The sequence below is a fragment of the Poecilia reticulata genome, linkage group LG13, assembly GCF_000633615.1.
Source record: "Poecilia reticulata strain Guanapo linkage group LG13, Guppy_female_1.0+MT, whole genome shotgun sequence".
Taxonomy (NCBI): Eukaryota; Metazoa; Chordata; class Actinopteri; order Cyprinodontiformes; family Poeciliidae; genus Poecilia; species Poecilia reticulata.
The window spans coordinates 4,552,097-4,623,488 of NC_024343.1; the positions used below are offsets into that span (position 1 = coordinate 4,552,097).

A 71,392-nucleotide genomic window follows, 5' to 3' on the forward strand; every position below is an offset into this window, starting at 1 on the left:
TTAAAGATATGGATGTACCACTTAAAAAGGTCACAGATGTAATGCAAAAATGTCAACAAAAAAAAGGGAGGTTTGCTGTCTCCCTCAAATGTCTTTTTGTCAAACAGCAGAAGCAACTTCTTTCGGCTTTAATTTAAAAATGGCCTTCATCTTGTCACTATTATAACATCTAAGTAGACCACAACCTTATTTACTTACTTATCCAATCAACTGATTCAGGACTGTGGATCTGATCAAAGCCTCCACAGATAAGCCTGTGTTGGTATTGGCATTAATAAAACACAGAATGACTCCATTCATGATTAGAAAACTTTCTTGGTTGGATGAAATATGCTACATTTATTTTAAAAGTAGTTAATTATTTTTAAAAAAAGAACACTTCAACTTCTCTATTAAAGGTGTGGCTGAGGATGAATGATTGAATCCATGTTGAAAATAAGTTACTAAACAATTAAAAATGCTGCAGAGTATCATGTTTAATATGTATGTATCATATTTTGTTTTCTAAATGTTGTATATCGAACCTCATTTCTGCTGATTTTGGTTTTGATCCACTTTTTATTATTATTTTTTTTGCATGAGACAACTTTCATGAAATGTAAAAGATTTTGGCCTCTGATCAAACTAAAACAACGCTGAGTGACTTTCAACTTGTAGATGGTTTTTATTCGATTCATATTAGCCCATTTCATTACAGCAAAGCACAAAAAACATCTGAATGAAACCTACTCTCAAAACACGATGGTTTGTCATCTAAAGCAGAGGTTTGCAACTTTACAATCTAAAGAGCCAAAAAGAGCCAAAACTAATTCAGAAAAAAAAACATATCTACTAGGAATTTTGTAGCCATTTTTGAAAAAAAACAAAACAAAAACAACAACACTATTTTTAAGTTTTAAAATACAGAAAAGCATAAAATTTTGTAAAAGAAAAAAAAGCACAGGTACATTTTCTTCTGGATGATAAATAAACCCCTCATGATTTCAAGTTTCAAACCTAAAAACAAAAAAATGTATCTAAAAAAAAAAAAAAACTTCTCTGCTGTGGAAATTCTTTGCAATTTTTACATTAAAAAAAGATTAAAAACTACTAAAAATCTGCATTTGTTGTTAGAGATATCAACATTAATTGATTCTATTTAATTTTATTAGCCAAAAATATGAGGAGGCATTTATGGAAGGTTCAAGGAGCCACTGGTTGTTTATTAAATAAATTTGTTACGAGTGTTTATGTGATTTTATTTAAGCACTTAACAGATGCAGATTAGGATATAGCAGTGTTTAATCGGAAGCTTGGTTCTGCTGAAACCAATCAAGGAACGCAGAGTTCTTGGAAAACGTACATCGACCTTTGGGTACAGGTCCTGACCCACATGGTACACAGCCTGTTCTCCTTTATCGCTCTCTCCCTAAGGTGACCGCATTCAAGGCTTTTGGCACCAAGTTCTTTGTCAGCGCTGACACAAATGGCATCGCTACGAGACAAATGCTGTTTATCAATAATAACAGAGACACCAAATCCGGTATTTGACATGAGATACGCCCCGAGTAATCCATCGGGAACCCTTATTCAGGCCGCGTCCTCGCGTCTGTATTATGGGAACTTGCGATTCCTTTTTTTTTTTTTTTTGGGTCAGGATGCTCCACAAAAGTGTTAGGATACCTTTTCAGATAGGTGTGTCGTTTTGTTCCCAGATTGCACACAACAGCGAGGACATTTTTCTATTTAAGGTTCCGAGCCTGAGGCCACAACAAAAAAATGAACAACTCACTTCCACAAAGTCAACGTAGAAACTTTTATCATTAAAAAAAAAAAAAAAGGAAAGATAAATACCTGAAATCCAATCACTGATCCAGATATTTGATAGATGTGGAATTTAAAATTAGATTTGCAGCATGTAAGGGTGTCTTGGTGAAGAGTGTGTTGTTTGTGTGATGTTAGTGAATATCCTGGGGTCTCTTTGGTTTACGCCTGAGATCAATTAATAATTTGGGTCAGAAGAGGATTTTGTTGTATGTTTCAGAGATGGTCCTCCGTTATGACCACACACAGTAAAAACATCTTATGTCACCTGCTTATATGTCAAAAATGATAATTTTTTCTATAAAATAAATATCTTAATTAGTTTCTGAAATATCTTTGGCTTAATAAAGTGATTTAAAAAATAAAATCAATGTCCAAAACTTTTCAATCATGAAACTTAATTATCAATATAATCATTATTCATAGAATAATTCATTTCTGGAGTGAAATTAATTATTTTGTGATTATTGTTGATTTTGGCCACCAAATCAAAACCCTACGTAAGCTATTGTGAAAAATGAAATTGAAAGCCCAGTTCAGGTTACTCCATTGTGCTGGTGCTCACACGCATGTGGAGCCAGAGCTATAAATGGAGGGATCCGTCCACGGAGGAGAGCAGACGCGACACAAGATGAAGACATACAGGTGAGTCTGGGAATTCTTCTTCTTAATTTAGTCTTTCTGAGTCACATCAGTGACTTAACGTCGAGAAAGAAGGGTTTGTTTTTCCTGAAAAAAACAACTCTGGAAAACTGTCTTTTTAGACTTCCAGACATCCATAACAGTTTTTGAAAAGTTTGTCTGATTGTTTCTGCTTCTTTCTCGCAGATCCACGCTGAACTCAATGATGCTGGTTGTCCTCGTGTGGCAGCTCGGCCTGTTTCTGCAGGCCGATGCCCAGATCCCATTCGAATGCCTTTCCAGCAACACATTAAGAGCTCCAGGTTAGACTTCTTTTCTCGGATGGATCATTGCTTTTTTTTAAGTTGCCGTTGCTTTAATTTGCATCCTTCCTTCATTTTTTTTTCTCTTTCTCTCAGAAAATACTGACATAAACGTAACATGTGGCACCCAGTACATGGACCTCAGCATCTACATTTGTCCTGTTTATAACGCTCTGTACAACGAGTCCCTGATGGTGCTCAACAATCAGTTCAAAAACCCGGTGTGCTACGGAAAAGCCGACTGGACAGTCAGTCCGCCAGTTTTAAAATTTAGATTCCCCATAAATGAAACTTCCATCTCAGCCTGTGGCAACAACTTCCAGGTATTTAATTCCCTTCACCTTCAATATTGTTTGAATCCACTACTTTTTTAGTGAATTAGAGTAGAGAAAAAGTTTTCAAACCTCCTGTGTGGTTTCGGAAATTGATGGTCTGAGGGGACAATCCCCCAATCCCAGCTGTCCGACCGTGACATTTGCCGCGCTCCTCCTGAGCCTCTGGCTAAGACCGCTTGGAGGGTTTTAATTTTAAAATATTTAAGAAGTTTTTATATTCTGCCCTATTTTTCATCATCATCATTATTTAATAGATAACCAGTCAGGTTGGAACCGGAGAATTTGCAGACTTCTCCAAAGTGGACTTTGTGAATATCTCAGGCAAGGTCGTGTCTGTAGACCCGTCCGCCGGCATGATCACCTACCGACCGCAGATCCAATACATCTTCTCCTGCAAGTATCCAATGCAGTACCTGCTCAACAACACTCAGCTCAGCGTGTGAGTACAGCAAGGAGACAGCCGCCATATCTGTAGATCACACACAAGAGGCCCAGAATCATGGAACATATTAATCACTTTAGTCTTAAAATAGAAAAAAAAAAAAATCTAATCAACAATGCTGCTGAAATATTATGACAATCCAATAAAATAAAATTTACCATGCAACAACAATTGCTCAAATTAATTATTTAAAAATTACACTGAAACAAATATTGATACAGAACATAAAATTAATAAACAAGTGTGTAATTTTAAAACCCATATGTAAGTTAGTTTTTTTATTTTAAATTGCTTGATGGTCACAAACTGTAATAGTCGAAACGTGACAGAATTTAATAATAAAAATCAGTTAAATATTACAAATGTGTAGATAATTGATTACACATGTTTCTAAACTGGGTTTTATTTACTAACTACATAGAAATTGTTTCAATATATAATTGTTTTTATGGTGACCTGCTGCAACGCTTCATGAGTTTTCAGTAAGCTTTATTTATTGAGACAGTGGGCAATACCGGAACTGCTCTTGCCAACGTCATTGGTTGGACGTTTACTTACTGTGCAGGAGAGCCAATCAGATGTTAGAGAGCAACGTACTGCACAGCTGGAACCATGTAATCATTTAAAAACTGGGATGAATATATAAGTTTTAAGATTTAATGGATTCAAATTTGAATGAATTATTTTCACTTAATAGATTTATGTGATTAATTACAAATCATTCTGAGCACCACAGGTATTCATTCATTCATTCATTCATTCATTCATTCATTCATTCATTCATTCATTCATCAAAGACATACATCCATGCTGTTTTAATTATGTAATACATAAACAATTGTTTATTAATGGATCTGTACCATTTGACAGTTAATAATTCGCTGGGGCTTGTGAATTTATTTTATATGCCAGCTTTATCTGCCACAGTCGGTGCTAAAGCTGTTCACATCAATGTCATTGGTCTGAAGCTTACTTCCTGTAGCAACTGTGATGGGGGTCGCCTATGTGGTAACTTACAGAGACTATATAAATAATTTGGTCGTTTACGGTTTAGCACAAGAACTAGTAAGTAATTGGAGAGCTGACAGAAAATGATGAGGTGGAGGCCCCAAAACTGGCACAGCTTAAACAGAATCAAACAAAAAATGGGAATGTGGAACAACAGTATAACTCAGAGCATTTTAGCTGAATGCCAGGAGCTTATGTGTTCCATAAATGTTGAAATCATTAAAATAATTATGTGTACATTTTCAGTTTTAATGGAAATCAATAATTTATTTGCTTTTTATATTGTAGCTTATTTTGCTGCAACCAAAAGGGGAAGTACAGTGCTACGTTAGTCTGTGCCCACTGCTCCAAACAAAATTCCCGTATCTCACACATTTCCAGGCATCTCATAAAAATGACATCAAACCAAAAAAACATAAAACCAGACAATTTTAGCACCTCTGAAATCGTAACTTTATTAAAAACCTCGGTATATTCTATCCATGCAGATCGGGTGTCAACGTTGCCATACGAGACAACAATGGTAGCTTCATCAGTACCCTGAGTATGGAGCTCTACCAAGTAAGAGCCACTCTCATCTTCATTTCTTTTTTGAAATGTTTACTTTTTTTTTTTTTTTTACTTGATTTGATTTTTTTTTTTTTGTCTTTTTCCCAAAACAGGACGCAGCATACAAGAACCTGCTTACAATTCCTCCAACAGGACTCAACCTGAAAACCAAGATCTACGTTTCAGTAAAAGCAACCAACCTGACAGAAAAGTATTCAAACTTTGAACATTTAAATCTAAACTGGCCACGTCTGTGCCAAAGGAGAACAAACTACTGAAAGTGTAACTCTGCTTCCTCTACAGGTTCAACTTGCTGCTGGACCGATGCTACACCACCACAGGTCCTTACCCCATGCAGACCCAATATTACGACCTCTTTGTCGGGTGAGTAGGACGCCGGATACGTCTAGCCACGTCAAGAGACTTTCTTTACTTACATGGCATTCAGCCCTCTTGGGAACTCTTTGTTCTTGACAAACCTCCCGCGTCTTGATGCACCCCAGGTGTACTCGTGACCCGCAGACCAAAGTGGAAGTAAACGGCGTTTCGCAGAGAGCCAACTTCTCCTTTGAGGCCTTCAGATTTATAGAGCACAAGAATCTGACAGTTTCCACTTTCTACCTGCACTGCGTCACCAGACTGTGTGAGACAAGCACCTGCAGCTCCTTACTGCCTGTAAGCCAACTCATGTGCAGCCTTGCGGGAAGACTTTTACTTCAAGTGGGTTTGAGTTTCTCTTTTGTTTCTTTACGACAGGTCTGTAGTGGTCAAAACCGTAGAAGGAGAGCAGCTACGGATGTGCCGGCCAACGCTACAATCACCTCTCAGCAAATACGCGTCGGCCAAGAGAGCACTGGTGCGTCTTTAACAAAAACGCTTCATATGTCCGTTCCTCCAACACCATCAGAAACAAAGTCACAAAAGGAGAAAATATACAGCTATGAAATTTGGGAATAAAACTAAGGTAGCAACATGTGACACAACCTGTTTTTTCCCAGAGCTTACAGGTAACGTTTGTGGAACTAACCAGGTACTTTCTTGAGAATTTTTGGGAACTTGCAAGGTACTTTTCTGGAATGGTAATGGAACCTTCCTAAACTTTAAGGTTATGCTTTACAAAACTGACTGGTGAGTAGTTCCAAGTACCTGGTGAGTTCTGGAGAAGTACTAGTTAGCTCCGCTAACATGCTTTGTCTTTGGAAAGTACTTTGTGAATTTCAGAAGACACCTGGGAAGTTCTGTGAAAGTTCCAATATTCACACTGTTGGCAAATATGAAGCCAAGTCAGATTTTTTTCTGAGTGGGCAGAGGCTCACGGTGACAAGGTCAGACTGTTTAGAAGTGTAAACACTCAGGTCTGGCCTACATCAGATGTTTTTGAGTCAGATGTGAGCCACGTCCTGAATCCGGCTCGGATCCACTCTTTTGGTATGCGGTTCCAGTGGGAACAACCAAAGCGCATTTGATGCTGCTTTGACGTTTTAAAACAAGTGTCCTATCATAAGAGTTGAGAGAGGAAGACATTGTTAAATAAAAGTTGCCCTTGGCCTCCTGAGCTCGGGATGAACTTTCTGTGAAGTCAACATCCCTGTCTCACCCTTCCTTGCTGCAGTACCAGCATCCGAACAAACCTCTGCACCAAACCGGAAGCCAAAGCTCCGCAAAATACCAGAATGCAGAATTTCACTTCCTTTAATATTTGTGCCTTTTGACACATTAAGCGGTTCCCATTGGACAGATCCTTTTCCATTCACATAACCCTCAGCGGTTTTCACAATGTGCTTATTTGAGTGACTTATGAAAGTATTTCCTAAAATACTGTTTTTCCTGTTTAATCCCATCTATAAGTAACAAAAAAAAAAAAACACGCGTCTTCCCGTGACATATGTAAGGTTTAACTTACATACGTCAAAACTATTTGAATGATATTGACTAACGTGTTGAATTCTGAATATATTTCCTTTGTTCTTTTTCTTTTAAGGTGCTGAAGGTATGCTGGCTTCTCAAAGTAAGAACCTGCCATATAACTGATGTTCGTCTTTACCGTTTTCCCCACTGTAAGGCAGCACACTGAATTTTCTTCTCCATTTCTTCTCTGGCAGCTTCATCGGCTGAAAGTATTGCATCCACTTTCTCGTCGCTGCTGTTCTCGTTGCTGCTTGCCGTTTGTTCCACGAAATACGACTAAAACATCACCTGATGAAGAAAGAAGCCAATCCTAAATCACAGCACATCAACTGCAAAGCAGGACGGGATGGGTTTTTACACTAGATCAGGTAGTCATGAGATTCAGATGCAGATTTACAGCTAATACACAGTTTTACTATATGTTAAGAAGAAAATAAGGGCTCAGCTGGTGTATGATAACAGTGCATTGTAATTATATGTCGGTCATAATCATTATGTTGGATTCATTTCCATGTATTTAATGAGAGTTGACAGCTTTTACAATCAGGAATGTTGTAATAGTTTAGTTGTTTTTTTTGTTTGTTTTTGCTGGGAATAAAAAGAAAAGTGATTCAATACTTTGTGAATGCAAAATAATTTGGACTGAACACATCTATTTTGACAAGTTGTTGGTGTAAACTCATTTATTTCTCCCTGTTTTTAAAGTAGGTGTGTAAGTAGACTATTAGAAAAGATGAGCGAGCAAAAAAGTTGTTTTCTTTTACTCCAAGTTTATTCAGTGAAAGTGTTTAAAGCACATCCTACTGAAAACCTTGGGACAAAACTGATCTGTGGGTGTTTTGCCACAAATGACATACATTTGTGGAAACCAATTTCAAATTTGATCTTCAGGTTCTTTCCTTTTAACCAGCAGACCAGCACAAAGTCACTTTTAGGTAGTTGAATGCATTTTGATATACATTAAATCTCATTTTAGCTGCAGAAAGCTGTCAGCTGAAATCAACTACAAGTATAATTCATCTCAATGTCTCTTAAAAAAAGCTTCATCAGGCAAAGTGTAGTAAAACAAAAACCTCAATCTGGAGACCAGGAACCCGAGACTGGATCTGGGCAACTTCAGTCAAAAGAAACGCTGATCTGAGGTGATCCATGTTTAGGAGTTGCAACTGATGTAATGAAAGTTTTAATGAAAGTCATTTCTACTGGCTGTTTCACTTCAGGAAACACACAAAACATTACAAATGTAAGATAGGAAATTATGAATTTTATTGGTGTCAAACAACAGGTTGTGGTTTTATGGGGTGTAGATTGCAGAAACATCAGCATTCAAGACGACTATAAATGCAACTTCCCTAAATTTCATGACTCAAAGTGGAATATCTGTAACATAATACTCAAAGTTCAGGAGTGAAACTGCAAGGGTTAAAAATAACTAATTTCCCGACCCAATGTCTTTCAGGATTCTTGGCATAAAAATGTGAAAACTGAATTTCACAGCCAAAGCTTTAAAATTCTGCAATAAAATACAACAAAAAGCTCTTTTTACCTTTAAGATAAAGAGACATCAGTGTCCACATCATTCATTTTGCCAGCAATATTTTGTCTTACACTCTTACTATAGAAAGCGTTTGCTTTTTCTGCATCATAAAGTCAAGTTGTTCAAACTTGGTGGTAAAGTTGCTGTTACTATTTCAGCTTAACACAATAATTTAACCAGGTCAATGGAAATAAATACTTCCTGCAGCAGTCGGATGTATTTTACTTTAGAGCTGTTCTAGCAGAGCTTAACATTCTCAGCGGCAGCACATCCTCCACCCATTCGCTGGGAGAAGCCATCATGCGATCCCAGAGCGACACCTCGTACGGGCCGGAGTCCATCCAGTCCACCAGAGCGCCGTAGCTTCTTCCTGCGTAGAGGAAGAGAAACGTCCAGAAATATGCAGCCGACACTGGATTATTCTCTGGTAACGTCTGGATTCAGGCACTTTAACCCCTTCAAATATCCAGCCTCCTTTGTTTAAAACACCATTTACACCAGGATTTCTTTGTTTAGAGCAGGAGCAGGTTTAGAGTCAAAGTCATTTTTCATTTTGGACCAAATCAAAATGATAAATGCTCTTAAAGGGCTGGTTGAATGTATGAGACAGCTGTTTAGTACAATTAGGAACGTTTTTGACAATTTTTGAGAAAAATCTGCAATAAACTCCCAATTATGTATTCATGCAATAAAGTGCGGGGATTTGTTGATTTTGCGTGAATTTCCACAATAATTCGCAAGAAACTGGATCGACTGATTGATATAATTGGGCAGTAAACAGAAAAAAAACTACATTGATTTGATTAACATAATACTTAAGCAGACTTGGTGTTTAGTTTAGAATCTAAAGGGCCACATAAAAAGCTATGGCGGGCCGGATTTGGCCCACGGGCCTCGAGTTTAACACATGCGGTTTAGAGTTTCCTTTCTCTTACCTAATTGATCTCAAAATATAATTCAAATATAAAACTATCCAAATGTGTCAGAAAAACAACAAATACAACCAAAATAATAATAATCGCCAAGAAACAGAGCATATGAAACATTTGTTGCGAAAATGTGACACGAGAAAAAACAATTGTGACACAAATTAACCATAAACCACATACAATGATTAGAGATAGATTTAAAGTCATAATTTAACAAAAAATTAAATGAAACAAAGAGACGGAAACAGATAGCAAAAAAAGCCAGAAGAGAAAGACGACAGAATGAAGTAACAAATCATATTTCTGTTCTTTCTGGGGTTTTTTAATGTTTTGAAATTCCTGTCTCATTTCTAATGCAAATATCTTAGTAATGTTGAAACAAGAAAGAAACTAACTCACAAGTAACTTTTCAGCAAAATACAAGAGCTTGTTTTAAGTCAATAACTCCTTAATGTTGATTAAAAAAAGTATTAGCTACAAGTGAAATAATCTTCCAGTGGAATAAAAAATTTTTTTAAGGGAAAGTGTCCTGTAATTGACCAAAAACAAGCTTATGTCTTTCTGGAAAATTACTTGTAAGTTAGTTTTGTCTTGTTTCAAGTGTACTCACATATTTGTGTTTGGTAAGACTTTGTGTTTTTTGGCAGTGAGGAGACAGTAAGACAGTAAGAGCCTGAAACACTTTTTTTCTTTTAGCTTTTTCCTACCAATTTACCTAATTTTTAAGTTGCGACCACACGGACAACAGAGAAAGGAGAAAAAAAGCAGCCAATGTCCAAAGAAAACCTTTGGACACGTTCACCGACCAGGCGACGGTTACCTGTTCCGGCGCCGAGCCTCAGCCCCCCCAGCAGGTTGCTGGCGAGTCGGTCTCGGTCCCACACAGTGAGCTCCACGCAGGCCTCGGTCAGATCGGCCTCGCTGATGCCGTCGTACACCATGGTGTGGTTGAACACCGGCTCCGCAGTCCTCCGCAGGACGCGCGTCTTCTGACGACTCTTCCTGCTCGTGTCCGGCAGCACAAAGCTGGAAGAACAACGAAGGGAGAACAACGTTTATGTCACACATCAGACGTGAAAAGCCTAACCTGGTTTGAGACGATTTATCCGCTGCCTACCATTTGACGTACGGGTCGATGGTGGCTCTGATTAAAGGCAGGTTCTTGCATTCCTTCACCCAAATGTGAATCTCTCCGCTGCTGGAAACGTCTTTGGGTAAACCTTAAAGAAAAGCAACGGTTGCTTATCGAGCTGACAGGAAATGGTTTTACATTGTTTTGGTAAATCTGAAAAGTGTGGCGTGAATTTATGTTTAGCCCTATAAGTCAAAACTTTGAAGATATTCATAATAAAAAATGAGCTACAAAATAAAAAAAATTTTATAACTCGAATAACAATTTTTCTAAATGTATACTACAACAAATGTTTCACTTTGAAAGCTAACAAAGTGTAACTAAAATGTTTTTCTATTGTCAGAAATAAAATAGGGACAAAATTTGTAGAATGCGATGAGCCTTTTTATTTCTTTAAATATGGAAAATAAAGAGAGATAGGTAGCATAGTCACTTTTAAAAGCCTGTTGTAGATATTATATGAAGATTTTACGGAATAACTTAGGGAAAAAACTCATAGAAACAAACTGTTCTTGTTTCATCCAAACTTTAAAACATTCCCTTATTGTTTTTGAGCTACTGACAGAACGTCACTGACAGAAAATGATGTCCCTTATTTCTGTGCTAAGTTTATTAACGCAGGCAAAAGAGGTGCAATTAGCTAAAAAAAACAAGTAAGTTACTTTAAGTCCTCGTTTCTTTCTTCATTTTTATGATTTTCACTGACTTTTTCAAGCTAAAGACTTGCATCCCTAACCAAATAATTCCCAACGCAGAGGAGGATGACTGTGAGCAGACCTTCGCTGTGGGTGATCTGCGGCAGGTATCGGATTGCCAGCCTCATCTCTCCCCGCCCGTTTAGCGGCGCAATCGACGGTAGAGTCTGAAAAAGAGGCGAGGCGCGATATGAGCAGCCAGGCTAGCCCGGTGGGAATGAGTGCACAGGTCGGACAAATAACGGTAACAGGTAAATCCTCTGTTATTCGGTGAGAAAAGAAGTAGGCGCAGCTTTTGTACCGCTGTGTGTTTGTGTTTACCCTAGCTTTCAGCGCCAAGTAATTCATCTGGGTGTGGTCGAAGTCCCACTTGGAGAGCTCCACGTCCACCTCGCCCAGGAAGCTGTTCTTTCCGAAAGTGTCGTGATGCCAGACGGAGAGAATGAGCGTCTGTGTCCTGAGGTACTCCATGCGAACACGATACTGTAGGGGCAGGAGAGACGCTTTTGTTTGCCGTGGGTCGAGTGAAAAAACAAGAAGATAAAACCCTCGCTGGGTCCACCACTTCGTACCCGGAGGATTTCGTTGAAAGTCGGATTCAGCGTCTTTTTCTTTACGGATGTTTTCCTCTTTCCCAGATTGGCTTTGTCAGGAACCAGGTAACTTTTGACGTACCTTTAAAATCAAGCAAAAATAATAACATTAATGATAATTAGCAGGAGCTTTCTATTGACAAGCGTCAAGAAAATGATGACAAGATGGTTAACTTCGTTTATAAATGTCACCAACTATCCGCAAGCAATATCAAGATTTCACTTTGCAATGGTTAGTTTAACCATTACTGCTAAATGGCTAATATGCTGCATATATTAGCACTGTCCACAATAACACTCGGTTTGAAGGAATAGTTTAGAACTGACGGGTCGGAGCGGTTCCTCTTTGGGTCGACTGCGGCCAGGTCGCGGCACTCTGCCACGAAGATGTGAAACTCCCGCAGCCTTTGGACGTAGTTGATGGAGAACTGGATGGTTCCTTGAACCTCAACAAAATCCCCGCTGTACATGGTCATCACACTCCCACTCAGCTGAGAGCAGACGGGAACAAAGAAAAAATAAAAATCAAGTTGGCTAAACCTTTACAAGAATCTGACATGAAGCTGAGTCGACAAATTTTCTGGCACGTAAGAAGCATGCCTATAGGTGGCTAAGCTAGCTTTAGCATCTGCTGTAGCTTATAAAGTCAGTTTGAAGTCACTTCACAGTATGTTTTTTTTTTTTTTTAGCTCGTAATTACTTGTTGCAGCATTAAGAGAAGATGATTCTTTATTGACTTTTCAAACAAAACATTTATTCATTTAGGAATTTTAGCAATTTTTTGTGTCACTTCACCACAAATTACCCTATTAAAATAAATTACCCCTAATATTTCTTTACTCATCACATGTTTGTTGTTAAAAACATACCTTCATTACCTTGTTTATGTTTTAGAGCAAAATACATTAAGGACTTTGCAAGCTTTAATACATTTTATGTAATAAAACCGTGAACTAAACGGAAAGCTACAATTTTTTCCAACCATTATTTTTTCGCAAACCAAATCCTGAAAAGTGTGACCTCCACTTCTGTTCTTCTAACTCACAGGAGATCATGTGCAACCAAGTGCTAAAACAAATCACTTAATCAGTAAATAATGTCCATCTGTTTGTAATTTTGCTTCATTATAAATCCAGCTGTTCTGGGAAGGCCTAAGAGCGCCGTTAGAGAATATTAGCCAACAAACAGTCATAAAAGACAAAGGAACACAGCAGAAGGACCAATGATGAAGCTCTGATCAATCCATCATCTGAAAATCGCACAACTTCAAAGCTAAAAAAAAACAAACTAATCTGTCAGGCTGGGCAAAAAGAACCTCCTAATTATCAAAGAGATCCACGGTAACGCCAGAGGAGCTGCACAGATCAACAGCTAAAATGGCAAAATCTGTCAGTAGGACAATTATTGCTCATCCACAACACAAATCTGTCCTTTATGGAAGAAGGCCACTGTTGAAAAAAGTCATGAGACGTTATGTTTTTCTCAAGTCAAGAAGGAAACACACCGAAAATTGTCAGTTTATACCAGTGTTTTTCAACCATTTGAGTCAAGGTACACTGTTTTAATTGAAAAAATCCAGAGGCACACCACCAACTAAGTAGCCGCCTATATATAGTCATTCTTATCAAAGTCTCTTGAATAGGAATCAAATAAACACAAAAATGTATTATCACATTTTACATTTCTTATTTCAAATTGCACTTAACATGTCCACTTCAAAAATACACCTGAACAGCCACAACACTGTGGTGTTAAATTTAAAGAAGTTGTAGAAAACTTCAAACTGTTTTACAAACTAATCCACAGGCATTCTTATAGCCGGAATACAGAAAATAATTCTTATTCTGAAAGAAGTAATAATATTTGGGAAAGATTTCACTTCATATTCACTGTTACAATATGAAGAGTTGCATGTACAAAATGTCAATATCTGTATATTTTACCCACCTGGTGTGAAACCTGTGCATGTTTGGATGAAAACAGATCTGATTTTCTGACAGAAATTAAAGAAAGACAAAGCTCTTCCTCAACAACTCTSWSTCTCTCTGTTTTTAGTTTTTATAGTARCCAGRCTWSAGAAGCTCACTTCACACAGATATGTTGTGGGAAATGGACTCATGTCCTTTCCAACCCAACTACTGCTGAGCTTCTCTGTCTTTTCCATCACTGTCATCACTGTCTTGCTAGATACGATGCTCTCATCGCTACCTGTAACATTCATGCATCACTAATTCTCTTGTTTTAATGTAAAATGYTCTGTACCTACTGCCATCTAGTGGTAAGAACATTACATGATTACGCCGCTAGTCACTGCTACAGCAGACACTCGAAGATGGCATTATTTGTAGACAATTCATTTTCAAAAAAATCTTTTAAAACCAATTACCGTATTTTTCGGACTATAGAGCGCACCATACTAGCACCTTCAATTAAAAAATAGAATAAAATAAAAACTGGAAGCTGCTCTCGGTTTTCCATTAGGACCCAGCAGAATGCCTCGTCCTAATAAATCTGCTGTAAGGACGCAGCGTCTCCAAAGCGAACCATGGTTTCGTTCACACCGAACTTAAATGCAGCGGCTCTATTTCCCTCCTGTAGTGCCAGATCGACAGCCCTCAACTTAAAAGCTGCATGATATGAGTTTGAAACATTTCTCCGTCGTGCCTGCTGCTAGCATGTGCTTATTCTAAATGAAAATTAGCCGTTCTTCTCTGATTTACAATTTTGACTTCTAATGATTCACTTCCTGCTAGAGAGCCCCCTGGTGGTTGAAGAAAAATCCACAGAAAAGCCACAGCGGGCTACAATACGCATGGTTCAAAGTTAAGGAAAAAAGTAGCAGCTTTTAGTCCGGAAAATACGGTACCGCAGTGAAATTGCGGTACCGCAATTTAGACCAGTGGTTGAAAAACACTGGTCTATACAATCTACTGTCTCCACTTTACTTTAGCAGAAACAGTAAATTTAGTCCAGGTTTATAGAAATAAGGATATAGCAACATGCAGGGAAATGCTAGAAAAAAACCTGTTAGATACTGGGGTGGATGTTGCATTGGGACAACACACCAAAACACACAGCCGCTGCAACAGAGTTCAAAACATACTGTGTGTTAGAACGACCTGCACCTAAATCTGATGGAGAATTTTTTTTTGCAATAGCTGAAAACATTTCATCTAACGGAGCTGGAGATGTTTTGCAAACAAAATCTTTGGTCTCTAGATGGAGAAAGGTGGAAGAAACATACAGTACATACAACTTGCTACTGCAAGTCTTTTGCATGTTGCATACACTGCAAAAACACTAAATCTTCCAAAGTAATTTTAGTCTAGTTTCTAGTGCAAATATCTTAGGCTGCTTGAGATAAGACAAAACTAACTTACAAGAACTTTTCAGCAAGATACAGGAAATAGCTTGTTTTAAGTAAAAATGTCCTTGGTGTTGATGAAAAACTAGTAGTTGCATTCACAGATTATTTCATTTATAGTAAGACATTTTCTCATGTTATAAGTGAAATAATCTGCCAATGCAACTAATAGTTTTTCATCAATATAAAGGAATTACTGACTTAAAACAAGCTCCTATATCTTGCTGAAAAATCACTTGTAAGTTAGTTTAGTCTTATTTCAAGTGTACTGAGTTATTTGCACTAGAAACTGGACCAGAAATAATCGGTAAAATTTTGTATTTTTGCAATGCAGTTAGTTATTTGAACTGTTAGAGAGGCTGTTAGGTCAAAATACTTAATGTGTCACATTAACACATTAAGCCCTTTTAGTACTCTGGCTTTAACAACAGACACTTTAGCAAAATATAAAACACGGACTGAATGTGGGTGACCTGCAACAGGGACACAGCGTCACGCTTCAAACATCTACGAGACAGTGGAAGTGATGTTTTAGACAGAACCAACAGGTTTACACAGGGAGGATGCTCATGCAGAAGCAGCAGTGTGTGAACGTACAGAAGACGCAGACGTCATGCCAGAGGAGCTGCTCAGGATAGTCGCTGAGCTGCTCGCTGTTAGTGTTTCTAGAGGGTTACTGCCTTCGCAGAAGTCAACGTCAACGGCGCGCTCCTGAAACACAGACAGACCGCAGGGCAGGAAAGCTTTGTGCGGCTGAACGCAGTGCGGGGTTCGTTCTTCAGACGGGGAAAGCTTTACCTCATTCTGTAAGAACGACGGAACGGATTTGCTCATCTTCTTTAAGTGGTCCGGATCCGAAAAAGAAGAGGAGGAAGGAGTGGAGATGGCTGAAACTGTGGAGCAGTATTTCAGAGAATCTTTAGTAAATTTGCGATTCACATTTCAAATGTTTGTGCGTTTCTACCTTCACTGCTGCGCCTGAGGTCAGCAGCTGGGTCAGCCCTTCTTTCTTGCCCTTCGAAAACAGTGAAAAACAAATTAATCTCAATTGTCGGTACAGATGTAAAGCATAACCAAGTTGTAGAGGGCGTGCTGACGTGGTGCTGCGGATGCGGTGATGTCCTCCATGCTTTTAGCCAGATTTTTCGGTCGCGTCTCCGCTCGCCGCAGCGCCTTTCTCACCGGATTTTGATCGTCTTCATTGATTCCTCCTGCATAGCAGAAGAAAACAATACAAGTAGGGCAAGACGTTACATTTTCACAAAGGAGATTTGATTTTGGCAGCTTGTTGCTCACATTAGACCAATAAGGCAGACTTTAGAAAAATGCATAAACGTAATAACAAAATGCAGATTATTGAAATAACGTGAAAAGTGATCATTCCTTAATAATGTCCCAGCACAATGCTGCATTATCAAAGTTCAGCCTGGATCTAGTTGTGTTCCCATGAAAAGTTTTAACTTATAAACAAAAGCTGTACCATATAGTCGTTTTTTTTAATGGAAGATTGTTTTTTTTAGCTGAACTTGTCAATAGTTCACATATTCACTAATTAAAATCCACGTGTGAAAATTCTGATGTTTAATATTTGCAGTATGTAAAAAATAGAAAGTTTCTTCTTGTTAAATTTGGCTTTCGTTTTTGTTTTTATAGGTTATTCAGTTTTATTTAATTATGTTAATTGATAGCTATCTAATATGAATTTTTCTTCTAATTATCATTCAGTTCTTTCAAGGCTTCATAAGTTGTTGTTTTTTTTCTAGGAATATTTAAATGCACATATAAAACAATATTTTGCTTTGGAGCTTGTTCATGTTTAGCTCGAAGCCAAACAAAATACAAAACTAATGTAATTTAGATCAATCTAACAGTGATTAAGGTTTATCCTTCACTTCCTCTCATCGTCTTTTAGCAACTTTTTTTCTGTTAGGATGTGACGGTTTTAAAAATACGTATTTTTATTTATTTTGCTATTTTTATCTTTAAATGTCATGGTTTTGGTGTATTTTAAGTGTAGTATAGTAATTTTTTTATTTTATTTTTTTGCCAAAATAGACATTTAAATGACCTTACCAGCATTTTTAAAATAGCAGAAGAAAGTTACATCTATTTTTTTTTTCAAATCAGAATTAAGAGTTTAGTTACCTAGGGGCTGCTTTGCTAAACAGACTGTTTTCACTGAGCATTTCAGCAGTAGATCTAATCATTGTTGTGTTGATTGTGTCATATTCACTCCTGAAAGTTTTCACTCAGTGAAAACAGAGTGAAAATAGACTGTTTTCACTAAGCATTTTAGCAGCAGATCTAATCATTGTTGTGTTGATTGCGTCATGTTTATTCCTGAAAGTTGGCCTTTTTTAAGCAGTAGCAGGTTTTCTGCCACTAGATCTTTGATGTTGTCATGCAGCCAGAAAGCCTTTCTAGCAAATAAGTAAATTTACTACATATTGAACCTAACCTTGATATTTAACACCCCAACAATCAAGGTGACGGAAAGAGTAATGCTGTCTAGGGTGAATGTTACTAAGAAAACATAAAGTTAGATCTTACGATTTGAACTGCTCCTGATGTTGGACCATGTTTCTGATGTACTGCTGACAGACGACTCTGGGCCTGTGTCTGAACTGCTGTAGTTGGCCCAAACGGGCCGCTGGTTCATCTTGGTCATCTTCCTGGCATGACGCTCCTCTGAGCTCAGGGGTGTGCTCGCCCTCACTGGTCCACTCAGATCAAGATCGTACCTGGACTTGACCTCTGCAGCGTCTTCGCTCGACGCGGGCGCGAGCGTGGTGTGGATGCTGGTCTTGTCCGTCATCCCCAGGTAGTGGCGGTAGTCTGTGGGGACGAAAGCCCGCGCTCGTGGAATCACAAACTCTGGCTCGAGCTGCCTGTGTTTCCTGCTCTGAGACCGGAGAGGACTTAGGTCCACTCTCAGTTGGGTTGGGTCTTTTTCCTCATCTACGCTCAGAGCGAACATGCTCGTGGCGCGGCGCAGGGAACTTCCACGGCTGCTGGAGATGCAGAAGCTGTCCTTTCTGCTTTTCGGAGATCGAATGTCTTTGGTTATGCCGCTTTGTGGCTTTGTGGACTTCTCTTCTCGACTGAAGTCCTTTGTGCTCCTTTTGTACTGTTTTTGCTGCCCTGACTCAGCTTGTGTGTAACTGGGCAAGTTACTTTTGTTGTCACCCTGTAGCTTTGATCCAGATCCAACCTGTTTATCATGTGGAGACTTTGACCGGCTCTGGGGAGAAGGGTACGACTTCATGGCAGCTCCTCTCGTTTTCTCAAGGGCGGAGCTTACATGATAAATCTCCACATCGGCTGACTTTAAATCCTGGGATGAAAGCTGGGAACGGAGGGGCTCTTTCCTTTTGGGGCTTTTGGGTTTGTCAAAGGTTAAAGATGCCTTAGAGTCAGCAGTAGCCTCGTCCCAGAACTCTCGCAGAAAGTTAAACTGGGCACGACTCGTTCCAAGACTCGGATTCATCTTGTCTAACCTCTGATTCAACGGTAGAACCGTAAAATTCTGGGAATTCTTATTACCACCTTCCTCCTCGCTTCCCGAATCGTTTCCGATTGATCTCAAGTCAAACTCGGACTTCGTGAATCTCTTAGTCAGTTTTGTTTGATTCACACCACGGGTCATTTTGCCCTCTCCAGGCCCTTTAGGTTTGCCATTGTAAAACATTGGTTTGTTAAGCTCCTGCTCCCAGAAGGACTTCAGCTGCTTTATTCTCTCTGCTGTGCTTTCTTGGTGTTGCGATGGTTGCTTGTTTGAGTATGAACCGCCGGCCCTGTCCTTGGTGGCTGGATCGTCTTTTCTTTTGGGAGAGGAGCCTGAGTGCAAGTTTTTATCCTCGCTGTCTCTCCTTCTTACATCTTCAACCGAATCTTTGTGAATTTTGGCTTTCGTGGTGAGTTGCTCTTCATTCTCATCCGTGTACGAGCCATTTCTGGACAAACTGAAACTTTCAGACTCTAAGCCGACCTTGGTTGAGAGGTCTGGATCCAGCTGAGATGCAGGAGCGTGCTTGGAAAGAAGGTCTTGCAAGAAAAATTCTTTAGATCCTGAAATGCCGTCTGGTTGTAGATTTGGTGTGACCGCAGAATCGCTCTCAAACTCTTGATCTATGATTGTCCTCTCTGATGGGTTTGGTCTGTTTGCAAGTAAACCTTCTCCATCCAACACTCTCCTGTTGGCGGTTTGTAGATTGGATATTAAATTAAAATGGGTAGAGTCATTATTGTACTTTTCGGCTGCTTCTGACTGAATAGAGTTCACCATTTGCATTTTTTGGTTGTTGAGTGGCTGCTGCTCGCTTTCAACACTTTGATCTGGGGTGTACTTATCATAGAGCCCCTTTGCGCCGTACTTTCCATGAACAAAGTGAACATCAGGTTCTTTGGCTGCAAAACCCTGAGCTGAGTTTACTCCTTTGTCAGCCGGCGTCACGGATTTGCTGATAAGTACCTTTGGGCCCGCATTGCTTTTCTCCCAGAACGATTTCAAATGAGAAATTTTCAATGGCTGGCTTTCATCGCAACCATCCTCAATGTCCTGTGAATGCAGATGTTGAGTGTCGAGCGTCTCCTTGCTTCCTTTTCTGTTGAGCTCATTATTGATCTTTTGTAAGTGGCTCCTATTCGTCTCAGATCTATCTAGCTTTCTTTCACTGGTCCCTCTGTCGAATGACTCTTCCTCCCTTGATTTGCTGACAGACGCGTGCCTTTCAAAGCCCTTGCAGGCCTTTGGAGTGTCTTCTGAGTTCAGCCAGTCACTGCTGTCCGTGCTGCGGTTGAACCAGTCCAGCACCTTCGCGATGGAGTCGTCCTCTTCGCCGGCGGGGCTCGTTGTCTGAGAGGACAGTTTGAAAGCGGTCATCTGATTAGACTTCTGAACTTGCTGATTGGATTTGTCAATGAAGTGGAGATCATATGACATAGGAGGGATGGGATCTGGAAGTGGAGAAGGAAGGAAAGAAGATAAATACACATCTCGCTTGTATGTGGTTTCCTTTAATTTATGACATTGATCAGAGTCAAAAGCGTAATATACCAGCCCATTTGGAAAGAAAAATACTTTGTCTTGCAAACGTGTTTACACCCTATAAATGTTTCTATGTTAATAAACAATAACACATTTTGATTAAGTCGAAGGCTAACAAATTAAGTGATAGTTTGTAGGACTAGCTTTGTAAATATTTTGGAGTACGTAAGCAGTTTTACACGTCTACAGAATTAAATGTTTGACTATTCGTCTTTGCAAACTAATACCAGCTCAGTCCAAATTGGTTAAGAACAATATGTTGCCATCATCTTTAGTGTCTTTGAGATTTTGTTTTTATGTACTTAGGTCTGAACTTTTGACTAGGTCATTCTCACATATAACCCTAACAAATACATTGTTTACCTGGATGTGTCTTTGGGTTTATTGTCCTGCTGGAAGGTGAACTTCTGCTCTGGTCTCAAGACTTTTGCAAACTCTAACAGACTTTCTTGTAATTTTGCTCTGTTGTTGTGTTGCTCCATCTTTCCATCAACTCCAAAAAAAACATTTTCCTGTCCCTGCTGAAGAAAAGCAACCCCGACTCCAGCGGAGTGCACAACTAATAATCTTTTCAACAGATTCTCCAACCTCACCTCTGAATTCCTGCAGCTCCTTCAAAGTTTCTATGAACTCTTTGTTTTTTTTTTTTCTCTGATTATTGCTCTCCTTGCCTAGCCTGTCATTTGAAAAAGTCCAGTGGGCTTGAGTACCTTTTGCAAAGCACTGTAATATATAAACTGTACAATTTTTATTAATTCATTTTTTTTCATGGAGTTCATTTAAATTAGTAATAAGCATTTATTTCTTGTTTTTATTTTTTAAATTGGAGCTTTAAAGCTTTCGCCACTACATAATATGTCCAAATCTGTAGAAAACTTCTTCCTTCTAACATTTAAGCAGTGTAACGATACTGGGTCATCATTTTCATATGAATCATGTCAGGGCTGGAGGCTTGCCAGTGGGCTATCCTCTCCCTCTGCAGCCATGTCTTTGCCATGTGTGCTCAGTGGGGGGTTTGCATTGTCCTGTTGAAAAATGCATGCAAAATATGCTCTGAAGGCAGCATATGTTGCTCCAGAACATTTTCTGCATCTTTCCGACTCTAATGCTGCTATCATCTCTAAGGGCTATAAGATCTGAGTAGTCCTTTTCATGTTTGATCCAGAGCACATGGCATCAATTTCTTCAAAATGAAATGATAACTAGGATAAATTTGGAATGCAGACTTATCTGACGATAACAAATCAATTTATTGGGTAATAGTTAACCCGTAAATGCCATTGATAGCAGAATAATGAATGTCATCCAAGGATAACAGGAGGCTGATTTGCCTTTAATACCAGATCTTCATAACATTTAACCTGCTGACACCTCCTGACGTACAGGTTTTTTTTTAAAAATGTGCAGCAGGAAAAGCATGAAGCGATGGATGTCCATGACTTAAATCAAAATGGTGCTAAAATGAAAGAAAAAAGGACATTTTTGACCCCATTATTTATCTCTTAATTAATGACCAGGTAAAGATATGAAGCCATAAAATAAATGATCCAACCTTAGCTTGATTATGTTCATTCAGTGGGAAAAATGCAGCATGTTTTAGAAGAACTACATTTTTTCTTGGAGTAATTTTGGTAGGCTAACTATTCCTGGAAGGGTTTAGATATGTTTCCTGCTTTTTTGGTGGGTCATGGCTTTCACTGATGTGCTGGAGTTCAAAAAATCTGAGAAATGACTTTATAAGCTTTTCAAACATCCTAATAAACGATGCTGTACTGCAAAAACACAGCCTTACCAAGTATTTTTGGTTTAGTTTACATCTTAATACACTTGAAATAAAACCAACCTAACATTTCATCAAGATACAGCAGCTTGCTTTAATCAAATGATTCCTTTATATTGATAAAGTACTAGGTCCAATGGCAGATTATTTCACTTATAGCAACTAATTAGTAAAAGTGGGGGGTTTTTGTTGTTGTTTTTTTGTGCCAAAATCAGAAAAAGCAAAAACTTGACTTGGGTCATTATTTTAGGAAGGTGATGGTTATAAGAGAGATACTCAAACAAAAGATAAACTCATAATTGAAAGAGAACTCACCCAGTATGTTTGGAGGTAAACTCATCTCCTGCCGCCCTGCTGTTCCCACGCTGCTGCTCGCGTCTCTGTCCTGAACTTTATTACTCGGCAGGTTGAAAATGTTCAAGGTCGCGCGCTCTCTTTGATCGTCTCGGGCTTCGACCCTCTGCTGTGTTGTTTCTCTGTCAGCGCTCACATCAGTCCTAGAGTGAGCAGCCGGTCTGAAATACGACAGAGCTTCAGCTGGAAACGCAGACGGCTTTGGGCGAGCATATCAAGTAAAGGTTTTTACTCACCGCTCTCTTGTTATTGATGCCGCATTCTTGTCTGTCTCCAGACTTGAATTGGAGGAAACCTGAGATACAGCACTGAGTGGCTGCAGGGAACTTTTATCTGCCGCTTTGGACGTCGGCGCAGAACCTGTCACCGGGACATAAACGCTTTCCTGATGCGTTTCATCTGTAATCTTCAGGCCAGACTGGTTAGAGCTCCCGCTGGATCCCAGCTGGCGGCTCCGTCGCGGGGCAGGAACAATGGCTGCGGGCCTCGCCGCAGCATTTAACACCTGCTGGCTGCCGTGTCGAGGCAGGAACGTCCTCTTCTTCGGTACGGGCCTGAAACCCGTGGAGGAGCTTTCTGATGTGACGGAGCCCCCCGAGGTCTGACTGGACTCCCCCGCCGGGGCATTCTTCAGCCGGGAGATTGCCTCTGGTTGGAAAAAAAATTATAAAAAAAAGACAGTTACGGTTTTGACTTTTATCACAAACCTGTTTGCTCCAAATCTCAGCTTCCCACCTGACTCCTGCGTCTCCTGGTCCAGACGGGGGGCCGTGTTATGGTTGTTTTCAGGAGGTTCGAAAACAATGAGGGAAGCTCGATTAAAGGGGTTGAGTCTCGGCTGGAAGGGGAATGAAAAGGACCAACGACTTAGATTGCAGCAGCTGCTGTGCCGCAGAAAAAACTACAAATGTACAACAGGAAGCTAACCTGTTAGCTCTAAAAACAATGCCTACCATTTTGGGGGAACGAACTGATGAGTATCGATTTTCCTTCTCAGCATCACTGCAGGGGAAAATATAAATAGCAAATATTCTTAAAAAAACTTTCGCAGGATGAAAAGTAAAACATCAGCAATAAGCTGACATTAACACATGACATACGAGTTTCTATATCACTCAGGATTCCAGGATTTTAAAAAAATAATTTCTTGGAACTCTTTGTGACACTTTTACATCAAGTTGGAGGTGTTGCAAATTTGTACCTGAAGTGTCCCACACAGTTTGTGATCTGTGATAACTTCCATTCTCTGAGAAACTTCCTATTACTTGGATTTATGCTTTGGCATCTAAACCCAAACTGCAAGTCATGTTTATGATGCCGGTCTAAAAGAATCTATAAACTGAAAGATGAGCTGAGATTGACTTTTTCTTCCTGTAAAAGAGTTTCAATGCACCTGTGGGTCAGCTGACGGGTAAAAGTTGCTCATTAATATGCATCCTTGGGTCGTACTAACGCAGCTACTACAGTAACAGGGGCCCTTTTTTCTTTTTTTTTTTGGTAAATGCTCAAAAGGTAACCTAGCTTAAATTTGCTGTAATTTCATTTATTTGATCAACATTTCTGTTTAAACTTATGGATCTTTATTTACATATATTCCTAAAATCAAACTACATTGATCGGGATTACAAATATTAATGTGATCAGGTAGACGGTTGTTCTCTCAAATATAAAATGCCTGCACTGTTTTCACGACTAGATTTGTTTACCGGCTCATAAATAACTACAATACCTCCCAAAGGACTCACAAAATGAAACGTAATGTAAAACATATTGAAGTTTGTAGTTCTGACATGACAACATAAAGATATTATAGGAGGAAGAAAACTTTGAAATTCACCTCATGTGTAAAACACATTACTTTAGTCAAATTAAATATAATATGAAATACTGTAACTCTGAACATGGGGCAAATGGGGGATGGAAGAAAATTAGTATAATCTAATTAATATGACTGCACTTAAAGCTCATGTGATGAGGTGATAAATTTAAAAAGTACACAGTGACTGTAGCCTCTGTCATAATGTAAATACCTGACAAGGACTTGGCGTTTTTACAGCCTTTGAAAAAAGTTTAAAAAGCTTAGCCAAATCAAATATTGACTTTTTCTCTTGCTGACAGTCTAAGCTGTGACCAGAGTTATAAAATATGCCTTTCTGTTGTTATTACTTTTGAAAAGTCTCAGCAGTGTAGCAAGTTTACTTTAGAGAATTGTAGTCCATATAAAAAGTTTAAATGTTGCCCAGCTGTTCTGTTAATTTTGCCGTGCACACTTCCAAGTGGGTTAGAAAACCGACGGTTTCCAGCAGCACCACCTATGTTTACATAAGCCGAGTCATAAGACTGTCTGCACGCTGGCAGGACACCGGCGTCTTTAAGGGCCGAGCAAAGGAATGTCTCTCACATGTGAGGGAGAAGTGTCTGAATCTCAAGCCGAATTTAAGATTTGTCACAAAATCAGAGGAGCTCGTTGGAAAAAAGCAGAAACAACCAAACTGATTGTGTACTTCATCTCCGGTGGTTGTGATGATTCGAGACACCTCGCAGGTTTTGGAGGAGGCGCTGCGTCCGAGCTACGGCTGCTGGGCGTTTTGCTTCTCTCCACTCGAACGGATCCGTCTGTCGGGGGAAAGGAGCGTATGTTTTAATATATAAGCTCTCATATTCTGTCACCAAGACCTCAAGGTTTAATATTTAAACCTTTTTTCAAAGGCTGTAAAAATGTAAAAGTTATTTTTCGCACAGTTGGAACTTTTCCAGGTTTAAAAATCCAGCAGACCTAAACTAGCCGGCTTCCCTTGCTTCATGGACGCCAGGATGATTTCTGATCCGTGGATTTTGTCGCTGTGTCTTTGGGACTTGGCCTCGTAGAACCATTCCCCCGACAGGTACTTCAGCTCCACGTCTGACTGAGACCTCCTGTCCAGAACCTTCTCCAGTTTTCTGTCATGAAAAGGAAAAAATCTAAATTGCAACATTGACGAGAGGATTATTATTTTTTCTGTATTACAACTTTAAGTGACTTTTAAAGATTTAAAAAATATGAGGTAACATCAGCAAACAAAAAGGAGTTGGACAATATTCATTTATGCTGAAAGACGACTGGAATCGCATTTGAATATGTTATAAGTCAAATTATCAACAAGTCATATGAGAACAGAGAGTAAACAAGCTAACCAGGCTAACTTAGCCTAGCCCTTCAGCAGACAGCTTACATGAAAACTCTTGCTAGCTACAGGAAAGATGGGAATGTATTCAAAGATTGCAGCATGGTGTGCTTATCAAATATATATTGAGAAATATAAGGAAATTAAGCAGAAAGTTCTGGTGGGACAAATTATCAAAGACAACGCTGATCACTGCAATGTAAAGTCACTATGATTTAAGGTTCATGCTGGATACCATATTGACAAAAGTTTTTCCCTGACTGCCTTCATACACATAAACTTGACTAAAATTCAGTTTTTAAATCTAAAGGGATTAATATGACATTAGACATCTAACCTTTTGACTTTTCCTCTGGAGGAAAGACACAAACTGATTGACATCAAGGACTTTTTTATCTTCTTGAATTTTATTTGATCAGTACATGTCAGACAGGTTCTATATGTAATTAATCACAGTTAATTTATTATTTGACAGAGAGGATATTTACTTTTTTTTTTTAAACATGGTCAAGTTGGGTTAGAATAACTTTTTTTTCTCCCTAAAGGATTATAAATTTTCCATGCACAAAGCAGCATTTTACAGCATAATCAAGTCACTATGCTGCCTTTAGTTCTTATGAAAAGACAGCATTTATCAAAGATAACTTCAAAAAATAGATTTTGTAATTTGACACCTTAAAATTGGGTCTCTATCTCCTATTCTTTCCAACGCTCTGCTCTCAACACGTCATCACAACAGTGCTTCTCGTTATGCAGTGAGCAGCCTCTCTAATGAGTGTTGGACTGAGTAATAGTTCGTATGAGGAGCTCCACAGATGAACTGTTTGATCACCGGGTGTTTCCTAATTGCTGCTGCCGCTAGTCTGGAGGAGCAGAGTGGGGCAGGCACAATGGAGGGATGTTCAGCTGAAAACTGCGGCTCCAAGGAGGAGCTTAGCTGAAAAAGGCGGGGCTTTGTGAGAGCAAGCGTTTAGGCACCGTGAATGGTTGCCGTGGGAGATTCAAGGGTGTCTTTAGTAAGGGAAAAAAAAAAAAAAAGTTTTCTGTCTTGGTTTTGTTCTCTGATCTTTGGTTCTTTGTGCAACAGGATGAATCCATCACTTCACTTCCATTACCATTTCCATCAACAGCGTTACATAACTGCTTCACATGATCACTCTCACGAGAGCAAATTGGAAAACATCTCAGTCGAGTTAAAATAAAGTTAGAGAGGGATCAAAACAAATTCCACCGCTCCGGCTCATCTTTCTGCTGGCCGGGGGAAACCACGGCCGTCATGTGAGGCGGAGGTAGCGCATTATTACAGGCTGCTGGCTTAATCCTTTTCACATCAGACCGGACGAGACACAGCCATCATTCAGGTAATGAAGTCAGCTCTATTAAAATGCCCAACGAAGAGCTCTTTGTTTTACAGCAAAAAGAATTTATTAAACACATTTCCAAATCAGGTGTATTTATTTGATTGTACATTTACAACCGAATTGGAATTTCAGAGACGGATCCTCAAATTCTCCTGATGGTCGGGAGACAAAAGCCTCAACTGTTTGCAGGAGAAGGCGATTTGAGATTAACGCTCGTTTTGAAGGCTGTCACGGAACATTTCTGCAACCTAGCTGTAATCTAATTGCTCTGATCGCATTTAGGTCCCTCAGCGTCCGGCCCCAGACAGGCTGTTATTGTGTTACGCACCAAGCAAAGACTCTCTCCTTCATGAGGTTTGGTGTTGGTGGGATAGCATTAAAAGACATTAACTTAAACTCGGATTAGCTTTCATTTCAAGTCTGCTAGGACACTCAGGTTTGTGTAAGAAAATAACGGCAAGGAGTCTTTCAGGGAAAAGCAGACTGTGTGAATCTTCCTCCACCTGATTCTCTCCTCCTCGGCCCGCTTCAGCTCCTCGTCCCTCTTCAGGACCGTCAGAATCACCTCCTGCTCCTCCTCCGTCAGGTGGCTCAGGTCGATCATGGTTTCCCCTCCTCCTCCTGTTGCTGCTTTCCCTCGGCGGACAGGTGTGAGAACGCCCAAGGCGCGCTGGCTCTGTTGAACAAATACCACCGTTTACCTCCTGAGAAGGATGTATTTGTTCACAGCGAGATACCGCGGCAACAATATACTGAACAAAAAGTGAGAGAGGACAGAAAGGTTGCTTTCTCACATGGTGCACAGTCCGTGTGAAGGACTACTGAAAATTAAGCCTTTAAAGGTTTTTTTGGGGAGTTGTCGCCAACAACGAGCTTCTGATTATGATTAATGGATGTTGGTATTCAGCATCTATATTTAATTTAGAAAGCCAAAGTTTATAAGGGGCCCGAAACGGAATTGAAATTAAGGCCCCATTAGCGATTGGAGTGGCCAGTTGTCATTTATTTATTCATGTGTTTTTAGTCAACGCATCTATATATATATATATATATATATATATATATATATATATATACTACATTTTTTTATTATTTTTTACACAAATGTTTCTCAAAGGTTTTTTAAAAAGAAAAAAACTGCTGCTAATTCGGCTTCGTATTAGTTTGGGTGTATTAAATTATAACAGGCACAATAATCAAGCTGATCAGCTAGCATTAAATGTTAGGGACAAAACACCTCTAAAGGAAGAACAATATGAAATGAACTTTTTGAAAAGAAGTTTTGGAGCATTCTTCTTCAGGCCAGTTCTCCTTTTCCTTGAGTTGAATCTGTTGGCAAAACCTTTAAGACTGAAGGTGTTTTTAGCTGTTAAATGACTGTAGTTCATCCTGATAGTCTTCATCTTGAACTGTATCGCTTCCTCACCATTAAATGAGAAGAATTCAAAGACTTACAATATTAAGTAGAGGTGTGCCGATCGATCGGCCGCCGATCATAATCGGCCGATTTCCGTGAAAAAGTGTATGATTGGTGATCGCCGATCACGGTCTCTTGTTGCTGATCACAAAACCCGTCACCTGCATCTCATTTCGCAGCCTGCCTGTTCAGCTGGTCTCCTCTTTCCTTCACTCTGGAACTATATCGCACTGAGTAAATGGGGAAGTTTCCGTGTTGCGGCGGAAAATTGAAGCACGTCAAAATGCATCAACACAATGAAGCTAATACAACATAAAAACAATGTCATACTTGACGGAGTTTGGCTAAATCGAGGCTCACCGCAGTAAAAAAAGACATATGGAGGATCAGATAGCAGGTAAAGCAGCGCACAGCTACAAACACTCACCCGGATTAGTATGATGGTCAGAAAGCTAAACAAATAACCCGCAAAATTATTTAAGTCTTCGAGCTGCGATGTAAGACGCTGGTTCTGTTCTCGCTGTTGAACCGCTGYTACGCGCKACAGGTAGTAATATTTCACAGACGGAGCGCCGCTTCTGTTCCACCTGGTAGTGACTCTCACACCGAACCTCTGCTTAAAGCTGCAGCATCTAACCTAAAAAAGTACATTTTACAGACGTATTAAAACTTTCGCTGTCCTAACATGAGACAGATAATCTCTAAAAAAAATAATCGATCTCCTCTGTTCTGCCTAATTACTACGCTCAGTCAGAAACAGCCACTCAGAACTAGCAGTAATCAGCTAGCAGCCATGCTAACAGGAAGTTTTCATGCAGTAACTCTGGATTGTTTATTGTAATGGATCCTGTATTTGYCTTTGAATGTTAAGTTTTATACTTGAATTTTTTTTGGCAATGTTGAGAGGTTTTATTTTGGCTCTTTGCATCATTTAGCCTCTTCAGAGCCTTCATATGTTTTCAGTCTGTTAAAGATAGTATTACCGATAGCAGTACAATTTGCACAATGCCTGTTTTGTTTAGTTTCCTTCTTGGAAAAAGTTATTAAAAACAAGTTTTTGTCTAAATTAAGGTGAATTCATGGTTCCTTCTTCCACATAATGTAACCGGTAGTGCTTATGATAAAAAAATAAATAATTATGTGATCGGTATCGGTGATCGGCCCTCATGGGTGATCGGAATCGGTATCGGCAGGAAAAAACCTGATCGGCACATCTCTAATATTAAGCTTTGAGAAATCCTCATTATACAAGAGAAACCAGAGAATTTTGAACCATTTTTGTAAGGTCAAGTAAAAACCGACTAGATTTGCACACACAGAAAACACAAGAGTTTAGAAAAGGTGTTTATTTTTGTTGCATCTAGTCATTGTACTCGTATGCCATACCTAGTCACTTCATACTCAACTTTTTGGGTGTGAAACATTGTTGCATAATGCGAGATGTTTTGCACCAACCACGCATTAATTGTAATGCTTGGTCTGGACAAAACGTACCCACATGGATAATCTATGATTCAAAACAATTTTCTCTAATCCACTTTTGCTCTGAGGAATGTGGCTTTATGACAGTCAGTAAATACCATACCAGCACGAGGTCCCTTTGTGTTTTGATGAAGGGTCAACTCATGTTTAATAAGAGACAACTGTCTCTATACTGGGGTCAGAACAACAACAAAAGAAATCAGAATAATTATATAATTCAATTAAAAATGTCCTTGAGATTTTTTTTTTTTTTAAATCATTCATCCATAGTTTGGGACAATGCTGAACTACAACAAACTTATGTTTACGGGCACAACTTGAGATCACAATGGCAAGTTGAACCAGAACCATGACAACAGAACCAGCCAAGTGGGGAACCCACCCCAACTTTGGAAATCAGTTTAGCTAATCGATTATTTTCCCCATTGTATTTTCTGGATGTGTAAACTGCTTCCTGTTCAAATAAATATTCAGAGTCTTCCTCTTGTTCTGGACAAGCCAGAGGTTAAACTGGAGCTGGGGCAGTTTGCTTAAGGAGTAGGTAGTTGACGCAACAGGTAAGACAACTTTTTTTGTTGTTTCCTGCCTCGTTTCTTCGTCTAAATCCTTAGGATATTTTTTTGAAAAACTTTAGTAATTTAAGACAAAGAGTCAAGAATTTACTGAAACACAGTAGGATGAAACCTCTCTGTTTACGATCGCGACTATTGGAAAACAGATGGATAGTTTTCACCTACCTTTAAGGACAACTTTGCGACCCAGAACCTCGTATTCAGAAGGGGGGGTTTAAAAAAAAAAAAACATAAAAATGATAAATGCATAAAAGTTTTAACTTCACCTCCGCAGGTCTGCTGATACTGCTGGATGCGCTCGAAGGGAGCGGAGGAGAGGGGGCGGACTCTCAGCGTAGGGATGGGGAGGATCTGACAAAGACGAGCAATGATGAGGAGCAGCCATTGTATTATATCACCGCCGTATCCGTCTACACTACAGCATCATCCAGCGGCTTAATGTAGGTCTGGATGATTAACGTCGACTGCCGGGTCTCCTTTCTAAACGGACTGAAGAAACAAGTCGCGGATGGGCGTGTTAGACCGGCCTGGGCTGCAATGACAGGCATTATCCAGCAGGTGTCACCGGTGGAGATGCGGCTACTGTTTGACAAAAGGGTGTGAGCATCTTCCAGACAGGCGGAATGAACAGGACGGGTTGAGGTCAAACAGCAATTAAAGCTGCGCAACACGAAGCCGTTTCACCATCTGCGCTACGGTTTGGAGGAATAAACCCCCCACTGCGACTGCGAGGTGATTCTCTGACCTTCAACACACAATAATGGATGAATCTATCTCACACTTCCGGTGTGGTCTGTGTATGAAAGCAGGGGGAAATCACACAGCAAACAAACAGTTGCGGTATGGACATCCAAAAGTGCCACAATTCAAGAAATAAATCATTATGTCATGATGTTAACGAGCCCGTTCTAAACTAAAAATGTTGTAAATATGCAATATATTAAAAAGATTAATAGTTGTGAGCTGCAAAAAAATTTAAAATAAATTTGCACCATCAGTAAACCTTATTACTTACTGATGGTGTAGTGCTACCACAACAACTGTGTGCAGGTAATCTAAACAAAGGTAAGGAGTTATTTAAACTACAAGGAGAGTTTAGATTGTTCATTTCCAATTCAATTATATGATTAAAAAAATAGTTGTAGGTTGTAGTTTTGGCACTTAACTTGTTTTTATATGTACATTTTTGTGCCACTCCTGTAAGAATCAATTGAATATGCTAGCAATTTTAAATGATCTGCTTGTTTTACTCAAACTAGAGAAAAGCTCTGTAAAAAAAACAAACAAAAAAGACACATTAGATACTAGAACAATGTTAATATTCTTTCAATTTTTTGAGAAAAGATTCAATCTTAAAAGATTTGTAGCATTTAATCATGTTACAAAATAGTGAGTATACAATCTTCAATTAAAAAACATGAGAAAGGGGGTGAAATGGATGTAAACAGGAAAATCAGCTTCAGCTTACTGAAAAATAATTGTGTTGTTTTTCACATAAATCCTAGGATAATACATTGGAGTTAGTTGTTATGAGTCAAAATGGAAAAAAGTTGCAAGGGCACTTGCAACTTTTTGCACGTGGCCTTGAAAAAAGGGCATTTGCAGACTGGAAGCTGACTAAGCGCTTGTTCTATGCAGGTACATCAACAAAATGTGAATATCAATGTATTGTGTCACCCATTCCAGAAAGTGATACACATTGTGTACAGATTCTTTAAACATCTTATACATGTGCAGTGACAAATCCTAATTCACCAGAAGTAGTTAAAATACTACATGTAATGAAAAAATGCATTATCTGGTAATAAAGTCGTAATACGTTACCTGAAAGTTTTCCACCAAAAAAGTAACAGTCAACTAAAATCAGAATGTATGAGGCAGCATTAATGCTAAATGGCTCCAATAATGATTGAATAGTGAACATAACATTCTAAAAATCGATGTTTCCTCACATATATAGTCTGCGGGTTTCCCAAACAGGGTCAGAAGCCAACGCTCTTTGGGAATCCCTGATCTACCAAACATTAAGAACGAGAGAATCACACACCGACGTTTGTGGAAGCTGCTCTTTATTTGAAAAAGAAAGAAAAGAAAAAAAAAAGACATTGTCTGCTACACGATCTAATTACATAAAGAAAATATCTGCGGAGACAAACGCAGAGAATATCCTGAATCAAACTTAGGTAGAGTCAAATTTGATTGAATTGCTTTCATATTTCATACATCTTTCACCTTGTGCGCTCAAAGAACAGTCGAGTGTTTATGTACAACGTGGCACCGATCAACAGTGCTGCTCTGCTCTACGACCCCGCTCCACTCTCACTCTTTTGTACAGCTAATTTACACCAAACCCTTTTTTTTATTATTATTTTTATCACTGTGACGACAATCTAATCAGCCGGCTTGCCTACCCGCTAACCCGCCCCCCCCACATAGTGACCCCACTCCATCTCTCTCTGAGAAACTGCAGCATGGAAAGATGTGTGCAACATGAAGACAACTCGTTCACATTCAGAGTAAAGGCAGCCTTGATTACAGTCAGTGAGTCAACGGCATGCCAAGCTTAAAGCAAATGGAGCCCACCACCCCAGTGCCGCCCCTCAGATTTTGTGGATGAAGTGGTGTATTTATTTATTTTTTTTCCCCAGATCTGTTGCGAAACAATAAAAAAAAAAAAAAAAAAACCCTAGGCACGCTATATACTGTTAACTGACTCATACTCTAAGTCCCGCCCCCCGCCCAACCCTGCGCTGTAAGTACAATGGAGATCGTGAAATCTTTCATCTAGTAAAAAACAAAAAAAAGTCCTTAACACAAAACTCAAGAATATTTAGTGCTCTATCATTCCGCTTAATAGGTGTAATTTATATAATATCTATTTTTTTCCATCTCTACCTCTTAATGATAGTCTGAAATCCTTTGTTTTAATGCTGAAGCACTCCCACGTGTGTTCGTCTTACTGTAGATTTTACATTAATCCCCCCCCCGCCCCTCTCAAGGCCCCTCCCCACGCCCCGATCTTAAACCAATAATCATAAATAAATACAAACAACACACAAGGAATGTCTACTGTAAACACGGTAAAAAAGACAAGAACTAAACAGGTGTAAACGTTGTTAGCATCACTACTTAGTGACGGTTAAATAACTGCAAGGGGGGGCGGGAGGGGGGAGGTCTGGATGACTGATGATAGGATTGAGAAAGGGAAGAACGGCAATCATTTTTACCTTTCACTCCCCCCACACCATCCCCGTTTCACCCACCGCTGTACATCATCAAAAGCCCTCGACGTCCGACCGATCACGTTTCCGAGCAACCCAAGCTATCCTTAGAGAGGAGAAGGGGGGGCGGGGTTAGAAAGCAGCACCACTCGGCGCGTCGGGCGAGTTGTTACAGAACAAAAAAAAAACAAAAAAAAAAACAGGGGATTTGAGTTTCTGCCAGACATCGCGCGGACGTGGTTACCATGGTTTCCGACAGTCGGTGCGCCATCGGATTCTTGACGTGTCTGTGTTGTCTGTGGGTGGGGGGTTCAGGGGGAAAATGGGGAGGGGGCGGGGGTGATGCTTCTCTGAAGAGTTCGACTGCAACGAGGACAAAGTTTTGCAGCTAAGTGCTTCATCTTCTGAGAGACACTTCCTTCAAATTACATGAACTGCATCTGCAAGAAAAGCAGAGGGTCGTATCAGAATAATAAAAACAGAAATGATCAGTTTAGCTGAAGTTTGCTAAGCTTTTCCCTCATTTTCATGTTTTTTTTTTGTTTTGTTTTTTATACCAAACTGAGGTCAACAAAGATGTGTAGCAAATTGTGAATTTGCAGCCTTAATGAAGCGCATATGTTTTACTAATGAGGTCGTCGAGTTACAGGGTTGATTTGAGCACCTTTGAGTTATAAAGCAAAAACAAAACCACAACCACACGATGTTACCATGACACAAACATGCAACTGCAAATGTGGTTTCTAAATTCATGTTAAAAACAATTTTTCAGTAAAAACGTTAGGAAAATATTGTCAATTCAGAAGCAAATTATTGAATCACAATATTCTTTTTATAAATTAGCCAAGTTTATTTGAGGAACAAGAAAACGACAAAATTGTCTCTGCAGATACACCGACTGCAGTTTTCTATTAAATGGGGAAACTCATTTTCCCCATTCAATTATTGTAATAATAATAATATTTATTATTATTATTATTATTATTATTATTATTGCAATAATAATAAAAAGTTTTTAACTTCACCTGTGGCACATTCTGCAGATTTTTTTTTTTTTACAGAATATTATAAATACGATAAAAAATGCGAATGAACAAATAATTCTTTTAAATGCGAAAATACACATTTTATTTCCAAAGATGAATTAACATAGCATTCTTTTACTGCACATTTGAAGCAAAGCGTACATCTGTAGCTAAAATTTAAAAAAATCTAACGGGTGAAAAGCTCAAATTATGCTCTACTTATTTATTACAGTGTAGAGCTGATCTGGTGACCATTTTAGGATAAACTGACTGACTAATAATAAGCAAAATGTGCCTAATAGGAGATTTCTTTTTGTTCCTCTTGTTACAGAATTTGAAGCAGGTGAAGCTAAAGCTGCCACTTGAGTTTTGGGTAAAACATATTTACAGACAAGTTTTTTCTTCATCTTAAATGCAAAACGTTTATATTTTTGTAACTTTTTTTTTTTAACTACTCTTCCTAGAATGTTGTTCTTTCAGCAAATTGCCTTTTTTTTAGTCCACTTAACGATTAATCAATTACTAAATAAAAAAAACTAAATTAGTTGATTGTTTCAATATTCGATTTGTCACGATTAATCGTGTCAGCCCTCAGATTTACTTCGAAGGAGACAAAGCTTAGCAAACGGCCAACAATTAAATTTAGCAACAGCTGCAAGGCAGAAAAAAAACAGGTCTGAGCAACGGAGAATGGAGGAACGAAGAACCAAAATGAGTTGGTCTCTATCTGACAACACAAGCATGACATCCAAGCAAAATAAAAAGAAAAGAAAAAAAATCAACATGTAGTGCGTGATCCACTGGCAAGGACATCAAGGGGCTTAAAAGTTAGCGAAAAAAGCAAACGTGCATCAGCGCCGGACAGACAACGCATGCAGGTGCCTGAGCAAGCAAACAGCATGATGTACCTAAAGAGATGCTCTACAAGAAATCCTTGAGAGAGAGGTGTGCAAACGGGTCCTGTCCAGGGGCTCGGAGAGGACTCTGGCTGGAAGGACTAGAGGCTGCAGAGGGCTAACAGAGGAAGTAGGAGGACCAGAGGACAAGTCAGAGTCAGTACAGAGACTGAAGTAGGGATGAGATTAGTTGGAGAGGCTGTGAAGTATGATTGATGGGTTAATAAATAATAATAAAAAAGGAGCCGTTTTGAAACAGGAAGTCAAAACAAGAGATGATGATTTACAGTTTTTGTTTTGTTGCTTTCAGCTCCAGAGAGTGAAGGTTTTCTTTCTTTGTTTTTTTTTTTTTCTTAAAACTGTCATCATCTTCAGCGGTATTCACACCGACAACAAAGCTTTCACAGTGACTAACCGTGGGACACAACGCTAAACAATGGCCACGCCCCCTTTACCCCCGCCGCCACCCCGTCCTGATGACGCATGGACCCACCTGAGCGCTGGACACCGAGCCAAAGGGGTTGGGTGGCCTCATGACAGGCTGGGTGTACATCATGGTGGGCGGATTCATCATCCCCATGGAGCCCATTTGTGGAGGCTGCGGAGGGTTGCACACAGAGTCGGGTCAGGTGTTTCATTTAGTTTGCAAAAAATAGGAACAATTCTGAAAAAATAAATAAATAAATAAAAAGTGTTTTGCGATCCCTACTCTGCCTCCCCTCCTATTGAGGAATGTTTCCTGTTCAGTAGGAATAAAAAATAAAATGCTAAAGAGGCAAAACTGTTGCTTAGGTGCATCACAATAAATTAAACATTATCAAAAAGTTAATTTTCTCTCATACTCTATACATCTGACTGGTTCAGAGAACAACACACTAAAATCCCCTGATTTCAATTTGTTTAATGTTCAAAATACAAGTAAAAACATGAATAAGTCCTTGAGCCACTCTTAACATCTCTGGTATTTAGCAAATAAAAATATTTGCTAAATATTTAGCAAATATTTAGCTAAATATAGTAAATGTAGTAATTTTGAATGACTCAAAACAAGAAAAGCTAAGTCTGATTTAACTTCAGACGGTGAGAAAAAAATGTCTTTTTATGAGGTGTATGAAAATATCAGATTTTACCTGTAAATAAAGCTGTCCAAATTTAGGCTTATGAAATAATAATAATAATAATAATAATAATGTGTTCTGTTATAATGTCTTTGATAAAAAGTCTGATCATAAATATCTGTAATTTAAAATCTGTCAAGCTGCTTAACCATCATAAAACAAATTGTTGCACGAAAAGGGAAAATTATTTGTGGAACTTTTCTGTGGTCTTCAGAGTGGAAGCAGCAGCTGAGCGGAGGACTCACCATGCTGTATCCCATCATGCTTGTGGGAGTGGTGGCGGGGAAGGCCATGACTGACGGCGGCTGGTGGGAGAGAAACAGTTTGAGGAAACTTTATAGCAAAACCTCCAGAGAGTTGCAGGACAAACGCTTTACATAATTTATTTATTCTGTTTACATACTTGAGTCTGTATGTAAAAATTTGAACTTCTATGGATCAGAGAAAACCCACAATAAACCTTTATCAGCTAAAGATGTAGTGAAATGGATTAAATCAAAGCATATTTGTTACGGCTGAAGCGATTAATCCTGATGAATCGGTTATTGAAATAATTGTCAAATAATATAGTAATCAATTCATCATTAACTTGGGTATGCAGACTCAAATGAAAGACCATTTGTTGAAAAATAAACATTCACAGTTATTAAGCCAAACTGTACAATATTTAAACAAATGTGGCATTTAAGATGGAAAACACTTTTGTCTGTAAACATGTCTTAAACAAGGCGAGTGGCAAAGTTATAGCCTCACAGTTCACCAAACTACCTTACTGCATTTTAGGCAATAATAAATGTTATTTTATTATATTAAAAGGAATTAAATAATTTTTTTATTTAATTTTTTTATCTGATTGATAATTAAAACAATCATTGGATGCAGCCCTAATCATGGTAGTTTGAGCTGGTTTGCAAAGAATGAGCAAAATTTCAGTTTATTCCTCTGCAAAATTTGGTGGTTCTACAGAGTACTGAGGCACAAGGCCCAAACAAATGCATGCCACACTTTTCAGATTTTTAAAACTTTAGTCAATTTCTTTAAAAAATAAACATAAAAAAAAAGTGTTGCTCTATCACATAAAAATAAAATACTGGAGGTTTGTGTCTGTAACCTCTCAAAAAGGGAAATACTGTGACGGGGTGTGAAAACTTTTGCTTTGCTGGTCGTCTCTGAAACAGCTTGTATGTAAAAATCTCAGCTTTTAAAATTGTAGAGGATTTTTTTTTTTGAGCTCTCAATAAGACTTGAAATTTTTAAAAAATTCAGGTTTGAAGGAAAAACTATAGCCGATATAAACATAATTAAACGTGCACATCTGTGTCACCATGGAGACAGGGTTCCAGGTCGTGCTGGGCGCCGCCTTGGGTTGCCAGTTGGTGCCGCCGGTCATCCTCTTCTCCCCCGGCTGGCTCCAGTGGATGTCACTGCGGATCAACAGAGCTGGCGTCAGCAGCAGCTGGCGGCACAGAACTGAAAATGTGCACGACGCCCCCATCCACCAATCAGCCAATCAACCGTCACTTACTTCTTCATCGTTCCGTTTCCGATGCCCAGATCTGGAAAGCAACATTCGTCAAGCAGTGGTTAGTGGAACAATTTCGGTCATTTTTTGTGTGCGTCTTAATGAAGATGCATGTTCATTAGCGCAGATGAATATAAAGTGCTGCACTCACTGCCGACAAGGTTGGCCAGGGAAGAGTCAAGGTCGTCTGACACCAGCTTCTCGGGCTGCTGATTGGACAGCTGGTTGGAGCCGGCGAGAGTCGGCTTCAGGATGCCTCCGGTAAGATCTGACAGGGAAAATAAACGTATAGTATTGCTTCATTTGTTTTGTTTTTTCAAAATTCATGTTTTTTTTTTTGTTTTTTATTTAAACATAACACACTACTGTGCTACATTAAGCAAGATTCAGTTCCATGAAATTAAATCATCACCATCAGAGTTGAGGCTCCCGCTGCCGGCAGCTTTGTTTCCAAAAACCGACTCAAAGTCCACCTGTAGGGCCCCTGCTGGCGGTTGTGGAGGGGCTTGAGGCGTTGAGTATCCTTCGGAAAAGAGACGAGAACGCTCACTGACAAAGTTACAGCATTTCCGAACTAGATTCCCAAACTGCACAGTAGCAGGATTCCTTAAGCAGAGCAGAAAATGAGATGTGATCTGCTGGAGAGCGAGCCTAGCATACTCTACCTCTGAATAGACCTGCTACAGTAGAGGGCTCAGTGGGGAAGGGAGCCTGGTGTGGGAGGTGTTGAGCAACGGACACCGGACCACAGAAGGAGTCTGAAAGGCCGCGTGAAGCAGCCGGATAAACGGCAAAGAAAACGGGAAGAAAAAGAAAAGAGGAAGAAAAGCATTCCAAGGACAGGTCAGAAACAGGTAAGGACTGACAGCAGCAATACAGAAAGCAAGAAAAAAGTGCTTGTATTTAGATACATTTACACATATCTATTTTATTCATAAAGGTTTTTCATGTAATCTCAGTAGATCTGTTAAAGTAAAACATTACAGCATAAAAATGTAGCAACCCACAAGGGATTAAAGGTAAAGTTGGAGCATTTTGGGAATCAATCTTGTGAAACGTTGGATAAGAATTTAATATATTACAGATCAACCCAGACCAGCTCATCAGGCCCGCTACGTTTTCAAAAAAAATTTTAAAATCATACTAAAACGCTACTCTAATAGGGGCTGAAATTAGTAAATTGTGATTAATCGATTGTTGAAATAGCCATTAAATAATGTAACAAACGATTAATCGTTAACCAGAGTATAGCGATTAGGGGAAAAAAGGTCATTTGCTGAAAGAAGAACACAGTCAGAGCAATAACTAAGTCAAAGCTATGCAATACATACGTTTTGCATTTAAGACAAAGAAAAAAACAAAACTTCATCTTGTCTAAATTCCATTAAAAAAAAAAGTCCTATTAAGCACCTTTTGCTTTCTAATTATTAATCGATTAAATGAGAAATTAAACAAATCAGCCCTGCACTGTTTTGACGTTAATTCCATCAGAAAAGGCTGAGCTTTCCACATGTTAGAAGCATGTTTTTGTTGCAGATGCATCTTTTGCCACAAATGAAATGTTACAACTTTAGGCAATAAAATGTTTAATTTCTTATTTAAAAAAGGAATTGCATCATCAGTTTATTTGTATCATTTTCTGATGTTTAAAAAAAAGGTTTAAGTGGTTAAATGAAAACTGCAAAATGTGTCATTTTTAATTAATCGATTAGAATAAAATTGACAGAGTAATCGATTACTAAAATAACTGATCGTTGCAGCCCTAATCTTAACACTTCACACTGAATACGTTAAACTTGTCTTTTTAAACCCAGTCATTTGTCCAAATTAAATGTTTTTGTTTTTTTTTTAAATCAAGATTTCGCACAGCTCTTAATATTGTAAACCAGTTTACATGCGTTCAGACAAATTTACGGCTTTATTATAGAAACTGTTATAAGACAGTTTGTAAAATGTACACATGTTTATTTTGGACGTACCGTATTTTCCGCACTATAAGTCCCACCTAAAAACCTTCAATTTCCTCAAAAGCCGACAGTGCGCCTTATAACCCGGTGCGCCTTATGGACCAATATTGAGCCACAACAGGTCTAGCAACTACGGTAAGCTGCCGCCGACTTCATTTTCGCCCATAGAAGAAGAAGCGCGCGGTGCATGCTGGGATAGTTGTCAGAACGCTGGTTTGTAATCTATTAATAAAGTTTGACTAACCTATTCACCTATCGACCGTCTAGAATCAGGTCGTCTGCAGGTCATTTAGCACCACGTTCTCCACGAACATGCTGTGCGCGAACGGAGAAGGGTGACCATTGTCCCGCCACACCCCGGCCCAGTCGCACAAGGCTCTCTTCGCCGACCGGAGTCGGACTGTTTTGTTGACATTCCCCTTAGTGCAGCTCCATCTAGTGGATGCATAAAGTAACTCCAGCCTCTACTGTAGCGTCTATTCTATGCGCCTTATAATGCGGTGCGTCTTATATATGAAAAAAGTTTTAAAATAGGCCATTCATTGAAGGTGCGCCTTATAATCCGGTGCGCCCTATAGTGCGGAAAAAAAGCTAATTAATGTTTAGCTAAAACATCTTTATATTAAAAAGGTTCCATCAAAAGATGATCATGTGACATCTGGCTCGATGCAATTACAATTTTTTCTCCAACTCAAAAGATATTGGCAAATAAAAAGCTGATGATCTGGTCTGGCGATGTTACTACTTTTACACGTTTAGTAGTAACAAAAGTACACACTAAAAACATTTTTTTTAAATCCCAAAATGTAAAACTCTTCCTTTAATTCTAATAAATCTGCTAGAGGTATTAAAATAATGGCTCTGGGTATTTGTGGACAGGAGTCTATGTTTGCCAGCAAACATAGGTCAAGGCTTTGAGCCGTCGTAGTACCTGAGATGGAGTGCTCTATCCGCACTGTGCGTTTGTAATTGGTTGAAACTGATGAGTTTGTGTCAGTAAAGGGATTGTAACGATCTGGAGAATCAAAAATAGTGTAAGAACAGGTTTCAACTTAAAAGCTCAACAGTATCTGAGCACTACAAAGCAACACCAAACTGTAGCTGAAAGCTAACTGCACAGAAGACATGATGGCAGATTTTACAGTCAGCTGCACTTTGATACAACCGTTCCAAAAGTCAAGGGTCAATCGCTCTGCTGTGTGGAAAACATTTAAAAGATGGCGTGATTCATATTTGAAAATGCTGTTAAGCTGTTAGACTAAAGTCTAATTTAATACAAACATTAAGTTAGTATTTTGCACATAATGACAATCACTCAATTTTGGCTTCAAATTCTGCTGAAAACAAATAATTTTGTGATCATTTTGTAAAGTTTCTTGACAGATACCTGTGGTTGTTCCTTTCAAACCCTGAACCCACTTGCTTTGCAAGGCTTTGTTTAGAAAAACCAATGCAAGTAAAGATGGCAGAAAGAGAAACCAGGGAGCAAAATGTCTGAATGACGGGGAACGACTGATGCACGTTGCAATTTTGTACATGGAAAATTCTGAACAAACAAAAATTTTAGTTCATTCCTGTAGGTGCCGGATTGTAGTTCTGACAATCTCATGGTGATATATATTTTTTTGCATTTGGAAAAGTGATCAGAATAGAGCAGAGATCTGCTTTGATTTAGTCAACAAATAAAGATTATTAAACTACAATTAAGCTACCAGGAAATGGTAAATGTTGCTTAGAAAGAACAAGGAGCTGATATTGGATTGAAAATAAAAGTAAAACTCTCTCAAATCAGTCAAATTTAAGACTTTTAAATACATTTGTAATGCCAAAGGTACCTCTGCCCTTAACCAGAAGTTTAAGGGTCAAGGACAGTTGGGGGATCCTGCTGTATTTCCATCAAGTGAAGCAGAAAAATTTAAAGGTCTGTGGTTTTTGGGAGCAACTTTGTGGTTTTCAAACTAAATACCATTTTCTAAAGTCTTAACTCCCAAAGTGCCAAACTTAGACATATATTTTATTTCCACAGATTGCACCAGGACTCATATGGGTAACAGAAGTGGGGCAGTGGCGAGAACCAACGCCGTCCTGCTAACCAGCAATAAATTAGTCTTTACCCATGATGAGTGATAAAAAAAAAAAAAAATTTAAAAAACTGACAAGGTAGTCAGCAAATATACATTAGCAGCTAGTTATCAATACCTGCAACCACTTTGAATCACAGAACGCAGTGAAGTTGTCTATGATTGCCTGACAGAAAAGTCTGGCGAGAAAAAAATAAAATAAAAATAAAAAACTACATGGAATTCACATGACTCATACGAAGACAAAATCTAAGACGATTAGTATTTATTTGTTTGTTTGTTTGTTTTTTGGTTGAAAATTTGAGACATCTAAGGCCTTAATTTTAAATGTACAAATTTAAAATTTCTTGCGGATGTGCTCACACCGTGTGATTTAAAAGACACCTTTGTGTACGAGTTGTACTTGAATGCACCATAAAATAGCACCTGCTTGTGTAAACCCTCAAAATGCAAAACGTTCTGCCATGACGCCACCGGCGCGTAGCTGCACGTCTGCTATAAAGACTCTGATGACATTTGGGGCTGGAGTTGGACGTTAGCCTGTTTGTCTCTGTAGCATTGACGCTTACGTTCAGCTGGATGTCGCTTCGGGTTAGTAATTAAGTTTAGTGTGGAGTAAAACGCTGATGTAAAGCACTGGTGTGATTCAACTTTTTCCCCCCTCTATGCTTAGGTTGCTAAATGAGAAACTGTAAAGTAGAGAACAGAGAGTTCGGCACATTAACCCTCAGCGTGAATGCATGTTTAAAACAACATATTGTGTGTGTTCTGAATTGAAAAGAGTTACACAGAAGGTTTTAGTATACATTCATGTAGCATTGCACCTCTAACATTGATTATTTGTAAGAACTCAAAAGATTTACCTTTGAAACTTTTTTTTTTACTTCATCACCATTAAACGTTAGCTAAATACTGACAGGCTAAATAGAAAAAAGCTCTAGGTTTTCTTTTTTAAATCACAAAACTTGCTAAACAAAAACAAAACCATGGCCAATCTGAGTTTGGTAAGATAAAGAGAGAAAAAGATCCGCACAGACAAAATATTCAGATTACAGAAGCACATCAATCATGCAGGATAATCATGCGCTTAAGTATTTTACAGATATATGAACGAGAGAGGCGAGAGACTTTGGAAGAGAAACAAAATGAGTTGTTACCACCAAACATTTCATGACCGGATGTCCTAGAGGAAAAGCTAACACCGTCTGAAGACACGACAGGTAAGTGAGTGGCATCGACAACGAGTTTTGACAGGAAAGGGTTAAGGTTTGGCATGGAATCATCTCCAGCTTCAGTAGAGGTGAAAGGATCTATGCAGGCAGAGGGAGAAAAAAAAAAGAAGAGAGACACAGGAAAGAAGAAGAAAAAAAATGACAGAGAAACAAGAGTGGAGAGGAGAGGAAGAGGTGGAGATCAGAGTCAGACAACAGCAACAAGAGAAGGATAGCATGCAGAGCCAAAGTCTAGAGCCACGGTGTTGGTTGGAGGATGACAAAAAGAAAGGGGGAAAAACAAAAGAAAGGTTTACCTGCCCACGCCGTGGCCACTGGGAGGCCTGTGGAGGCCGACTGCATGGAGGGCTGGAAGCTCGGCTGCAGGTCAAAAAGGTCACTCTCCATCTTGACCGCACTGCGTCCAGAAAATAAAAACAAACATTACGTCAGAAGGTTTTATTAATCCACTACTGAACCATAACTGTCTGGGGATAAGTAAGAAAACAAGCTCCTTTAACCAGCTCTATGTTCAATGATGCGCATCGTCACAGAATGGAAACCAGTCTCAGTAAAACCCGATTGGTAGGATTTCAACCGTACAGACGTACTAGATTTCTTTATATTTTTGCAGTTTAGAGAATATTCAGACTGCAGGAAAATGCATTTGCCATCAACAGCTTTAATAGCAGTCAGATCTGTAGGTTCCAAAAATATTTAAGCAAAATGCTTACATTCCAGTTTTTGTTGAGTGTTTATCAATCCCAGTTTACACAGCATTTAAATGAGGCTAGTCTCATTTAATTTTTTTTTTTAACTTTTTGATCTCTGAAATTGCTTGTCTTCAGATGGTAATTCAAAAATAGTGATGGGTTAAAACAAAGAGTGAGATAAATCAAAATTAATGTTTGACATTCAAATTTAAGTCAACGTAAACATTTTCATCTATTAAGTAACATTAGATTTCAGTTTCTGGGAAGACTGGCGATAAGGAGAAACACTAGGGAAAGAAAAAAAAAAATTACATTTTACAATAGTTAAATTTTTTCCATAAAAGTATTGAGTAGAGATGTGCCGATCAGGTGTTTTCCTGCCAATATCGATCACGTAATTATTATTTTTTTTAATCAAAAGCACTACCGGTTACATTATGTGGAAAAAGGAACCATAAATTCACCTTAGACAAAAATTTGTTTTTAATAACTTTTTCCAAATTTTGCAAATTGTACTGCTATTGATAATACTATCTTTAACAGACAGAGTAATTATGCAGAGCGAGGAGATTGATTATTTTTTCTGAGATTATCTGTCTCATGTTAGGACAGCGAAAGTTTTAATACGTATGTAAAATGTATTTTTTTAAGTTAGATGCTGCAGCTTTAAGCAGAGGTTCGGTGTGAGAGTCACAACCAGGTGGAGAAGCGGCGGCGCTCCGTCTGTGAAATATTACTACCTGTAGCGGCTAGCAGCGGTTCAACAGCGAGATCAGAACCAGCGTCTTACATCGCAACTCGAAGATTTAAATAATTTTGCTGGTTGTTTGTTTAGCTTTCTGACCGTCATGCTAATCCGGGTGAGAGTTTGTAGCTGCTTTACCTGCTATCTGATCCTCCATATGTCTTTTTTACTGCAGTGAGCCTCGATGTAGCCAAACTCTGTCAAGTATGGCATTGTTTTTATGCCATATTTGATTCGTTGTGTTGATGCATTTTGACCTGCTTCACCCCACGTGCTTCAATTTTCCGCCGCAACACGCAAACTTCCCCAGTCACTCAGTGCGTTATAGTTCCACATCGCTTAGGATTTGTTGCTGCTCGTTTGCGCAAAGTGAAGGAAAGAGGAGACCAGCTGCACAGGCAGGCTGCGAAATGAGATGCAGGTGATCGGTTTTGTGATCGGCAACAAGAGACCGTGATCGGCGATCACTGATCATACACTTTCACGGAAATCAGCCGATTATGATTGGTGGACGATCGATCGGCACACCTCTAGTATTGAGACAAGGAAAATGGTCAAATTTCAAACTATTTGTGACTTTCCAGACTGTGTGGGAACCGTCTTGGCCTCATGCCCTTTAGCTAGTGATCTAGGGATTGGCAGCTAAAAGAAACAGGACTGAGTGTCAACTCATATTTACGCTCCAAGAAATAAAAGGACATCATAGATTTTTGGAAGTTTTAAAGAAGAGCAGAGCAAAGAAAAGATATATATGCTTTATCCAGAACCAATTTAAATGGCTCTCTACCGAGTTAAAAACAATTATTTAAGACGGGATTTCTTTCCTATCACTGCATACTTGAATTTAGGGCAGATTTTCAGTGAGATATTCTTACCATATCTAAAAAGGTAAATATATTTATAGACTTTAAGATATGCAGACATTTATCCATGTCTGCATGTGAAATTTTCAATTCTCTAAGCTTGTCACAACAAGAAATAAATCAATTAATTGCATCATAATTTTTTTATTAAAATTTTTTTAATTGCATAAGGTCAACTGACTTCATAATCCATTTCATTTATGGTTTATGAAACATTTAATTTCTTTTTATTTATGGTTTTTGGCCATTTTCTTTTTTTTTTTATTTTAGATTTAAAATATCTTCCAGTTCCAGTGTAAAGTGTTCTTTACAAAATCAGGGTTTATTAATCTTTGAGTGGGCAAACTGGCATTGTTATGTCATTATCAATAAATTACTTGAAAATGATCTCAAAATGACAATATTTCAGATAATGAAATATTCAGATAATTTATCGCGCAGCAAAATGCATTGTTGCAAAATGCATTGTTGCAAAATGCATTGTTACAATAGATGTGTCTACGAGTCACAACTATTAAACTTGACGCAAGAAAGCAAAAAAAAAAAAAAAAAGTCCAATCTAAATAAGCCAATTAAGTAACTAGTGGCTATGTGAAAGCAGTACCCGTTTGAGCAGCTTGGTGTGGAGAAGAGGTCGATAGTTGGTGCTGTGCTGATGGTGCCCCCGGTGGTGGAGATCGGCGATGTATCGGTTGTGGAAAAAGATGGCCTCTTCGAGAGCTCTTTGAGCCTTTGCTCCTGGGACAAAAATTTAAAAAAAAGTAACGCAACTTAAGAAAGCAGTCAAATGAGCCGCGTTCATGGAGTGGACCTCGACCTGTACACAAACCTTGAGAGCTTTGAGTCGGGCCTGTTCCTCCTCTAGAGCTGCCTGCTTCTCCCGCTCATCCACCTTAGTGAAAGACATCCCTGTGCTAGCCAATGATGACACTGCGTTTGATAGAGTGCTGGCCCTGAAGCAAGAAAGAAAAAAAAGCAACAAAACACCAGACACACAGAGCCAATGAGCAAGCATTATCGATCAAACGCAGAAAAAAAAAGCAGCAACAACATCGGTGAGTTAAAGTACCTGCTGGCTGCAGTGGAGTCTTTGACTTTCTTCCCTTCTAAAGAGGCCAAATGCTGCTCCAGAGCTTCCAGGAGGCTGCTGGGAGCCTGGCGTGACGAGGGGAAAATGAAAAATAAAAAAAACACAGTCAGCAACCGCTTGGACACAGAAAATGTTACGTGAACGGACATCAACACCATTACGGCAGTGGTGGGCAACGACGATGGAGCAGGAAGCACGAAACCTCATGAAATACCATCGGAAACAAATGAATCGTCAGCCAATTTCAGAGAATTACACCTGCTCCGGGGTGGAAGCCACCAACCACTGATCGATGACTGCATCCCAGTCAAAAAGCTACTCTGGGATGAGAGAGTAACATCTGTGTGGGATGACGGACTGCACCACAGCTCCTTCAACAACCCGGTTGTTGAATCGGCCATGTCTAAAGCACAACAGGGCAGCCATTTTTTTTTTTCAATAGTTTTTTTTTTTTTTTTTTTAAACAGGAGAACGAGCTACGCTGCCTCAACGACACGACCCGAGTAAAGCAGAATTTACCACAGCGAGGGTTTTTTCCTTCAACTGCGTTTCACCACGATGTGGGAGACACGAGTCAGAGCAGAGGCATGCAAAAAGACAACACCGAGGCAAGTCACGAACAGAGAAGAAGAAGAGTGAAAGAACAGTACTTACACAAACCGTGAACTAAAGTGGAAAGATAAAGGAGGGAGGAGAATACAGAATATAAAGGTGGTGACAGTCAGAGGGGGAAAAAGCATTTCAACTCAACTTCTTTTGGGGTGATATATTGATGCAGCAGCATACGGTTTTAGTTTTTTTTTTTTAACTTTAATTTGGAGATAAAGCTGTCAATATGCAGTCGATCTCGTTCTATAGGGTGGACTTAAAAAAAAAAAAACACCTTTATTTACTGAAGCAGACGCGGGTTGGAAGAGCAGAGGGAGGATCGGAAGCAAAAGGAGGGAAAGCGTCCCCTTCGGGAAAAACATGCGGCCAAAAAATAAATAAATAAATACAAATCATGCAAAATCATTAGAGATGCACCAAGAAACTGACTAGTGAACGGAAGAGAATAATTTCTATTTTAATTACAAAACATGGACTTTACTATATTCTAACCAGAACCAGATCCAATTGGGACTGGTTCTGAGAAGACTTGTGGGATTGTTTGTCTGATTTTGTCATTTTAAATCATAAAGTTGCTGAGATTTTTGTTTTATTATGCCACTACATACCGATTGCTATTACACCAATCATATCAATTGCTTTGCTAGACAAAAGTTACTAACAGGAAGATACTAACAAGATCTCAGTTGTCAATATGGCATGTCACATTTTAGTGGATTTGAGCCTCAGAGGCAACCGTAGTTACTCATGTGACCTTATGGAAAGTTTACCCAGCCCTGCTCTATGCAAAACATATGGAAATCACTGTTTTTGTCATGGCATTCATGCTAATCGCTAATGAAAGATTCTAAAGTCAGCCAAGAATGCCGACTCTAACCATTTGGCATTTGATTAATAATGTTCATAAGAGCCTGTTTTACATTTTATTCCACAATTATGAAAACTAGAAGAAAGAAATACTTTGATCTTTTTTTCTCCTTTTTTTTAATAGCTTTTTTACTTTTTAGCTCTTACAGCACATCCACGTTTTACAAAAACGCCAACTCACAATTCTGATCGGTGCATCTCTAAAGTCACGTGTCTTGTTTAATTAACATCTCAGTATAATCTACATCTGTGCTCTAGCCAGACGAAAAAAAACCTAAAATCACAGGGATGATCTTAGCTGGAAATAAAAAAAGCAAAGCAAGGCATGGCTTTTTCAAAAAATAAATAAATAAAATAAAAAATGATGTTGCTCACCTGTGAGAGGTCTGGGATATCGCCTCGATCAATTCCCACCTGCTGTTTAAAAATAGATAAAAATAAATAAACCAGTTGAACTAATTTAAGGCAACCGCTTTCGGAGTGAAAATGAAGCGGAATTACCTCGGCTACTTTGAGGAACTCCGATATCCGGGTCATGCGAGTGAGAAACTTTTTGTAAATGTCCAAGCCTTCTTTACACTGAGTCTTCTTCATGTCAAAGTATTTCTCTGTTTGGGTAGGAGACGATGCGTTTTGAAACACCAGTGCAAACATTCGGACAGCGGGGGCTGGAGGGAAAGCTTAAGGTCTCACCGAGCAAGTTGATGATGCCTTCGTTGTAAGCAGCAAAGAGCCTGATGGAGTCTTTGAAGAGGAGCATGAAGGCTGCATTGATGACTCCATTAGTCAGCTCGTTGGCATTGACCTAAGAAAAGGCAGTCAGACTATTTCTATTAAAAGACAGTGCGCTGCCATTTGCTGAGGCACAAACTGTGCCAAATGCGAGTTTAGAAAACACAACGTAACCTGTAAACTTCAGTCTGACGAGGCTTTAGCAGAAACTCACGTTAAAGTCGAGGAGGGCGTCCATCTGGTTCTGAATAATGGGTATGGTCTTGAGCAGCTTCTCTGTGTTCATGGTCCTCATTATGCCATCGACTCTGTTTGGATGTGCGGAGTCACAGTTACTTAATGAGGCAACAAATGGTCTAGAATGTCAGACAAATTTAAAGAAAACAATGAAAATAATGTTTCTTTTAAGTCAAACTAAAATATTTGAACATGCCATTTCTCCAATGAAAACACCAAAACCTCAAAAGGCTTTTTAGTTATTATAATTAGGAAATGGGCAAAGAAAATCTAGTGACATGGGCTTGTGACATTTTATTTAGAAATTTATAGTTCCATCCATCCATCCATTTTCTTTACAACCTTGTCCCTTAGTGGGATCGGGAGGAAATTTATAGTTTATTAAAGTAAAAACATAATTTTTCCTGCAACCTACTGTCGTTCTGTTTTGATATTTGATGAGAAAGTGATTTTGGCAACAATAAATAAATAAATCACCACGTCTGTCTTTAGGAAAAAATATTTTAGGCAAAAAATAAAAAAAAGAAATCAAATTTAGGAAAGTAACAATATTAATTTAATACAGATGATTCTACTTTTTTGTGAATTTCACAGCCAGGACAAGTTTCTAAATCTATATACAATCATATATCACTTAAAAAACTTGTGAATTTTCAAAAGGGGACCATCATCTTTGAAGTGAATGGATCCTGAATGGATCTGAAGTTACTCTTGAAATGATTAATCAGTGATTGTTTTTTCAGACATCAACTGTGGGAATGCAGTTGATGTCTGAAATAAGATAGAAATAAAGACGTTCAAATCACATTTGAATCGTTTTTGTAAATTGTTAAAGCTGTATGAAAATTATTGGACTGAATTGGCATATATGGCATATCGATCACAATTTAAACAAAATCGTATCGTGACAGACTGAGAGAAACATTGTATCATCCAAACAAATCGATACATCGTATTGTGATAAAGGTGTTGATTAACACCCCTTGTATATATATTTGTATTCATAAGACTGAATAAAGTGGGACCAGGGAAATACATGGAATTTCTTTAATAACTTTATCATTGTTGTTAAAATCAGATCTACAAATATGCAACAGTAAACAGGAAATTTAACATATTTTAAACATTTAACAAATGCTGGTAGTTTGGCTTACTGATCTTCCTTAATTTTCTGTTTCATTTTCTCATCACAGCCTCTCTGAGTAGAGGCAAGCAAAGTACAAAATTTGCATGTGCGTGCGGTGTAGGCCTTTCCTGGTTCACTTTTCGTAAGCAAGCACTGATAACAAGCTAAGGTACTTCCCCTTGATAATAAAATAAGATTAGAATTAACCAATATGTAACTGACACTTAAAATGTATTAAAAATAAGACTTGTATTCTGATATTCAAGTTACTAAATTGTCACAGTCGACAAATTACTTGGAGGTGGATTGTTGGTGAAACAAAAATAAAAAGACTGAATTTTAAGAAATAGAAGCAAAAGTTGGTTTAGTAATTGGCCAGTTTATCTCTACAAGATATGAAGAACAAGATTGCATTAGGACAATACCGCAGTAAACAGAGGAGAGACTCCCAGTTTGTTCAGCCTTACCCTCGTTTAACTTTTGTGAAGTCGAAGGCGACCTGTCTGTAGGAGACGGCTTTCTCGTTCAGGTACCGACTATACCTTCTGATGAACGTAGACATGTCGTAGCCTTCAACGTCACGCCGCGGAAAAACAACAAAAAATAAATTAGCTTTTATTCTTCTTGTCTAAAGAAAAGTATATTCAACACCTTTCACTCGAAGCATTACCTTGTAGTCCGCTTTTGTCCAAAAAATTGCTGAGGTTGAAAAGTGTATTCCTTGAAGCCAAGTACTGGATAAAACGCTGCGAGAGGAGAAGAGCGGTTAAACTCTGGGGATTAGTGTGACGGTGATGATGCAAGCGAATGCTTTACCTCGTTGCCGTACACCATGAGGTGGTGTGTGGTGATGAGCGACTTGAACACCACCACCCAGCTGGTGTTGGTGGTCCTCTCGAATAAAGAGTCGGCCAGTTGGGGAATGTTCACGTTCATCTCGTTGGTGCAGTGGATCAAATCTGGAAACAAAACAAATATATATGAAAAACCCTGTAGTGGAATCCATTTAATATAAAATAAGTTGCACCTCTCCTTCAGTGTTTGTTATATAGCAATTTAAAATTGCAATTATTACTAAACACATGCAAACACCTGGAAACCCTGAAGGCTTCATCCTCAAAGCCTCAAATATTTCTGTTTCTACAGAAACACAAATACAATTTTTAAACAAATTTTGCAGATTTGATTAAAAATGTGCTTTTTTTCCCCCACTGTGTTCAATGGGACCCTCCCCCCTTCCGCCCAAAAAAAAAACCTGATTGATCACATTATGGATTCCATTTTTTAAGTCACAAAAACTGTCGTATAAAGAAATCTTCAACCACACAAAATAAATGTAAGCCTATTTGACAGGATTATTACCAGAGGATAATAATAATAATAATAGTAAAATCTGCTGCCTCAAATGACACGTTTTCTATGCCTACAAGCCTTTGAAATTTATTATGATCACAATTTCAGATATTTGCCAATTATAAAAGCAGTCATGCATTACATCACATGTGTCAAACTCAAGGCCCGCGGGCTACATATGGCCCGCCATGTCATTTTATGTGGCCCCCGCCCCAGCGTTTTATAGGCCCATGATTGACTTAGTTTTTGAGCATGAATTGACTACAAACTACATCTCCCATAATGCATTCCAATTGTTACCAACCATCATTACGGCTTCTCGCCACTAGAGAGCAGCAGAGTTACCTTAAGCTGCTTATTGATTTTCCCAGCGAATAAAACTGAGACATCGACAAGTTAACATCAAAACGTCCAAGAAAAAAAAAATCTATTTACAAGCAAGTGAATGAAGATGTGTTTGAGTTGGTGTCAGGGCGGCAGGTCGCGCTAGACTTTTTTTGTTATCCGTCATCTTGACCGACAACATAAAAAAAAATCGTTCATGTACTATTTTTATCCGTGAAATTACAATCATATTATAGGCTATTTATTCGCATTTTATGCGGTTCAGTTAATATTCACCGTGAATCCAGATCCCAACACAAATTAAGCAGATAAATGTATCTACATTTTTTTTGCACGGTTTCGCTTCTCCGAAACGGACAGATGTTACGTCTGCAACGCTCCTCCAGAACGCCGCTCTCCTGGGTAACGTGCACCAAGAAGGCTCCATTCGTTAAATCTTCTGGATGAGTTACTTCCCGCGGTTTTTAATTCTTCGCAGCGGCGGAGCCGCTTCCGCAGTGGTTGAGCAGCGCACTGCGCATGTTACAGTCTAATTAACTTCTGCATCGTCATTTATTTCCTCAAGATAAACTGCCGGCTCCTCAAATGGATTAACACAACGTTGCATTTTCTTTAGTTTTCTCTGGTCTGTAATGSAGACTTGAATTTAACGCGCCATTTCAACCAAAGGTTTTGAATTTGCTTCCTAACCAGATGCTCCAAAGCGTTAACAATATAAGGTGTTGTTTAATTTATTTTTAACATTGTATTTTCATACATTTATGCTAGGGCTGAAAAGTCTAGTTTTCCAGAGCTACCATCTGCAACTTTAGATGCGTTCCTTCTCTAACACACCTGGATCATTTACTCATTATAAGCCTTTACAGAATTGAGTTGCTGCTAATGAGGGAAGTCAACCTTTTTGTCTGTAATGTGTTTTAGCAGGGATGCATCTAAAAGTTGCAGTCTGGAGGGCTGAACCTGGAAACTCCTGATTTGTACCGTCAATGTGGCCCGTTGAGGGAGGCCAATATGCTGAAGTGGCCCTCGGTGAAATTGAGTTTGACACCCCTGCATTACGTGATGTGATAGTTTAATGCAGCAGAAAACATTTTATGAGGGCTTGAAATGTTCAGGTAAAATTCTTAAAGAAACTCCATCTAAGTTGTTTTCTTGTCATAATTTGAGGATATACCCAGATGAAACATTCATTAAAAATAATTATGGAAGCAATATTTTTGTTTTATATTGTGCAATCTGTGACTTGTTGATATGTATTCAGAGACGACTCAACTGATTGTTTTACTTGTCAATGACCAAAACTAATACTCCTTAGCTAAACTTTTTTTTTTAACCAGTATGATCAGGTTTGTTAAATCCATCAGTTTAATTAGGAAGCTGGTTCAACCTTGATTATGTTAAAGCAACAATATTTTTAATAAAAATAAAAAATAATTTTAAATCAATAAAATAATGTGGAAAACTGATTAATGGTCCAAGTTAACGTATAATTCACATGAACATATTTATTTGTTACTCATTTAAACTCATTTATGATCAGTACAGAATAATTATTCGTCAACTTGTTTACAGGCCAGCACTTCCTGTTTTCCATTAAATATAATAAAACATGTTGGAATTTAACATTTCCTTAGATATTTGGCCCACAACATATTAAATGTCAGTCTGCAAAGTCTTATTTAATGGTTAGAAGTTTCTATTTGTATTGAGGATAATGTGACCTTTACATGATGGTATCAGCTACTCGATTCTCCTTTTAAGTGGGTAGCGTTTACTTTTGACTTGTTGAAAATGTTGAGTGCAGATAGCGGCTCCGCCCTTCCTATAAAACAAGAAAAGGGTGGCTCCCAGGGCTGAGGCCAGGAATTTTATCTAATCAAGCCTCCAATGACCGTTTTACACCCATTTCAGGACGTTTCTATTTAAACGCAACAAAAACGCTGCATACTTCTGACTGGGATGGAGACAAAGTTGGTGTCAAAATATTAAGTCTTCTTCAAGGCCGTTAAATAAAAGCGCAAAACTGATTTGGGAGTTCAAGTCATCTTTTGTATCTCTACGGTTTGATGTCATTCAGCTGTTTATTGGAACATGAGCAAGAAAAAAAAATCCCTGATCAGAGAAACAGAAATGACTTTCAGTACTGTTAATATGCTTACAATGATGGAAAATTGACCTGAAAACTGAGATTTAACAACAAGAATTATATGTTGTAATTTGTTTGATTGGCTCTAGTAAAATATTTGAAAAAAATGGAGGAAAACTGTTAAATGAGCACATTTTCTGCAGTAAAATAAAATGGAAAATCATGTGTGAAAGCAGTCACGCAGCCCTGCATCTGAAGCCGTTAATGCCCAGTCTGATTGTTAATGGTGAAGACGCACCGCTTGGCCGGGGCACCAGTGAGTGCACTGCATTAGGACGTTAACCGCTCATGTTCTGCCCCACTTCCTTTGCTCGTACTTTGCTTTAATGATCATAGTTTGAACAGCCGGGCCCCAGCTGCGCAGATGACCCTGCCATTCACGGCAGCGATCAGACCGACCGAGTATATGGGCCTCCCTTTCTGTCCTATATTTGACTTTTTCGAAGGAGGAGGGGGAGGGGGTGTACTACTACAAGTAGGCCAGAATAACCTTCCAGAGAAGCAGCGGTAGCCGCGGTTAGCATAGCTGGCTGAACCACCCGGAAGAAGAGGATGACGAAGACGAGAAGAGCCGGGAGGAGGAAGGGGGGGAATAATTTCAAAATGAATCAATCCACAAGACTCAAATGAATTCATGTAACAGCCATACGACGCCACAACAAGGTCGAATATTTCGTACAGGTCAGATCCATTCAAGGAGTGGCTCTGTTAAAAACATCCATTCATAATGCAGAAGACGGTATTGTTATGTAAAGTTGCTGACCCGACTGTAGTGGATCTGTAAAACACACTTGATGATGGTGTGATTAAGGTGTCAGAATAACACTCAACTAGAGTGAATTACACAACACCTTCGTAACGTTAACCTTTGACCTGGGAGCAGTAATCATGTACGGGTCAGGTAAGGTGGCTTTGTCAGGAGACAGCAGCTGACATTGTGTTCTTTTACAGCTGGTTCGCAGCCCATTCGATTAATGATTTCCTCAACTAGCTCCTCGCTTTAAATCAAACTTTGGCCACCGCTCAGCCTCTACCTGCTTCTATAGAGTTTGTTAAGAGTTTTAGTTGGAAGTGGTTTAAAAAACTCTGGGACCATTTTGGCAAGATTAGAAATCTAGTTGTGTTACTGGTTTATCTGTTTGGTGACCGTTTAATCTACTTGGGTTCAATCTCTGCATGTCTGGATTGTTAAGATATAACTTGTGCATACGTCAGCCTCTAGATCAGAGGTTGTTTGGAAACCATTGGGGGGGCGCAGGAGAAAAAGTTTGGGAACCACTGCTCTAGATAAATACGATTTTATGGAAAACACAAACACTGATTCAATTTGCCCTACATAATGGAATAACATGTCACTCAGCCCTTTAGAAAACATTTATTCATTAATGGATTGTGATTTAACCAAACTTTTTAGTGATTGTTTTCGTTACAAATACCTTGCGTACGAAATTCAGCTCTTTAATTAGAGAGCTTTTTGTTCTTGTAAATCATTGACATGACACCCGTTTCTAGTTTAGATTGGACTAAACGCTACTGTATATAACAGGGCTGGATGATATGGTATGCATTCTTTTTCATACCAGGTCCAATATTAAATTGAGTTTTCTCCTCACTTTCTTTTCTAAAAAAGAAAAAAAAAACCTGCAAAAACATTTTCAAAATGTGGCTTTTATATTTATCATCATTTCAGCAGAATAAAGACGCAATTTTACCAGAAGAATGTCTTAAAATTACAAGAAAATAAGTTAAAGAAAATAAGAAAAAAGCCTGGAAGGATGTTTATTTTTTAACCTTTTGCAGTCTCATAAAGCTACTACTTCATCCTCTAATATTACTACATTACTCTTGTAATATTAAGACTTCATTCACAATATATCAACATTGTCATGAGTTTATTCTCACAATAATAATAATCATCATCTTAGCCTGGCCCCAATTTTATGTCATGGAGTTAACCTGAATTCAAAGTCCGAATAAACAGAAGATATAAAACATGCCTGTCAAACAAAATGGCAGCTTTGGGGTGGCCTAACATCACTCTGAACTATGGAGAGTTGAGGAGAACGTTGGTAAAAAAATTTTTTTATTTTTTATTTTTTTTAAATCAAGATTTTTCCAAATTTAAATCTTCAAAAACCAAAAATTCAAATGATTGATAAAACTCAATGCAAGTCATCGTTCCCAAATCCGTCTTTATCCATTAACTCAAAACTGAATTCATAAACTGGACTAAAATGAATGTTGTGTTGCCTCTCTTTGGCCTTTACAGGTCACTAAATTAAAATACAAGTAGATGGTGAGGTTTTCTCACAGTAAAGATAATACTGTGTAACTGGATTTACATAAAAATAGGTAAAAACAAACAACACGCTCCAAATACCTGCATCTAAAACAGATAGAAAACCATTATTCATATCATGTTGAAGAACTGCAACATAATATGTATGTAGGTTTACTTGTCCTTGGTTGACACAACCGTCTTTGCTTAGTTTTAGCTCTGCCTCATCATAACCATGGAGGCTGATATTACACTGATTTATCACACTTATGTCAGTCTACCCCCTTTTGCAGCAGCTCCAGATGACCTTTTATAAGTACATATTCAAGACTTTAAGTCCACATTGTTCCAAATTGTTGGACTATATAACCGTGTATAACCTCAAACTATAAATTTACCATAATCTGCCTAATCAATAAAAACCAAAAAAGTTAAAGCACAATGATGCAAAATTTAAAAAAGTATGCAAATATCATCCCAAAATTACTGAGTGCAAATTTATGTCAAATATCAGAATTCATTTTTTACACGTTAGTTATTAATAGCTGTAGAAGTAGCAAATATTTAGCATTTTATCAGAAAGTTTTTACCATGTGAAAAAGGTTTCTTTTTAGTCAAGGTCTCAACAAATTTGTTTCAGTTCACTTGCTAACTTGTGTAGGAAGATAAATGATAGTTATGATCATTTTTTGTTTTTGGTTGTTGTGGGTTTTATTTTGGATATTTAATATATCCTCCAGCTCCAGTGTGAATTGTTCTTTACCAAATTAAAAGTTTATTGGTATTTGAGGAGGAAAACTTGCATTATTATGCCATTATCAATACATCACTTAAAATATGATCTTAAAAACAACATTGTTTATGGCAATAATTTCTGGGACAATTTATCGTCTGATATAATTGATTATGGAGGCATCCAACAGTCTGATTTGTGGATTCATCAATGCATTTTTGTCTCACAATCAAACATAAATAGCCATTATAAGCTTTAGCAAAACGACGGAACGCAATTTAACAACATTTCATTGTTTAACTGTAAAAACTAAAACTGACTAGAAATTGACTCCATAAACAAATAGAAATATAATAATTCCAGTAAGTAATTCAGTGAATATGAACCTTAGAAAAAGCATTCTTTATTAGACAAAGCTATGTAGAAAGGTAAAATAATGCACATGGCAAAATATTGGACACAATTATGAAAAACTGCCATGTGGCTTAGTTTTTAATCCAAAACTACATAATTTTTTCCTCTCAAACAACTGAGTCTTCCTTTCCTGCAGACAAGATAAATATGCAAGAGTCTTGTTAAAAACTGAGCTGCAGCGCTGCATTATCTGTAAATCCTTCTATAACCTCCATATACATGTTCAACCCCATACTGGTAACCAACCAACGCTTTTATTCTAACCTTCAGCTCTACCAGGAAGTATTCAGAGCACATTATGAACTGAAATAATATTACAAAAGTGACGAATAACAAAGATTACAAACAGACACTGTTGTTGAACAAAAAAACAACAAAAAAAAAAACCTAAAGAAACTTTTTTTTTTTTTGATCCGGTGTTCTTAATTACAATTTAACACATAACAATTGTCCTCAAAGAAACTGAGATCTCTGACCGGCTGCTGTTATATAACAAAGTTAATATTCAAGTCAAGTGATAAGAAATTATGACTTTATATTGATATTGTAACTTTTAAACCCATTTTAAAAGGTGTGGTTTATCAAGTTCTTATCTTTTGTGTGGGGAAAAATTAACAGTAAACCTTCCAGCTTTAGAATGTGAAGTCAAAAATATTTAGAAACAAAAAAAAATTATAGCTTACTTAATTTCCTTTCTGGTTGTTGCATTAGCAACACAACATATCTGAAAGTTGTTTGAAGCTACCTTTGCTTTTTTTTAAATACATGTATATTACGCAACAGTTACAGGTGTTTTTAACTCAATTACAGATAGAAGAAAATTTCACCCGTCAGGATGATACATTCTGCTGAGTGATAAATCTTCCCAGAAGTTATTGCGATAAACAATAATATTGTTGTTATTTTGTTAGTATTGTTGTTTTCCAGTAACACAATGATAGCGGCATAACATGCAAGAATACATTCTCAAAGATCAAGGAACTTGAAATGCATTTGACACTGGAACTGGAAGACATTTTTAAATATACAAAATAAATTAAATGAATAACGAATTCTCTGAACAAAATTGTCCAAAAAAAAAAAAAAAGAAAAAAAAAAAGCTAGTTGAAACCTTAGACTGAAGACTTTTGTCAACCAGTTTTTGACAGGAAGAGAGAGATAAAAGAGAAAAATTATAAATCATGCAAATGGAAATTATTGAGTTTGTTTTAAGTTATCATGCGATTAATTGATTTATCGCTTACTGCAACAGGCAGAAGGAAAATAAAAACTTTTGATAATGTATGCCATTTTTTATGCTCTTCAAAAGTAACTACACTCATCTACTTTTATTTGCACACCTATTAATAGCATGACGACAAGCATTTCTTCACTTATATAATAAGAAGACGAATGGGTTTCCTTCACAGACCCAAAAGAACCTTTTTAACTTTTCATAAGTTCCTCATGTCGGCCACCCCAAAAAACCTAAACCAATAATATGTTAACATAAATAAAAAAATAAAAACTAGCTACTTTCTGCCTTAGAATAAGCCAACAGTCAGACAACATTCACTCATCTCACAATTGGGGAGCAACCTCAGCGGCAACACGCGCGCAAAACCTGCAACATGCAACACCAAGCTGAAAATAAGCAACACAATAACTTATTATAACCAGCTCAGGGAGCCACTTTCAGCCGTTTCAGTCCACAAAGCGCTGTGATGAGTTTGCAGTCTGACATAACACACAGGGTTCATTGTGACTGAACTTCACCCATCACACTGGAGCGCCAACAAAAACCACCTTTATTGCCGCCATTGCGTTTGCAAGCAACCGTCAATATGCAGAAAATTGCACAATTGCTTTTGTGCCGAGTGGAGGCCGCCTCTTCCGTGATCCGTGTGAGAAAGGAAGCGCCTTCCGCAACCCTCGGCCACAATCTGTGTCCTTACAGTCACCTCCATGTATTTGAAGCAGAAAGCCACAGCTTGTATCGCATTACCCACACAACAGTGCATTTATCAGACATGCATTCCAGGTCTGTGGATTTTTGCTCTTTTTTTATGTAAAAATCCACTCAAAATAATGGTTTGCTCCACAATTCCTATATTGTTTTTTTTTTGATAGTTTAAAAATCAAGCACAAATATCTACAGTAGACTAGCTTGAAACATCATAAAGATAAAAAGTGATTGTGCACAAAATGAAATAAAACGTCTAGGTGAAGTATCAACTAACATGGAAAATCAGGCACTTAATTAAATGTTGCTTTTCATTTAAAATCAACTTCTTTATTGTCTCAAAGTTGTGGTTAACTTAACATCCTCTTATTTTAAAGGGGCAGTATTATGTATTCTCCAGCCATATTGTGCTATTTCATTGCAAAATCAACTTAAAATGTTAGTTTAACATGTTACTTAATGCTGCATTAAAGTAAAATGACTTTAAAGAAATTTGACTATGCAATTTAACGCCATAAAATTGAACCTGTCTGTTTAAGAAGCTCTTGCTCTTTCTGACACGCCGCTTTCAGGAAGTCATCACAACGAAGTTCCTCCATTAAGCCTTTAACAATGTTTCACCAGAGTTGCACTTACTTGAGAAAGAACAACCATTCAATGCATAGTTTAAATTTTGTCCCATAGGGAAAAAAAAACTATTTTTTTTTTTTATCATTGAACCAGTGTGGAACATTTCATTCACAAAAGGAAATGATATAAAACTTGACAATTAAGCAAATGAATCTATGAAAACATAAAAAAATAACATGTTAAGAGATATGTACTCTATTAGCATTTCATAAAGTAGGGAAAATGTATATCTTGATAATCTGAAACCTGTTTAAAATGACTCAGTTCTGGCTTAACTTGTACAAAAACTAATCAAAGGTATTCCTTAAATTTAGTTAATGTTTTTATGACCATTGACAATAACGGTTTCAATGTTGAGAGGGGGGAAAAAAAAAAACACAAAAAAACACAATGACAAATTTCAGAATTCCAAGCACTCTCAATTTTTAACTAAGTCAAATTTGGAATTTCCTTAAAAGTAATAATAGTTTTCCAGAAACGATAATATGTACAGACATAGAGTTATTTTCTAAATTTTGCTAGCATACATATTGAAATCAATTAAGCAAATAATATTCATCCAATTGAAAGAGGCATTGCTGAACGTTTTACAGTAGTATCCAAAACACACAAATTACTCAAAGCATTTTGATACATCTTGAGTTTTATGCAAAGGGGGCCTACAGCTCAGAAAAGGAAGCTCAGTGGAGCAATAAGAGTTATTGGGAGACCAATATATTCCGCTCAAAGTCACAAACAACCTTGGGAAAGCGCTTATTACAGTAAATTTGTAGCAATTCAACAAAAGTGCTGAAATGAGTACAAAAAAAGTACAATCTAATTAGTTGCTTTAAACTACAACAATTACTCTACTTTAAAACGGAATTTATGCATAGCCAGGCCTATAATCCAGATATGAAAGACCCAAGCTCAAGCAATCCTAGGAAATAACTTATTACTTGTTAATGTTTTACAAAATAAGTACAATGTGCACAAAATGTTTTATAGAATGCCAACAAGAGCAAAAGATGACTAAATATGTAACTTTCAGACTATGCTCTCTAAAACGTGTACAACTTGGGCATTTTTTTCTAACTGTGTAAATTAAATTTCTTAAAGCGCCCCCCCCCCCCAAAACTTGCTACAGGAGGTAACAATGTTAACTTATACCTTGGGCCGGCCCTGGTTTAAGGTCGCAACTTTTAGTTTCAGAGAAATTACCTCAGAATGTTGGACTTTAAAATGCTGTACTTTTAATAATTTCTAACCTACATAATCTTTATATCACATTAAATTATTTTGAATGAACTTTTAAATGAAATAATTTATTTTGACAAACACCTGTCATAAAATAACTTGCATGCATGGCTGCTTTAAAGCAGTGAAATAGTAATTTACTCAAGTATCAATTTGTGTGCCAACTCCATCTTAGGAGCTGTATCAATCACTCATTTTCAATTTTTAAAAACATATAATGTACCCAAATCGGGATTTTTTATATTTTAATACCCGTAGAAACAACGTAGTGCTTTGTAATGTACAACGTTCAAGCTATGTGTCAAGTACTGGAGACAGAACCAGGTAGCCTGATAAGCTAATAAGACAACTAACGTAATGAAAAGAGTAGAACACACTACTTAAGCGTTAATACAACATACTAAAAGGGTCAAGACAAATTAAACACCCATTGTTAGAATATCAACAAGGCATGTGGTCGCCGTGAAAACATTATAATCCCCCTGTCATGAGCAGCATCTGCTAGCATGTAGCCTCCGGTGAGGCTTTGAGGCCTTCTCCTAGCTTCCACCATCGCCATAACTGAGCTCGGTTTCATTTGGGAGCAGCTACGCCGTAGTATTAACTTTCAACCAGGAGTGAACAGTGCAGATATACTCACAATCCAAATGTTTCTTCTTTGGGCCCATAATTTCGTGCGTGGTGGCCTTGCATACTGTTTTCGACACCGCGGATCCCGTTACACTGTGCTGGGCTGCCGTTATCCTGTCCGTAATGCTCTGTCCCGACATCTTCGCTTTACTCAATGAAACAAAAGACTCAAAAAATGTGAAGCCCGAACGGCTTTAGTCTCCGAAGTTAGGTTTTCGTTTCCCCAGCTGTTTAAAAAATGAAATTTGATATCCACCTCCTCCTTTGCCTCTCAAGACCCCCCTTTTTCCCACCTCGCTCGGAGGAAAGAAAAATCAAAACTAGGCTATGGCAGACGCGGACCAGGGGAGGGCGGAATATAAAGGAAATCGGAATCTGACAACAATAAATATATATAAAAAAATATATAGACTAGATTTTTTTTTTCAGGCAGGGTCAGTCCCGAATCACTCGGATTTTAGAAATGCCAAGACAGTGAGGTTTCTTTCGCTGACTCATTCGACCCGGGTCTCTGTCTCGCTCTCATCCCGATGTAGCACACCGGATCCCTGCCTCCGCCGCTCCGCAAGTCGTCGTTGTCGCCGCCGCTCCTCCTCCTCTCCCTGTTCTCCCTCCTCCTACTGCCCGCTGCTGCTCAGCGTCAAAGCGCCGTGAAAGGAGGAAAAAAAAAAAAAAAAAGGACCTCTGAGAACGGGAAATGGCGGGTCTGTTCTGCTTTGCTCGCATGAACACCACCCAGCAGCAGGCCTACAATCAGAATCTGCACGGCTCGATTCTGCAGAACACTCCGCGGAGAATGTATGGCTGTGCACAGATCAGCTATGTCAAGCCTAGATGGATGAAGCCTGTGCTCAATCTGAGTAATGGATGTAGCTCAATGGGAACCAACACAACGGGCCTAAGTGAAAGAAAGAACCAGAACATTCTGGTTCATTCTAAATAGACTTAAGTGTATTTTGCATCGATTTTTACGTTAAACACAAAATCAAAGGGGTAAACGATTTTAAAAATGTTGCCAAAAAAGTGGTATCCATTTTTATTCACTACCCCTTTTATTCCAGTTCCCATCAATAAAATCCAATCCATCTAACTACCATAAAAAATGTCCTAATTAGCATAGTCCACCTGTGTGTGATTTATTCTGAGGATAAATAAAGCTCTTTTGGAAAGGCTTGTCCATACACCAAACACAGCATAGGTCAGTGTTGTGAAGTTCAAATCCGGGTTAGGTTATAATACACTCGAGAGCTGTGCGGTCGACCTCAGGTGTGTGTCTTCTACCCACTCCTCTTGTCTCAAGTTTTGCAGATGCCACCGTCGTTATTGGTCTGAGCCAGAACAATGATGCTTTCACATGCAGACAGGAAGTCGAACAGCTAGGACACAGGTGTGGTCTGAACCAGCTGCAGCTTAATCCGCTCGAAACTGTAGAAATGATTTCAGAAACCACCCCTTTCTTAGGATCTGGGTTAGTCTTACGCTGCTCGGTAGAATAGTAAAGTTTGAACTTTCTGATGCATCTCGACAAGTACAACCTTCCACAGGATCTGCTTGTACGCTGCCAGACTGTACTGAATCTTTCCTGTGTACGGGTCCAGACTCCAACAACAATCAGGTCTTCAGCATTCCCTCTGTAAAGGACTTGTTCAAGTCTAGGGTTAGAGAAAGAGCAGCATGGGCAACCAGCATCTCTGCAGACCCCACACATTCTGGACACAAACTGCTTAGACTTTTACCTTTAGCTAAACGCTATAGATTACTGTTAGCATAAACCAGTCTCCACAGAGACAGATTATGTGTCTCTGATGCACACAACCTCTCACTGTGTGTTTTATATTTTTCCCCTGTAAGTGTATATAAATACACTCAATGTGAGCATGTGAAGCCAAGGTTAAATTCCTTGTCTGTGCACAAAATCTTGCTCACTAAAGATGTTTCTAATTTCAGTTCATCATCTAAAAATGGAACGAGTAAATCACAACAGCAGACCTATAGTCTAGGCCGTCCAGCTAAACTCCATACGTGGAAGGATCTGTCAATAGGACTAGTTTTAATCAGTCAGGGTTGACATATGTGTAAAAATGTTACACATAGGTTATGTTATGTTATGTGGGCAAGCTTTATTCTGCACCCCTTGAAATGCCTGCCAAGTTGTTGCACTGTTGTTGCATAAAAAGATTGCACTACAAAACTGTCTTTTCAATAACTTTGTTAGTACTGTTTTAATTTGGCGGTTTCTCTATAACTTTCAGTTTTGCCTAGACAGCTTTAATTCTCAATTTTTGTGTTTTCAAACAGTAAGAATTATGTTTTCGCCAGTCTCTCTGTGTTTTAAAGAATCTATGCTCTGTGAAATTGATGCTGTTCAGGTTTGATGAGTCTGCATAGACTATTTATTTATTTATTTATTTATTTATTTATTTATTTATTTATTTATTTATTTATTTATTTATTTCGAGCAGACAGAAAAGAAAATAAAATAAAATAGAATGAAACAAACATAAGAAATAAAAATGTAAAACAAATTATTCTGCCCATGTGAAAAGTAAATTTTACATTTTCTGTTCGAAAATGAGCAGGTAGAAGATATATCTTATAATGTCCTACCCCTTTCGTCAATTTATAATCAATTAACTTTCAGAACATCAAAAAGAGACAACTTGTTTCCATTTTACATGTTGTTTGATTATGTACAATTATTTAAATACTATTTATACCATCAATTACATTATAGACTATTAAACAGTCCTCTTATATATCATATTTTGAAATAAGCTCTGTTTTAATGAGTTTTTAAAATTGGTTTACATTTGTACTTTTTTTTAACTCATCATTCAATCCATTCCAGACATTTACTCCACACATAGATAAACAAAACTCTTCCTGGTTGTTCTATTATGTTGGGTTTTTTTTTAATATCCTTCACCTCTTAAATTATAACCACCCTCTCTGTCACCAAACATTTCCTGTATATTGTGTGGAAGTTTTTGATTTCTGACCTTAAACATGAATTGTTAAGTTTTAAATGTTACAAGGTCCCAGAATTTCAATATATTTGATTTGATAAATAACTGGCTTGTGTGTTCCCAATATCCCACTTTATGTAGTATTCGGATTGATTTTTTTTGTAAGACGCATAATGGCTGTAAATTTGTTTTGAATGTATTCCCCCAAATTTCCACACAATATGTTAAATGTGGTACAATGAGTGTGTTGTATAGAATAAACAAAGATTTATAGTCCAGGACAAAACTAATTCCTCTTAGAACAGCAACACTTTTGGCTATTTTAGATTTTACTAGGCTGATCTGTGGTTTCCAGCTAAATTTATCATCCAATATGACACCCAAGAATTTTATTTCATGTACTTGTTCTAAATCAACACTGTCAATTGATATTTTAAGTGGATTATACTGCTTGAGATGTTGAACTTTAGGTAGTCAAATGCTGTCCAGAGTTCTTAAAAACTCAACACCAATATAGACTTCTTTGTTCTGTGTCATACTCCGCCTCTCGCCCGGAACGTTAGCTGGAGATAGGCACCAGCAACCCTCCTGACCCCACGAAGGGACAAGGGAGTAAAGAAAATGGACGGATGGATGTTCTGTGTCATTAAAAGCCATCAAATGAAATGTTATATAAAAATTAGCAAGAAAAAATAAACATAGAAGACTTCCTTCTGTTACAACTGATTGACTTTTTTTCCCCAGGCACTTACACCTCGCCTCAGTAGAATATTTAGTTGTGCTCTATACACAACTAAATATTCTGACCTCTATAGAAGAGAGGCAAGATAAGAAATAAAATAATAAACCATACAAATTTCCTGTACAGTTTACCATAAGCCAATACGTCCAATATGTAGAAGGGATTACTCTGGTAAGATGTTATCAAAATCAAACCTTTTAGCTGATCATTAGCAAATCATTTTCTGCTTAGAACACTGAACACTTCTTCTTCTTCTTGTTCACATTAGCACTACAGTCACATAAAATTCCAACAGAATACATTCAAGTTTGTGTTTTCAACATGACAAAATGTGAAAAGGGAATAAATACGTGTGCGGTGTACATACCCACAACTTCATAAGTTGTTTCTGCATTTCGGTGTGACATGCTTTGGGGGTTACAATCTTCTTCAAGCAATGAAGCAAACTAAATGAACAACACTTCGAGGGAAGCCCAGCACTCTGAGGTCGCAGGTGGCATCTCTTGCTGCGCCTCTGCATTGGCGGGGAGTGCAACTTCAGTGCCAGGGAAGCAAGCAGGATCAATACACTCATTCAGAAGGCTGGTATCATTTGTGGTTGGAAGCCAGCAACCTTTTGATTCAGCGAACAAACGGCTCTCCTTCACTGACAACCCATCCTGAGGCTCGTCGTGACTCGCGCCACAGGAAAATAAAGGCCGCTTTAAGACATCTCTCCTGCCTTCACTAGCCGTCTCTTCTTTGGCTTGTTGCATCTCTGCGATAGTGGCGATTTTTACACATAGGTCAACAATTTGTGTGACCGATACTGGATGTTGGTGCATCAGGGTTAATGGGTCTGGAAACGAAAATGTCCTTTTTCAGAAAAACCTATGGAAACCATGTTTTCTTCAGGTTTACAGTTACTTTTAGTAAGTTATTTAGTAAAGTTATATGTATATTTTTTGGTCTGCCTTTCAAAGACAGCATTTTGAATGTTCCATGTTAAAAAAACATAAATTTATACGTAAAGTTCACAATGTGCTTTATTAGTCCAGACCCTTCTCCCTCCTCTGCTGCAGGTGTCAGTACAGTGTGAAAGTTGGATAATGTCACTGCCACATAATGTACACACAGAGTCACAATTCTGGTTATTCAACTACTTCATTGCAAACTGCTTGTAAGAATCCATTGTACAGTACTGAATGTCTACACAGTTAATTTTTTTTTATTTTCTTGAGCAAATAAAATCAAACAGGCTCTACATGGATTCATATTCAACTCTCCTGAGTCAATAACCTGCATTACAGCTAGAATATTTCACATTTCGTTAGCTTTGGCATTTTTTCTCATTCAACTTTGAAAAACAGCTGAAGATCTGACGGTTTGAATGGAGATTGTCTGAGGAGCAATTTTACAAGTTTTGGTACAAATTTGTAATAACCCTGTACTTTGACTGGGCCATTTTAACACATGGATATGCTTTGATCCAATGATATTGGATTGGCTTGCATTATGCATTGCTTTCTCTTGGTCTGCTATAGAAAATCCAGATGAAATATATTATAAATTATGTTCTGCAATGTGATGAAAAGTGGAAATATTGAAGGGGTGTGAAGGTCATGCCAGTTTATAATCTCAGTGTATTGTAAGCATGGCTCTTGTCAAATGTTATGTTATCCATGCTGAAGGTCATGACACAACCACATAACTCCTCGGACTCTGGTCTTTGGATTGGTTAAGTAATAATCTTTTTATCCTTCTTTGTACCAAAGCACTATTGATATTTTCAAAGCAAAGATCTGTAATACTGATCTGCCTGACCTCAATTTCGTTTTTGCTTCATGCGACAATGACCTTTACCCAGATGCTTTTAAAACACCTGCTGCTGCAGCAGCATTGCTTTTTGATTAATACAATTAAAGTTTAGGTCAATGTAAGGATCATAGTGTTTTGTTTGTTCTTTTTTTTTTCCAATAATTGATAGTTTTGATTTTTTTTTCTTTTCTGATTTCATCTAATCGTTGAGGAATTTCACATTTTCTGTTGTTCCATAAGCAAAAAAGAAATTAGCTGAAAAAAAAACAAACATTGCACAATTATTGTAATAGCTAAAAATAACCTGACAATTTGTAGGAGCAAAAAAAGTTAATATCCAAATTTTTCTGTACCAAAGTTTTAATAGCTTCTTACATTTTCATTTAGTCTTAAATGTCCCCACTGACCCGGCCCACTTCACTTAAAGAGAAAAATCACTCCCCAAAAGCTGCAGTCTCCACCCGGCTTCATCTACTCTGAGCATAAGAACACCTACACAGGAATTGTGTTTCACCTGGGCATTTAGCTCAATCTTGCCAAAACAGGTTGTGGCAAAGCAGTTGCTGTTGGACTTGGATCTGCAAGCAGGTGAGTTTCTGACAGCAAAACAAGAACCTTTGTGCAACACGCGAAAACAACTATTGCAAACAAAGGCCACAGTGAGGTGTGTTGATCCCCTTACTAATTCACACATGACTAGTGAGCCAGTTTCTCCAGTGTCTGGAGAGTATTCACTCTGCTTCAATTTTTTTCACATTTTATGTTGCAGCCTTATTCCAAATTGAATTAAATTAGTCTCTTTTCTCATAATTGTTCACACAAATACGCTGTTATGACAACGTGGGGGTGGGGGGCTCACATTTACATAAGTATTCACAACCTTTTACTTATGTATTTTCAGACAGGCACATGGTGCAATTTTGTAACACAATCAAGTAACCATGCTACCTTCAATTGTTATATAGAAGATGTATACATCAAACAGGACAGTTGAAACCTAATTTGATGCCTTGAAATTGGCCTCTGTCTCTTTGAGAAACTTTGACTGCTTCCAACAATGATTCTCATTTTACTGTTTGCAACCTTTATTAGGACTGAGTGAGAAGTAGTTTGAATGATGAGCTCATCAAACTTGTGGTTTTGAGCTTTATAGTAAAAGCTGTGAGTACTCACATAAATTTGATTTGTTGGTTTTCTATTTTTAATAAATTTGAAAAGCATTTACAATTAGTTATCCACGCTGACATATTGAGGTATTTGCGTGCAGAATTTTGAGGAAGGAGATTAAGTTAATAAAGTTTGGGTAACACTTTATTTGACGGGGTGTGAATAAGACTGACATGACACTGTCATAAACATGACATAACACCTGTCATGACCATAAAGAAGTCTTTATGAATTTCTATGACTCAGGTGTGCTGTGGTGGCGCAGGGTTTAAGCACAACCCACATATGGAGGCCTTAGTCCTCGACGCAGCTGTCGCAGGTTTGATTCCCGGCCCTGGCGACCTTTGCTTCATGTCTTCCCCCTTCTCTCATTACCCACTTTCCTGTCAATTAACTATCAAATAAAGGCCACTAGAGCCAAAAAAATCTTTAAAAAAAAAAGAAAAAATGTCTATGACTGTTGTCATGAAGTGTCATTCGGTAAATAATGACACTTTTAATGCAAAGTTGCATTGAAAGTCCATTAAAAGTGCTAACGTTGCATTAAATTGTCATTATTTACAAAATCATGCAAAGTTGGCACTTTTAATGGACTTTTAAAGCAACTTTGCATTAAAAGTGTCATTATTTACCGAATGACACTTCATAACAACTGTCAAACATTCATAAGGACTCGTTCATGTTCATGACAGATGTTATGTCATGTGTATGACAGTGTTATGTCAGTCTTATGCACACCTCTTCAAATAAAGTGTTACCAAAGTTTGGAAGTGAGATGCTGTGAGTTCATTTATGATCCTGCTGTCGTCAGGCTGGTGACAAACGGTGAGGATGATTCAGATTTCAGAATAAAAGTACATTCTGGTGCATAACACGCAATTTGACTCTCAGTACCACTACAGGGATGATTATAGATTTTATAAGAACCGTTATCAGTATCGTCTGATTGACCATCAACGATCACAGGATCATTGGTCAATGGTGGAGAGGACTTGTCGCATCTTTGCAGATTTAAAAATGTCACCATTTCCATTCTGCAAAGGTAGCACCAAAAGTGTATTTTATATTGTGTAATTTTCTGGATTGGCAATAGGACGGCTAAAGAAGCTGGACGCTTCATCAAGTTTTTCCATCAGTGTTGACTTTTTTTTTTGCTCCATCTACTTGCAGAATTTTTGTCAGCGATTAAACCTTATTCTGTGCTAATTAGTCTCTTTAATGCTTTTCTAAGATCCTAATATGATCTTGATACCCATTTAATCTGCCACGTGTTGTCAGTCACTCACTCTTTCCATATATTTGTCTCCAGGACTAGTTTTGATGGCCTGCAGTTGTGAAATTTCCTCTTGCAAAACATGTGCAGGCAGTGTTAGTCATTACTTTCTATTCGTCACTTTTTATAGCTGAATAAGCACCCAAGTGATTTCCTGCAATGTTTTGCAATGCACTTTTTTTTTCTTGTGCAAAGTCCACCATGTTAAAACACAGTAAGCATAATTTAAAACATGGCTTCAATTTGAACTTCTACATACCACAGAATTGGACCGTCTTGCACATTTTTGTTAGTATATTATATGTTGTACTTTAAAATCCATCCACCAATTATCTAAACATTCTTATCTTTGCTTGCTTGCCAAAGGACCTGTGCTTTTCTCCTTAAAAAAATGGTAATATAAAAAATTGCTGTTCAAGTTTTCCAAATATGATAACATTTTTTTAAATATGCCATGTTTGTAAGTGTTCTTTTCCGATCCTGTTTTTTGTACTTCTGTTTGTAATTTTACTTGATTGCTGCAAAGAGTGTTTAGAAAAGTGCTATTCAAATAAAATGTATTATTGCACATAACTAATTGAAAGCATTTTAGGAAAACAATGGCTATATAAAACAGATGAAAAGTGATTGAATCTCCTTGACGTCCTCTCTGTGTGAAGTGTCATTAAGCTGGCTCACCCGTTCTGGTTCTGCCCAGTATGAACTGAATTTTAGACTACAGCTTTTCAGGGCTTTTCCAGATCATAATCATGGAACATCAAACCCAATCACAACCTGAAAACAACTGGATGCTTCTTGGCGTCACGTCAGCTTCTGCTCTGTGTTCACACGGCTGTTCGTCTTGGGATGGCGATGGCAACGAAACAAATTGCATTCATTTAGAAATATGTTATTGAACTCAGCTTTGCACGCTGGCAAAATGAGACGTTGGTCGTACTCAAATGGCAGCTGAGCCTTCATGAGTGCAAATAAACTCATGAGGAGAATTTACTTTCAAGCGGACTCATTTCTGAATATCAAACAGTAAAAAGTCTAAAATCAAATTAAATATCTCGCATTCCATGTCTGAAAATACCTCATGCAACCAAATTTCTTGCAGCCTGGTTCTTAAAAGCTGCCAGGGCGTGAGGCGCTTTGAGCCGTAGCTACGACAACCAGAGTCCACTGTGAAAGCTTGATCTTTGAGGAGGGATTTCAGATTTCCTTTCCTCTCTATGGCAGCTGTTCTCTTCCAAAGAAAGACAAGCGGTCGACTTGCGGAGTTCTTTGCTAATTCAGCGCACGCACACTTACCAGCTAAT

At 38.2% G+C, this 71,392-nt stretch overlaps 3 protein-coding genes across 14 annotated transcripts; 1 reads left to right on the forward strand and 2 right to left on the reverse strand.

The window, feature by feature from the left end:
* Positions 1-2,268: 2,268 nt before the first annotated feature.
* LOC103474214 (zona pellucida-like domain-containing protein 1) lies at positions 2,269-7,606 on the forward strand. Its single transcript, XM_008425022.2, has 11 exons — positions 2,269-2,448; positions 2,632-2,747; positions 2,844-3,070; positions 3,337-3,521; positions 5,021-5,093; positions 5,195-5,292; positions 5,385-5,465; positions 5,585-5,756; positions 5,838-5,937; positions 7,063-7,089; positions 7,184-7,606. Exons 1-11 carry the CDS (start codon positions 2,393-2,395, stop codon positions 7,267-7,269), a joined length of 1,221 nt encoding a protein of 406 aa, XP_008423244.1. The 5' UTR covers positions 2,269-2,392; the 3' UTR covers positions 7,270-7,606.
* A 627-nt stretch (positions 7,607-8,233) lies between these two features.
* sytl2b (synaptotagmin-like 2b) lies at positions 8,234-30,765 on the reverse strand. 3 transcript variants are annotated; one of them, XM_017308139.1, is made up of 20 exons: positions 30,683-30,765; positions 27,449-27,621; positions 25,197-25,360; positions 24,925-25,036; positions 23,374-23,422; positions 23,156-23,258; positions 22,657-23,068; positions 22,382-22,581; positions 17,790-20,195; positions 16,337-16,450; positions 16,204-16,254; positions 16,038-16,132; positions 15,837-15,950; positions 12,203-12,366; positions 11,855-11,957; positions 11,604-11,765; positions 11,365-11,449; positions 10,573-10,675; positions 10,276-10,481; positions 8,234-8,896 (listed from the first exon to the last, which is right to left on the reverse strand). In XM_017308139.1, the coding sequence occupies exons 2-20, from the start codon at positions 27,547-27,549 to the stop codon at positions 8,748-8,750; spliced, it is 4,893 nt and encodes a 1,630-aa protein (XP_017163628.1). In that variant the 5' UTR covers positions 27,550-27,621; positions 30,683-30,765; the 3' UTR covers positions 8,234-8,747. The 3 variants fall into 3 exon arrangements, with proteins under 3 accessions (XP_017163628.1, XP_017163627.1, XP_008423245.2); XM_017308138.1 differs by having other exon boundaries at positions 30,582-30,698; XM_008425023.2 differs by lacking the exon at positions 15,837-15,950 and having other exon boundaries at positions 30,582-30,698.
* A 1,882-nt stretch (positions 30,766-32,647) lies between these two features.
* picalmb (phosphatidylinositol binding clathrin assembly protein b) lies at positions 32,648-62,912 on the reverse strand. Of its 10 annotated transcripts, none has more exons than XM_017308144.1 (24): positions 62,157-62,912; positions 51,256-51,398; positions 51,110-51,185; positions 50,907-51,009; positions 49,291-49,384; positions 49,038-49,149; positions 48,846-48,952; positions 48,720-48,761; positions 47,523-47,534; positions 46,848-46,933; positions 46,608-46,731; positions 46,383-46,513; positions 43,775-43,875; positions 43,404-43,556; positions 41,097-41,180; positions 38,864-38,956; positions 38,611-38,721; positions 38,350-38,466; positions 38,202-38,232; positions 38,001-38,100; positions 36,922-36,981; positions 36,052-36,156; positions 35,571-35,676; positions 32,648-34,077 (listed from the first exon to the last, which is right to left on the reverse strand). In XM_017308144.1, the coding sequence occupies exons 1-23, from the start codon at positions 62,284-62,286 to the stop codon at positions 35,584-35,586; spliced, it is 2,208 nt and encodes a 735-aa protein (XP_017163633.1). In that variant the 5' UTR covers positions 62,287-62,912; the 3' UTR covers positions 32,648-34,077; positions 35,571-35,583. The 10 variants fall into 10 exon arrangements, with proteins under 10 accessions (XP_017163633.1, XP_008423248.1, XP_017163635.1 ...); XM_008425026.2 differs by having other exon boundaries at positions 46,383-46,516; positions 62,157-62,908; XM_017308146.1 differs by lacking the exon at positions 47,523-47,534.
* Between the last annotated feature and the right edge of the window lie 8,480 nt (positions 62,913-71,392).

Bases quoted from the DNA above. Each gene is read 5' to 3' on its own strand.
- sytl2b (XM_017308138.1), bottom strand. From the start codon at position 30,665: ATGCATTTATCATTTTTATGTTTTTTTTTTTTTAAACCCCCCCTTCTG. The intron at 22,582-22,656 runs GTGAGTAAAAAC...GTCGTATTTCAG, and splicing joins GCATCAATAACAAGAGAGCG to ACCGGCTGCTCACTCTAGGA. The intron at 15,951-16,037 runs GTAAAGCTTTCC...TCTGTGTTTCAG, and splicing joins CGTCGTTCTTACAGAATGAG to GAGCGCGCCGTTGACGTTGA.
- LOC103474214 (XM_008425022.2), top strand. From the start codon at position 2,393: ATGGAGGGATCCGTCCACGGAGGAGAGCAGACGCGACACAAGATGAAG. The intron at 5,094-5,194 runs GTAAGAGCCACT...TTCCCAAAACAG, and splicing joins TGAGTATGGAGCTCTACCAA to GACGCAGCATACAAGAACCT. The intron at 5,466-5,584 runs GTGAGTAGGACG...GATGCACCCCAG, and splicing joins TATTACGACCTCTTTGTCGG to GTGTACTCGTGACCCGCAGA.
- picalmb (XM_008425026.2), bottom strand. From the start codon at position 62,286: ATGTCGGGACAGAGCATTACGGACAGGATAACGGCAGCCCAGCACAGT. The intron at 51,399-62,156 runs GTGAGTATATCT...TTTTGTTTCCAG, and splicing joins AAAGAAGAAACATTTGGATT to ATTTGATCCACTGCACCAAC. The intron at 48,953-49,037 runs GTGAGACCTTAA...CTACCCAAACAG, and splicing joins AGGCATCATCAACTTGCTCG to AGAAATACTTTGACATGAAG.